We start from the raw sequence: 72,089 nt of genomic DNA, 5'->3' as shown, positions 1-72,089 counted from the left end.
AGCTAGAAATAAAGGTCACAGGGTAATAAGATACTTGCAAGATCTTGTAATATTCATAAAGTAACTTTATAGATAACGATATAGGCTATTTATTTGTTTAGTCAAAAATCAACAATGGCTTCACTGATTGTATGTTGTTCCTTATGTAGGTCGTTTTTCTCCTGGTCCAACTGTGTGAGAGCCTGAGAGATGCTGCCACTACATGAGAGAGGACACAGAGACCAACCCAGGATTCTGGCTTTGACACTATGAATTCTTCCCTTGGATTCCAGGTTAGCTTTAAAAACCATAAACATTCCTTAGAATTAAGCTTTTATCTAGCAATTGACTTGATAGAAATTAATTAAAGCACAACCATACTGAACATATAACACTAAACACAAATGCCCAGGTTAAGGCAATGAGACATTCAAGCAATGAAGGGTGACTTTGGTGTGATGTCAGTACTCTCTTGAGACCTTCACAAGAAAATGACAGCCTTTGTCATTTATTCAAATGAAGAAAAAAAAACATATATTAATAGTCACCTGGCAAGTACCACTAGTGGCCGTTACATTGATGACTTGATTGTCAAGAGCAAAAGAGGAAGTAGCATGAAAGAAAACCTAAGTGAACATTGTTTAATCATCAGTGTGACGATTGATTTCCCTTCTTTAAACAATTATACATGTGTATCTAATAACTGTGAAAAGATTGTGACAATTCCCAAGGGGTCGCCCGTTTAGATTAACCGAAACAGAATCCAAACCTGAATCTGACGCTCCTCTCAGGTTTACATAGCTCCATGTCTCTGCAGAAGTCATTTTATAGTCAATAAGCTCTGATGGAGCTGTCGCCCCGTCACTTTCCAAAAGATCATTTAAGAGGAGTTGTTTTCAAATGGGTCCATTATGTTTAATTGACTCTATCCTGACCCTCCTCAATGACACTCTGTTATTACGATTTAGGAATAATCGCTGCTTTATCCTTTAGATGTACCGCAGAGTGCTGAGGTCTGCTGGGCACTGATTCTCTTTAAGATTATTCTCTATTGTTCTCTCATTTAGGAATAAGTTGGAGCCCATAACGATAATTATATGAGGGAAGAATAAGTCCTCACACAATCACAGTTACTGTCTTGATTGAATGTTTCAGATTAATAGCCTTGGTGTAAATGAGAAACTTGTGAATGAGGTTCATAAAGAAGGAGAAGTTCCATTTTCATTCAGAAATGTTTCGTAATTTTATCTCCGTTTAAGTGAGGCCAATCGCACCAGTTATGCTTCCTTCCTCATTTGGAGAAACCATTTCTGCTTTTCATTGAGAAAAGACATTTTGATGTTTCATTCACCAAATCCAGTAAGAGCATGCCTGTTTGATTTCACATTTGCTTACTTTGCTAAAGAGCCTGGTGGCTTTACCATTTGCTGTTTGATAAAACTGCTATAGATGTTTTGAGATGCATGCGTTTAAACCATTTGTACATGCACATTTTCAGAAACTAAAACAAATAAATATTAAGTAACTGATGGTTTTCTGAAGAGTGGAAGCAAATGTCCCTCTTCGTAGATTTGACCCAAAACACAATACACACATAAAATAACATTGTCTTTCTACAATAAATAAAAACACCTGAAAGGACAGTTTGGTGAGATACAAAGAAAGTGAAATATAGACTTCAAAGGTGTGGACATGCAGAGTATGGGTGAACTTTTATAAATGTTCTTGTTTAAAGATCATAATACTGTATAGGTGTGGACTTAATTCGAATTTTTGATTATTAAATATTTCCTTTATGTACAGCTCTGGAATAAAAATTAGGAGACCCTTTTTTTCCCCTTAAATCTCAATCTCTACATGTATGGCAGCCATTCCATTCCAGTGTATGTTGAAATCCAACACAGATAAATGTTGTCAGTAGTTAATAGAATAAAATAAAACATGTTCCTTTTTCTCAAACATATACCTATACACTAAATAGTAAAAACCAAAGAATAATGCTACAGTGGTGAAAAATGTTTTTCGGGGTGTATATATATTGTGTAACTTTGGTTAACTTTTGTTACAATGACCATTGTTTGTTAAATGCACTTGTTACATGCATCACAGAATTAGCCCCTTAGGCCTAAAAATGAAGGTCTGCTGTGTTTCCCAGTAGATTAAAATCCCAGTGTGCACATCTGGAAAACCTATATCTCTCCCATCATCTATTTCCTTTCCTTTTTTCTAATTATGGTCAAATCCTCTCCTTTGATTCTATACCAGACATCCCTATCAACCTTGAAAATAAACCAAAATGCTGTGTCTCCTAAGGGCCATAGGACACACACATGACTTGAATGAGAATTTAAGCTTTGGTCATCTTCAAATCCTACAGCGCGTTTTATAAAAACTTGCTGTATCCATTTACGTTAAATGGTAAATCAATTAAAAAAAAACTGATTCTTAGTCTTTTTAGCAGTTATTTGGCGTTTGGGAGCTTTTTATAAAGCTACAAAAATAAAACGAAAATAAATCCACACTTAGTTTTTTGTTAAATAAGATAATTCAAATGTTGATATGATTCGTCTTGCAATAAGTCCCTCTCAAACAAGTCCAGACTTGACTAAAACGGCAGATGACCAAATTTGGGTGGAGGATGTTCTTGGAAATATGCGGTGGAAAGGATCTCCTTCCTTCCCTTTTTTTGCCCCTCCACTGACCATGACAGTCAGCAGCAGAGAGAAAGGGGGAGAGATAGAGAGAACGATGACACATTGGGTCGAGTGACAAGCACATGATGCTGCTTCTTTAATATTGCTGAAATCAACAGAATATCTAAATCCAATCATTAGGCAGAATTTATAATTAACTAGACTGGAGAGGTGCCAGTTTACCTTCTGGTCACTGCCGAGGTGTCCTTAAGCAAGGCACCGAACCCCCCCACCACCACCACTCCCTGGGCACTGTACAATAGCTGCCCACTGCTCCTAGTAGGATGCGTTAAATGCAGAGTTCAAATGTGGCTGTATGTGCTGTACTGTGTGCATGCTCTTGTGTGACAAAAGAAAGAGCGTTTCATCTCCAATTCTTCAATTCTTCAAATAAGGAATGTTACCGCTAATACAGAATAATATGAATGCCCATCCATCTATTCATTGTATTTATATGATTTTTAGTCTAGTTCACCTTGTGTATGAACCCTAGGGGGGTGCAGTGTATCCTACCATGCATTGTGTGAGAGGCTGGGAACAACATGGACAGGATGTAATCAATCACAGCTGACGTTTATAGACACATTGACACTCACATTGCCACGTACAGGCACATGTCCCTGATCCACTGAACTTGCTTTAAATCTTTATACTGAGGGAAGAAATACCCAGTGGAAACATGAAAAATAAACACTTGTGCAAACTCCATGCAAAATTAATAAAAGAATATCAAACTTATGTTTCAAAAATCTAATAAACACAAGTAAGATTTAAGTGTTGTTGTTATCTCTACATTCCTATAATGTATTTAACTTTTACTTGTTTGTTACTTGTGGTGATAAAAGTGTTAAAACTGTGGCCTGCTCTGAGTACTGAGGTCAGCCCAGTTAATGTCGTGATGAAATCACAAAAAAGGGAAATGGTTGACACCAGCATCATCCAAGTGTGTCCTCCACCCTCATACACACACATTATGTAGAAAGCCATACGACACAATTCATCCGGTCAGTTTTTCCTACTTCCTTTTTTTTTTTATATAAATACTGGAGGTCTGGTCCAAGGAGATCATTCACCTCCATCAGCCAGATCAAACACTGAGCTCCTGCAAAGACCCTCTCCCGCTCTAAAACATGCAGCTGTGCATCAGAAGACTGGCCTGCCTGGCTTTCCTCACCCTGGTTCTGGCAATGACCGCAACGGCCTCTGGTAAGTCTTCTTTTTCAGATCCTTCACCATAGATTAGTACTTGCCTACTCCAGGACAGTTTGAGTACATTTGGAAATTGTATCAGGCCATGCACGTTTCAAATGGCTGACTTTTTAAGAAAATGTAGGCCTACAACAAACTGCATTTATTCATATGTGATGCTGCACATTCAAGAGATGTATGCTCATAACAACCAATCATTTTTTGTTTTCTGAATCAACAGAAATAAAGATAATCAAGTGCTGCACCAAGGTTGGTACTGTAAAGATCACCGCTCCCATCATTGGCTACAGGATCCAGAGGAGGACTGCCTCATGTGTAGCCGCTGTCGTGTGAGTATTATCTACTTATTTTAAGTGATGATTTAAATTGGTATACAGTTGAAAATGTAAGTTATCTATGAAAATTGGTTTGAAGGTTGTTAATGATCTTTTCTACCTTTTTCCTTCCAGATTTGAGACCACAGAGGGAGTGGTCTGCAGCCACTGGAAACAGGGCTGGGTGAGAGATAGGATCAGAGAGCTAGAGTGAGTAGGCCTTTGTCATCTCTGTCAATCTTAAGTATTGGACCATTTTGATGGTGGTTGCTTTAGACATGATGTATCAACTCTTCTGATATTTGAACCTGTTGTTTGTGTGTTTTACAGGCAGGCCCGCAGAGAAAACATCACCGCTGCCCCTACAACCAACAGCACTTAGAAATCTGTCCACAGTATCATCAAATATATCTATGGCAAATCTTGAATAATCTAAGATATTTAAAATGCTTTGTAATGTATTGTAGGATATTTAATATTTATAATTAGCGCTATTTATTTGTCAAGGCTTAGCAGAGATAACAAGTGTCCAATACTGACAGTTGCATGTTGTATGCTTTATAAATAAATAAATGTTCTTGTCTGTAATCGAGAGGTGTCATTGTGATTGTTTGATATTAGATATATGAGGTAGCTTTGCTTATTAAATGATCATACTAACCTCATGATGTAGCTGACAGAGGCTCAGTTTTTTACAGAGCGATTGTGCCATCTAGTGGGGACCTGAATTTACTTCAGGACAGTTTGGATCAGAAGAGCGTGTCATTGAGGGAGTCACCTTGTCTGACGAGAGCAGCAACCCCTCAGGGGGCCGATCTTAAATAGCACATGAGACTGCCTCTATCAGTCAAGTCACGCATCTGCATGAGCTCGAAGGCAGGACAGCTCATAGAAAAGTTTTCAGACACCTTGCAGCAGATGTGCTGGCAGCATCCTTTTCTGCACCAGGCACCATGTCACGCCACAAAAAAAACACCATGCAGAGAGCCGGCTATGAGATTGGATAAAGGCACTACTGCTAAGAATGATGACAGTTTCAAAATTGCTGTTATTATTTACATTGACTGACACAATTGAATGAGAGCTGTAGTTCTCAGTACAAAATATGGACAACAATGATGGAATACTGGATAGAATAAAGTACCGGTACATTTATTTTTTTATGAGAATTGCTAATGGCATGTTTTAGCACATTCAATGGATTAAGCAGCAGATTTAAAGCAGGCATTAAAACAGCATATTCCCAAAAGTATGATTTAAAAAAAACATTTGCTAAGTGGCTAAGCACATAATCTACTTTAATTATCTCAAAGCTGTTTGTCTATGGTTCCCCCCCAAGTTATGATAACATGCTGACACTCCATATGCTAAGGCAAGTAAAAGTAATTACCATCTTTTATTTATTTGTATTAATATCCCCAACATGACCGGATTCACATTAGCATTATTTGGGAATATTTATTTAAAAATTCCTGATTTTGCTAATAGTCCTCGGTGGTGTGTGGGAAGGTTTCTGTGGTACTGTTGAAAGATCCACCTTCATTCTTCAACGGAGGGTTTACAGTTTTCCTCATTGCAGTTTTACTTGCAGCAGAGTCGGTCTTGGACATCTTCTTCAGTTTTGAACTTTAAAGAAATAAAAAGTATAACTAACATTGCCCCAAAATATAAGAAAACGCAAAGCTTGTCTTGATTTTAAAGTCCATATTAAAACTGAAAAAAGTTGATATTTAAAAGTGAGTAGGAGTCCCGTACCTGAGTAATTTAAGAGTCTTCCTCACCCACTCATCCTTCTGTGTCGCACATACCTCATTCTTCATAACCGTGTAGAAACTACAATGGAGAGAAACATTATCAGACACAAACAGAGAGCATTGTATTGTAATTCAGTGTTCATGAGTCATAGTATTGATAACATATTTTGATAATTGTGCCTGTTTGATACTTGAGTTCCAGTACGGATTAATTATTGGAGAAATATTAACATTAAGTTCATATTAATTACATTTCTTTTAAGTTTTTCTACAAAAACTAAATAACACAAGTGTATCATATGCAGTGTTTTATTTTGTCGTACCGAACACAATTACGGAGCTTTAATTATAAAACATCAAAAGCTGTAGGCTTTATAACATGAAATATCAAAAAATAATAAGCTGGAGCAAGTGTCTTATCAAGTCAGTCCCAGCTTTTCAGCAAATATTCTAAACGGATTGAAGTTCGATACCCAGCTCTTGTTTAATTGGATTTGTGTCAATCTTAAAGTCTAGACAGCTTGGTTTAAAATCCTTTACAAACAGCATTTATGGAGATATGAAGCAGATCAAACAGCTGCCTTTTCATGAAGTCATGAAATCCACAGTAATTAGTTTTGATGGTAAAATGTTGTGGTAGACTAGATCAAAATTAATGTTCTATTTTTATTGCTGTATATTCTGAAAAACCAACATTAGTACCGCATGCCACAAAACAATTACCGATGTCTTTTAAATATTTTGGAAGATAGCCAATCAGTGCATTTTAATAGTCCCTCCGTTAAAAAGTCAGGTCAACAATGAAATTCAAATATCATCGACTTGAGTTTTGATGTTTTAGTGTGAGTGAGTCTTACATGATGGCCTCGATGTTGCAGTTTTCCTTGGCGGTTTGCTCTCTGTAGCCCTTTATACGCTGGAAGGGAACTGGCTTCCTGTTGTATCTCGTACAACAGGCATTGCCCATATGGGATCCCACTGGGCACAAACACACACCACATCATTAAAGAGCAGTTCAGCTTCAAGTCCCAACGTAATGTACTGTATTTAAATATGATTTACGGATGTGGTGAAATAAACTTACGGGCAGTTGGAGCTGGACCGAGCAGGCCCAGGATGAAGCAGAGGAGGACTGTTGTCACGGCGATCATACCTCTGGGAGCCATGTTAACAATGTGCAGAAGAAGCAGCGGGATCTTCTAAAATCCTAACCCACGTAAACTGTATATATACTTTTGGTTACAATTTTTTTTTTTAACCTGTGGCTGCTAAATTGAGGACAGGAAGCCCACTGTTGCATCATGGTAACCATATTTGCACCCATTGCACATTGATAATAGAAATTAAGCCTCTATTGTTCCATTACGCAACGCAAGGCACCTTTATCTACCTAGCACATTTCAAGGCAATTCAAAGTGCCTTTCAAAAAACCTTAAAAAGCATTAAGACATAGTGCAAAAGGACACACATAATTATACGATTCATTAACAGTGCATGGAATAAAAAGAAAACGAGCTACAGTGAAATAGAATAAGACTAAAACACAAGAATAAAAGGTACAGTTTTGTTTAAGATATGTAATTGGATGTAATGAAAATCAACACCTAAATGTGTTTATGTGGGCATGTGAGAGGACCACAGAGGAGCTGGCGCACTGATGCATATGGTTTATGCAATCTCCTTGGGCTTTCATCCATATTTATGCTTTTTGGGTTCATAATTGTGCTGTGAAGTTCCTCATATACAGCGAAGCAGATTCTAATCGTCACACTTTCTTCGCTTCATTTCGATTCCTCCAAAGCTTCAGCATATAGCTGAATATTTATCTCTCAGTGCATATGCCTGCATAATTACGCTTGAATGGAATTTGTTCCACAAAATATTGTCCTCATTTTGCTTCATATATTTGTTCTAGTGTTGACATAAATGAATAATATCCATAATGCAATATCCATAGTCATAATTTGACATTTTAGCTTAAAGCTGGAGTCAGAGTGTTTTACGTAATCAGCAATCTTAAGATTGTTTTGTGGTAAGAATGATGGAGTATGAGAGGTTTGTCAAAATCCCCCTTCCTCGTTAGCATGACCTATTTAGTTTGCAGAAAGCTGACAACTCCAAATCTTGCTCAGCTGACCTAGATAAGCGCAACATCTGCAAGTTGTAAACGCTCTATAGCGTACTATACGACTCATAAAATGCATGCTCAAGATGTAAATGACTAGTTGTAAAAATCAACGCCTCATGCTCAGTAAAAAAACTGTGAAATCTTCATGAATTAATTCATGATGCGGAGGGACGTAGGGTTTACACTACATACAGTATGTTATTACATGTAGATATTTTGCCAGGCAATATATAAACACTGAAACTACACTTTGGCATTTAGTGTCATTTTACATTCTTCAGAGTGATACTCAACGGATCCTTGAAGGAGAAATCTATTTCTGATGCCCTTTTCACAAGAAAATCAAGAGTGTGAAGGCCAGAAACAGATTAGGGCCACAACAGCTGATGGGGATTCAGTATGTCTTGCTCAAGGGCTCTTCAGAAATGCAGATGCTTGCTGTCATAGCACGGAGACAGCTGGAGAACCTGCTGCCAGTTAAATGAGTCCCCTTACTCTCACCACATGTAGCTATGATTAATAAGTGTGTGCACGCCACAAATGTGTGGATTTTTCATATCCTCACCCACAGACATTTACTGGAATGACTAAACTTAATAACAACTTTTTTCCCTTAAAATTAATGCTCCCTTGAATCATGAGTTAGTTAGACAGGAAGGAAATGAGCTGAAGTCACAATTTACTCCTGCTTTGGGGTTTATAATGATTGGAAATAACTGCCATAAGAAAACACAACCTTTTAGCTGTATTATTATTCTTCTTCTTCCCTTGCAGATAGATTTGCAAGATTAGAATACTAATGTCTTGACTATATTGGTATTTGGCTTATATTGGCACACTTTAATATTGTTCTCGTATTTTAAAGCACAGTCATCGCCTTGTCTAATCTAGTAAACCTAAATTAGTTTTAAGTGCTCCGAGCTTTGTCATTTCGTGACAGTTTTAAAGATCATGAATCATGATGTTCTCGTTATGACTTGCCTAACTTCCTAACCCTCCTTGAAACCTCCTCTGTCCTAACACTTGGCAGTCTGGCCCTCATGGCTCATTTTAGCACATTACATAAACCACTTCTGATGGTGTCCAGCAGCAGTTTGTTTTACCTTCACCCATAGGGGGGCAGTGTTGGTATTGGCCACAGATGGATGTCAAGCAAGACATAATAAATGGATGTGAAGTGAATACCTCACACAGGCTGAGTATCTGTCAAAACATTAGGAACTGCAAATCCAAGTAAAAATAAGATGGTTTGAGTGCTGCTACAATAATGTCAGCAGCAGAGAAGCAGTTAGACATAACAGCGCAAAAATGAAAGTTATTATCCTCGCCCACAGCAAATAGTCTTCAAACATTGCGTCATTGACACAGTGCGGTACATTGTTTTCACGAGTCCAGGAGCAGTTTTTACCCTGGCTTCTAATCTATCCTCTTTCTGTGTGTTTTTGCTTATGTTTGTGTAAACTCTTGAGACTATACTGATAAAGGGAAAAGGTAACATGATAAACTGGACGATCGTCAGGTTTGACAGCCTAATCCCTGCTAATCCTCCGTATAACACATCCTCTTATCCTCATCCTGTCTTTCTTCAATGAAGGACACACAAACAGACACAGTCACACACCCTTCTCTGAAGTTACAGCCCTGCTTCAAAGGGTTACTCTCATTATTCATTAGTGCACATTTTTTAATTATAACAAGTTGAGGGTTTGATAATAAAATCAACAACATTTTTTTAAACGAGTCAATCCCAGATATCTTTTCAGTAATCTAATAATAATCAGTTAGTTGTTTCATATACGTATTAAGATGCCAATAAATCAGATTCACCACTCTCCGTTGTTTTTTATCACTGAAAATAGATGATTAATCATTTGGAGCACTTGGACTGTTGGGTAAACACAAATAAAAACCTACTTAAAATGTCCCCTTGAAAAAGAACTGGCAGATTCACCAATCATAAAAATAATCACTGCAGTCCAAAACATTTCTTAAAAAAGCCATATCTGAAAATAATATCTAAATTAGACAAAAATACCTTTTTTTCTCCACAGAAATTCAAATATTCAAGGTTTAAAAAAAAGGGGAAATCAATCAACCCATGTTTATTCTTTCAACAAAAACGCCAATTTTGGCACAACATTGACACGTTTTTACCATAGCGACTGGATTGGCCAACTATTAGCAAACTGTTGCCTAAGATGCAGCTGACATGCAGGCTCATTTGCATTTACTCATAACACTCCCTCGAGCTGAGGGGAACTCCTGATCTGGGTGATAATTCTGTGTCCGTTCTTCACTAACAGTGACTCTTTTAACACCAAATGTCATTTTAACTTTTGTTAATTTAAAGAAATATTGGGTTCAGCAGCTTTAACAGCAGTAAGTCGATTTTTTTTTTTTTAAAGTCATTGTTAATGTGCTGTTTACTTCTTTCAGCAGTCTCCCAAGAATCTCTTAGCAACCACTTCTTGTGTTTTGTCTTATTTTTACAGAAGCTGCTACTTCATTATCAAAGGCCAACGTGCATTTTAATAAAATGTTCTTATTATGCTTATTTTTTGGCGATTCCAACATTTTGGCCAGTGCATTAGCTCGAGGGTTGGAGTGAAGCAGCCCTTTTCTCCTCCTGGGCCCCTCGCCCTTTTTTTTGGACTCAAACTGGTCGACGGAGGGCAAGAAAAGGAGGAAGGGGAGGGGAGAGGAGGAAGGGTGAGGGTAAAAAGAGAGGGGGTCACCATTGAGTTGTCCACCCACACAAGACCCCCTCCGGTCACCTGCGTGGGCTTGGGCCAAAAGAAAGGCGAGGATGCGCGCACACACAAAAAGAACAAAAACGACAGCTTTCTAACCCCAAATGTCAAATATGGCAAAAGGAGCTGGGATAAAAGTGTTTTAAATTAGCAGGAAACTTCCTCAAAACAACAGTATTGAGCATTATCAGTATCCGTAAAAGCACTTCACAACAGAGGAGAGTAAACGCAGCGAGGGAGGCGAGAGGGAAAAGCTCTCACAGCACTTGGCTGTGGCATGGTCTTCAAAAAAAAAGCCCAGTTTATCATAATTAGCATTGTTCCAGACTGTCAAACCCGTGAGGCACGGAAAACAATGCACTCTTCAATATTTTATTGAGGAGTTATGTTAAGTTACTTGATGTATAATTATGTGAGCTTGGCGGATTCTGTCCTCACCGTCTCCTCCTACATCCCATCTGCCCTGCGTGTCCAGAGTGTGGGTGACTGAAGTAGCTGCAGGGGGGGGTATGATGAATTATTATGGAAAATTATAAGAAAACTTGTGATGTAACAGTCTGAGTTGCACTTCTGCTGTTGAAGCCACAGAATGAGTAGTAAAAGACGAAAAGAGGGGAAAATATAGACTTAAAGGACCTGTGACTTTAGGAAGCGCTCCGAGGTATTTCAGTCTGGCAGAGCTAACCCTTTGCCATGGGAGACTCTGGAGGATACAGTGAGCCAGAAGAGGTGAGGAGAACGGAGGGAAAGAGTGTAGAATGGTAGAAAGAGGAGTATTTTTAGGGTGGTCTGTTATCTGCAGAGACGAGGGCGTGCGGTATCACAGCCGGGTCACAGCGCTGAGGGGGAAACAGCAAAGACTGTCCGCCGAGACCGCAGATAAGGAGGAACAGAACACTGAGATCTCTCTCTGTCTCTCACACTTGCACGTCCACAAAGGCACACTCAGTCTTGTAACCACATCCACAGGAAAATACATGCTTCACTCTCACATGTCCTCTCAATGGAACCCTCAGACGTGTTTAAGATCACTTGTGAGTGGAGACTCTCAGCTCCACGGGTGACTGGAGAGGGGCTATTGCTCAGGTGACTGAGAGACAACACCAACATTATCGTAAAATCTCTTCACTAACTATTTATCTCTGTCTTTCTCGTGCTCTCGCTTTTTTTCTGTCTCTCCTGTATAGTAGCCCTCTGAAGATGTAAATGCCAGCAGAACAGATGGATGGAGAGAACATCTCATCACTGACACCATGTTTATGCAATCACACAAAAACACACAGACACAGACACACACACACACACACACACACAAACACAAGCGTACGCTCTGAAGCAAGATGCTGATGGAAATGTCTTCAATAATCAAAGTAAGCACATGATGCACACACTCACGAACACACACACACACTTTTGGTGTCTTGGTGTTTTTGATGAAACCTTCTGTTCGCTTCTTCCTTTGTTTATACCGAACACACGCGTACATAAACACAGACGCACATCCACTCGCGCACACACATGAATTGAGTAATTTGCCAGACTAGCAGCTGTTATGGAGAGGACTAACGGGACGCCTCTGACATGCTAATGACCCAAAGAGTCAAACCACACACACTCATACCGTGCAGATTTTCAAATCGGACTATTATCCGTCATATAACCCAGAGAATATCAGTGTAGTGGCATGAATATTAAATGGTTTTAGCTCCCAGTGCGATGTAAGTACTCTGTGTAGGACTGCGAGCCAAATGAAAACCTAACTCGCTCCAGGAATATCTTAGTGAGGCTTCGAGGGAAGATCCTTTCTCAGCACCCAACACCCCCCCCTCTACACCACCATCCACCCACCCAATCAAATGCTCACTGGCAATGCGCTGCTCCTCATCTCTTCCCTGCATCTTTTGTTCATCTCTCTCAGCCACCCACACACCTACAGTCCCTCTGGCTTTTCTCTTTACACTCTTGCACAGACGCACGCATTAACATGTGGCTTCTTCGTATGTACTTCATTTATTTCTTCCCTTCCTGTTCTCTTTGTAACTATTAGACACTTGGAGATTCTGTATATGTACGAAAGTAGGTTCAGATGTTTGAAAATACTTAAATCAAAGGGCCTAATTTGGTGCTTTACAATACAGATGTGTGGGCAGCAGCCATCTGGGGCCCCAAACGGAACAAAAAGTGTGTGTGTGCCGATGTGTGGTTTAGGACCAAGGGCCAAACTTAAAGTGGGGATTCGAGGCTGGGGGCCCGTTGTGGAAACCCCCTCCAGAGAGCTGGGAATCTCAGGGGAGAGTGGGAAAAACATCCCGACGGTCATCAATCAAAACTTCGGTGACACAAATGACCAGAAACAAGAGACCGTTCTCCATCCATGTCACTGTGTCCTCTCTGCCCCACAGCAATGTCCCACCCACCTGCGTCGCTGCCCCATTGGTCCTTGCCGCACGCCGCCCGATGGGATTGGCTCATTGGTCCCCGGGCGAAATCGTGATCCCCTCTTGGCTAATTGGGTCTTTGTGATTGCGCAGTCTGTCGTGTCGCTGGGGGAGAATGAAACGTGAAAACGGTATTATGGTCGATGGGGGAAGAGTGGCAGGTCGAAGTAGGGAGATCGTTTTTGGGGTCTCAAAGCGCCAGATGCTCTTCCTGGGTCCATTATGATGCCTTACAGGGGATCGAGATGGTTTCGGCGTAGCAACTGTGAAGACACAAAGCTAGATGGAGACCGGCCGAGATGAAGACTCACACAAGCACATACATGCAAATGCAGACTCTCACCAATTACACATGCACTCACATATAGTTCCCTGTTTAAAACACTTTACTTGAAATGAGCGAAACACTTGCTACTCAGTGCTCTTTGTTTATCAATTTCCACAAAGGTCATTAGAACTCTGTACATGTTAAACAAGGACAAACCAAACTGGAGCATATCTCAGTTTCTTCGTTTGTGGTTAAAATGTACAACAGTTTGGGGAAAACCCCACTGTATCGAAATAAATTAAAGTATTTACTTCTTCAAGCTGTGTCTCCATTGTGAGTAATTGTTCTCCAAAGTCTTTGAGAGAGGGAGAGTGTAGGCGGACGGGTCATGAGCCTGCTCTTTGTCTGTTCCACCACGTTTCATCACGAAGCCCTACTCCTGTGCCTTGTTACTAAATAGATGGGTTGCTCTTCTTCTCTATTGTGTTCATCACGTGGGGTTTATAGATCTAAATCATAACAAACTTCAGTGGACAGATGGTAAGGGGATCTTTGAAGCTCCTTACTATTATGTTGTTAGCCCTAAAATATCCAATACACTGAAAAAGCCATGACTGGGACCCGAGGAAAAAAAGTGTCTTCCAATTTCCTTTTTTTTGTGATTTCCTACCTATTTAGGGTTAAAAAAACATCTTGCAATTTAGACTTTTTTTATTTTATTTTATTTTAAAATGTTACAGTATGTCCACTGTAGAGGACGTCGGGACCATATTAGTTTGAAAAGACAGCCAAAATTAACAGATAGACTATGTAACGTATTATTAATACAATAATATATTCACCTTTATTTAAAACATGAATAAGTAATTGATCTGAACATTGCTGTTTATTTGGTCACTAACTAGTTTGGTTTTTGGTGAATCTTTCCAGATCTTCAAAGACTTTGTAGTCAATGTAGTGGGAAAAGTACCTCATTGACTCCAGTCGGCACGGGCTGTAGGGTCATCTTGACTAGTTTTATGGATGTGGTCTCCATTTGACCATGCTCAAAGAAACAAAGCTTGCATTCCTGAGGCAATTCTCATGTTTCATGGCTCCACTTAAAATAAAAACAACAATAAGACATACGTGCTACTCTTGGCCCACAGAGGGCCATGTCTTTCCAGCTCGTCCCTATCTGTCTCTCTGTCTGTATCTGTGCGCTCATGGAGCCTCCTGCATCTTTCCCCACCTTCTTCTTGACCCTCTTCTATCCCAGGTGTGAAATCTCCATCTCTCTCATCATGTGAGAGCTCAAAATCTGAATCTCCCTTAACTATCTGGTACAGAAAATGTCTGCTTCAGTTCCGTCTCCTGCAACAATATTGAGTCATTAAGTCCATGAAGATGGTCCTGACGTCCACTAGAATGGACATTTATAAAAGGGCTGTTATTTGAAAACTTGAATTATTTAATTGCTTTCAGAACCAATTATATAGTTCCTCACATGTTAATAAACAAGAACATATATGATTTTCATGGTAAAAATTACAATTATTCAACAATATTTGACTTCTCCTCCTGCTTCTATAAAATGTTGTTTTTGGTATGCCAGCCATTTTGGATGAAAAGAAAGAGGAACTTCCCAGCATGCAATTTTAACCAATGACATATCACTGGAAAGACCAGGATGTCCTCTGTACAGTACATCAGGGATTGATAGAGTAGCTCAAAAGAGTAAAAGGAGATGCATGTTAACAAAATGTCCACTACAGTGGACATTTTCAATGGGCTGGGTCCCAGGAGGATATATTGGGTTTCCCCCGCCCAGCAATGATCAACAGGTGGCGCTGCAGTCACACTCTGCATGCTCCTCAGGACAAAGAGCTTCCATCAGCCTTTCGGCAAAAAAATCCTTGTGACAAATTGTGACACATTTATATTTTGGTATTCATGTTTTTCTTTTTTTTACCTGACTATGTGACGTTTGTGACCCCATGCCTTCTGGCACCTTTCAGGGTTTTAACTGCTAAATGTCAATTCTGATGTGGAACAAAGACTATCTGCAGGAGTTGTGCATTTGTTAACTGTATCCTCTGATATTCACCTTAGATTAGTGGTTTCGAAGTGGGGTCTTACCTGCAGTTGTTCAGGAGATCAAGTGTTATCCTGGAAAATCAAGGAGAAATGTCAACAATATTTAATGTAAGATATTACAGGCGGTTATTAAACAGGAAAGTATGCTATTACTTTCTACGGTCCCGTTTTTGAATCCCTGGAGCCTACAGATATATTTACCAAATTAAGCCTGGTCTTTTTCCAAAAACCCATTCCGCTTGTCCTTTTAGTTGGAGAAATAAACTGTAGAAATGATGCATTGACGCAGATATGGAGCACAGTACTGTATGCCATTTGGCTCATGTCATTTGAATTACCATTAAGAGAAGCATCTGAGTGTGAGAGACCGCCCCAGTATCCGCTGCTGCATCCAACTCGCTTTCACACTTGGGTTCATTCACACACACTTTTCCCACCGGGATGGAGCCGCTTCAGCCAGCGCGCAGAGCCAACGCGGAACACACACGTTTTCACACAGCACACATGGCTGCACACTTACGGCGACTATTTTCTACCTTAATATGGATGTTAACACTAGTTTCGAGTTCGAGGACGAGGATTTATCAGCTGAACGAAGGTGAGTAACGAAGGATTCTGATTGTGTGTGTGTGTGTGTGTGTGTGTGTGTGTGTGTGTGTGTGTGTGTGTGTGTGTGTGTGTGTGTGTGCGTGTGTGTGTGTGACTTCGGGTTTCCGCTCCTGCACGCTGGGAGACACCTCGGCGTGCGCTCCGTACGCGTGATGATTGTGAAGAGCAGGGCGAATATGCAAGAAACCTGAACTGTCAAAAAGTCGTATTTGGAGGAAATGTATTATTTGTCCAGTTTTTGTGTAGTTGAGCCCCAAAGCTGTTCAGATGCATGCTCTGTCTTCCCATTGATCTTGGATGTTTCCACATGATATGGTCAACAATCTAGTGTGAAGCAGTAAAAGCTTAAAAATCATACATGGTTGATGTTTCTTAATGCATAAATACCATTTGAAGAAATGCAATCAATACTATAAACTGAAAAGATGCAGACTATTTATATGATATAATGTTATGTTCATGATAATTAATATTAAAAGTGCTATACATATCACATTTGTGGGGTATGATATCTGCTAATTCAACATTTACCATGCTAAGTAGTCATTTAGTGTTGATCTTGTGGTGTGGCTAAGTGCAAACATGTGACTTATTTTTCACTGCAAAAGAGTTTTATTGTGCTGATATACCCTGTAGGCTGTTTGCCCTTAAACCACCTGCATGTGTGCGTGTGCATTTTAGTGACCCTGCTGGATACCAGGACAGTGCCAGGAGAGCTGAAATGGGCAGCCAGTCCTTCCGAGGGAGGGGTGAGTGGGAGCTTTTTTACAGATACACTGTTTACAACCTGTTCTCTCTTTGGACAAACACACTCTCTATCTCTCACGCACATAAACACACACACAAACTTGCACACACAAACTTGCACACACTTGGTCTGGGAACTTTAAATAATCATCCCACAGATTCTGAAATGTGCTGTTGTTCAAGTGCTAATATGAGCTTGCTGGCGTTGTGTTTGGCAAAAGAAAAGCATTAAACCAGCTTGGTGGTGGGTGTCTATTTTTTTTAGGGATTTTTTACTACCAGTTGCCAAATCCTGTAGATATCCATTTTGTATTGCGCCCTCATATTTTTGTTCTTTGTCGTTGTTGGTAACATTGTGATCACCATTACATATGTGCTTCCCCTTCCTCTCTCTCTCTCTCTCTCTCTCTCTCTCTCTCTCTCTCTCTCTCTCTCTCTCTCTCTCTCTCTCTCTCTCTCTCTCTCTCTCTCTCTCTCTCTCTCTCCTTTTTTGCTCAGTGTCTCTCTCACCGCTTTGTTGGTTTAAGAGTTATTGGTGAACTTGACTCTTATTTTTTCAGTCACCATGCTCCCATTCTCTCACATGCTGCTTGATTGACGGGGTCCTGGTCTGCACGCACTGAGCTTTTGATTACAGGCACCCCCACCTTCCGCACCCCTCAGCTACACACTCACATACACACAAAACATCATCTCTGTATGGTTGGGGCAAAGCCTTTTCCCTCTGACAGCTGTGATTTCTGTCTGCTGACAAAGACTCCAAAAGAAACTAGACAAGGAGGCTTCATACCCCATGACAGCTTTTTTTTTACTGCTCTCTTCCTCAATACTCCACACATGCACTGCAAAAACACACACACAACATACAAAGACGTGACCATGAGCTCCCACTCTCGCTCATGCGTACACTCTCTTATATTCACATACTGTAGGAGTGCACAGTTACAGACTAAAGTGCGATGCTGGATTTTTGAGGCTGATGCCGATGTGGATATTTGAGATTAATACAAACTTGATAATGGTTATATCAACCTATGTTTATCACATTACATTGTACTGGCCAAAAAGACAAGAAAACCACAAGTGTTCAACAGTTAGCTCAACTGAAAACGAATAATTTGAAATAAATAAATGGTTTTAGAAAAGTTTAGGTCAAATAGACATGTACTGCCCTGCAGTTTCTGCCAACATATACACCAATATTAATTCATCAATATAGCTGTAATAAGCCAATATTGCCCATTGAAATCATTCCTGATGACATATCGATCAAGCTCATTAGACACACACTCCCACACAGACCCCCCACCCCTCCAACACACACACATTGATACATTCTCTGACTCTCCCTCTCGTTTTCTTTCTTTCGACACGGCACATTTAGTGTGTATACAGCTCTCACCAAAGCAGATTATTATTCAGTGGCAATAAAAAGCCAATTTGGAGTTGGGAGGCTCTGCGGTCATTTGAAGGGTCACAGTACAAGGCAAATCGTCGGCTGTATTGAGATGGATGTTGCAGTGAAGGCTGAGCCTGTTTCACTTGTATGGAAATGTGCCTGTAAAACCTTGGAGTCCCAACAAATCTGAACCACTGTCCGCTGCTGAATATTGATGCAAGAAGGAATGATTTCAAGTGACAGCACTAATTTAGAGGATGTGCCCCAGCATCTGAATTTTATTTGATCTTGTTCTTCAGCATTTGTGGGAAATAAATATTTCCCTTTACATTCAAATACTCTTCCAAGTGAAACTTGAGTGTCAGGAAAATGTTAACTTCCCCATTTACATCCTTTTTCCACAAGATCTGTGTATTAGTTTCCCCCCAGATTTGAACAACGTCCCTTAGAAAGATTGCTAGTTAGCAGCTAATTATCAAATGTGTAAAATGGTATTGAATCAGAAAAAGTTTTGACTTGCTCTATGACTGCTTAATGATCACTAGGATGGAAAATCATTTTTAATGAAATTTTCCGCAAAATTGAGTTTTATGCTTTTGGCATGCATTTCAACCAGTTGATGTTTTGAAAGTAGAAAATCAATCTCAATATTGATGTTTTACAGGGAGCGAGAATATAAACACGCTTCATAAGTAGACGCCCTCACAAGTGTACTAAATCAATTGGATGTGTGTATGTTTGCAGTGGGAAGAGGTGAGTATAATGGATGAGAAGAACATCCCCATCAGAACATACCAGGTGTGCAACGTCTTAGAACCCAATCAGAATAACTGGTTGAGGACAGATTGGATCCCTCGGGCCGGCGCTCAGCGGGTCTACGTCGAAGTCAAGTTCACCCTGAGAGACTGCAACAGCCTGCCAGGGGTCACCGGCACCTGCAAGGTACAAGAAAACATACTTATACTGTCTGAACACTGCGTGATGGTCATTGTATGGCTCAGGCCCAGTAGAAAGTTTTAAGCAAAATGACATTTCAACAAGGATTTCTTCAATATGTTAACTTTATGCTAATTATCTAACGGACCGGTTGCAGCTAATGACGCTTTGTTATATATTACAGCTGCTGGTTATTCAAACACAACCCCCCCCTTTGACTCATTATCATATTAAGAGAAAAGATGAGTCCTGATGAAGATAAATAGAGGCGTCAGTCTCACTTTTTTCCTGTCTCTTTTGTCTTGTAGGAGACATTCAATCTGTACTACCACGAGTCTAACGAAGACAGAGAGAGCTACATCAGAGAGAGCAGCTTCATTAAGGTGGACACTGTGGCAGCAGACGAGAGCTTCACCCAGGTAACACTGAACAACTGAGTCAGGCTTCTTCATCTTCCCTTCTCCACTCGCTTTAATTTGCTCTTATCTTGAAACTAAACCTCCCCTGGGTACTTAGCTGTAATTTTTGTATTTATTTTACAAGCACTTTTATCTCCCATGTCCAGTCTGCTGTCCCAGGAATGCTGGCTAGGTGCTTTTGCCTAGTCCTAACAAAAATTACTTTAGTTTTTGGCATTGCAGGCATTACATCTTATTTTACCTTTGCAGTCAATAGAAGCCAATCTGGATGAGAGCCAAATGCTGAAAATAAAAAGATCAGCCACGGTTCAATAGCATCTCCCACTTTAAATTATAGAGGGCTGACACCGTTTACATCACAATTAATTAATGTACCTCTAAATGTTTTTCCATCCAGGTGGACGTTGGTGATCGCATCATGAAACTAAACACCGAGGTGCGAGACGTCAAGGTCACGACCCGGAAGGGTTTCTACCTGGCCTTTCAGGATGTTGGCGCCTGCATCGCTTTGGTTTCTGTCCGAGTTTTCTACAAAACCTGCCCGCTCACCATCCGTAACCTGGCAACGTTCCCCGACACTGTAACCGGGGCCGATACGTCTTCCTTAGTGGAGGTCAGGGGGTCTTGTGTCGACCAATCAGAGGAGAAAGAAGAGCCTAAAATGTACTGCGGTGCTGATGGAGAGTGGTTGGTTCCTATTGGTGGATGTTACTGCAACCCAGGATATCAAGAGAAGGGTGGCACATGTAAAGGTAAGAGAAGCAGAGCTACTAAAACCATAAAATTGATGTTTAATTTTGTGATCTTCAGACTGATCCATTTTGCATTCAGTCTAAACCCTCTCGGCTCCCCTTGTGTTGCTTTAGGCTCATCTGCATATGAATAATTAGTCCTTGAGTCAACAAGCTATTTGCTAACCAACACTGACAGATTTGGCTTGTGTAATAATTAACACCTGCTTGATTATTCTGTGGATTGTTTTCATTATTTCCACGGGTTATATTTAGAATTGTTGTCATTCTAAAGGGGATACTCACACAGTTTAATTGTGCAGTATGTTCCCCAACGCCGTAACAAATGAATCATCAGGGTTGTTTTTTCCAACTTTTACAGAATGATAGTTGATGAGTTGTATTCAAAAATATTAGTGAGGCAAATGAAGTTTAGAGATAGGTGCACAATACAAGACAATTTCGAATTCATTCAAATTCAAGTAAATATTACACTTTTTGAAATTGCTGCATATTTGTAGAAAAGTCTAACAATTTTGGAAACAGGGAAACAAAGAGCCTGGATCTGTCCAAATGGGACAAAATCTACCAGCACTTCCAAAGTGTGGCATAGAGAGAGTCTCTGCACCCAGTCAAGAAATAGTCTGACACATAAAACACAACATGTCATATCTCATCTTAATCTTTTTTATGAATAAACAAGAAGGATTTCATTTTTTAATTAGTGAGCTTTGGGGAGCCTGAAGGCATATTGTGTTACCTTTCAGCAAAGACAGGCTTGTTGTTTTCCTCTGTTTACTGTCTTTGGGCTAAGCTATGCTAATTGGATTCTGAATGCTGCCTGTGAATAATATCTTGTCATCTAACTAAAGAAAGGACATTAGAGCACTTCATTCATCTGTTCTGATTGTAAGAGATACCAGTAACAATCATTACATTTTGCTGTAGAATCTGTAGAGTTACCCCAAATAACTGTTTGAATTAATCATTTCATAACACTTCAATATCCTGATGAATTCAAGATGTAAAGAGTTTCTTAAGTCTTGCAATGAGTATACGTGGTGGCTCAAAGGTCTGATTGTGAGGTGTGCTGACATAACTGCCATCTGGACAAAAATGTCTTTCTATCACTTACAAATCTGGTCTGAACTTTACGGTAACAAATGTGCAAGCTGTTCACACATTTCACCAACATACATGTGGCGTGAATGACGTGTAAAAGTTACTTGTTGTGATATTGAAGACAACTAAATGTGCGTGTTTGTGTGAGAAAGCGGGGAGGGAATGGGGGACAACAGACTCGGTGGAGACATTTTTACAACATGGCTTCACTCCCCCATTCAGTCTCATACAGAACGGACACACAACATGTTCTCTCACACACACACACACACACACACACACACACACACACACACACACACACACACACACACAAACACACACACACACACACACACACACATCCATACGCAGATGCACAGAGACAAGGGAGAGACACACTGATCTGCTCCATTTTATTTGTGAGTCCTATCCCAGAAGGCTAATTGTATAACAAACAGACCCATAACTCAAAGAGGAAAGAAGAGGCGCTGAGAGAGAGAAAGGCGAAAAGATGGACATAAAGAGAGCGATGCGGTTACTGCCAGTTGGCGCTAAAGAGGGGGGGGAATGTGACTCTTTTTCTTTGTAATAAGAGGAGCACTAGCCAAAATTCTCTGTGATAAACGTCCTCTAAAACCTTTACCCCGCTTCCCCCGATTATCCTTTGTGAAAAGAGGAGGAGGTTTGCAGGATGGTCCCTGAAGCCTGAAAGATGTTCCTCCTCAACTAGATTTAGGGGAGACCCTTGACTTTGTTGAACCTCCAGCAGATGTGAAGTGCCACCTATCTATCTGCGGCTCTCTTCCCTGTCTCCCCACTCTCGCTGCTTGTCAGGTTGTTGGCCGGGTCTCAGCTGCCTCAGTGGAAATCCATCAAAGTCTGAATGAATACCCAACGCTGCACAGTGAATACTCTGACCCTGCAGTATTGGATAGATGCCTCAACACTTCTTCCATTTTAAGTTTGAAATGTGCAGAGAGAGAGGAGGGGGAGGGCAGAGGGGGGGGATGGAGAGAAAAAGGCAGATAGTTTTGAGATGAGATCTGTCTCTCCTCTTGTCACTCTTGTCAAAAGGTTTCAGGATCTTCTAGACTCTCGTGCCTTCACTGGCACAGAATGATTAAATATAGCCAGCTATAACTGGACAGAGGCTCTTGTTATTAAGGGTTGGTTCATACTTGCTTTGTTATTAAGGGTTAGATGGAAAGACAGAGGAAGTCACAGCCTCTGGGCCAAGAAACAGTCTGTACTTGACACCCGGGATTACAGGAACGTTTTGTTTTGTAAGTTTTGTTTTTGTAAGTTTAAAAAGAAAAAAAAGATAGGACATGTTTTTGGTGGGTTTTTGAGATTCTGGTCAGTATTTTGTTGAACCTTAAAGCAGAGCAATACTAGCTGTTAACTACTGGTTTCCTATTCAATGGATAAATATGACAATGGTATCAATCTTCTCATATAACTCTTGAAACTGAATACACATAATTTCCCAAAACGTGGAAATATTTCTCTTAAATTTCCTCCATGAAAACATCGAAGTTAAGCCAAAACTAAAATATAAATCCAGACCTTATTGGGTAAACACATATTTGTGTCTGAAGGCTCAGTATAGAAATTCTTAATTCAAACTTGCATGATTTGTAAAATATATTCATAATTGTGTCTGCTCTGAATGTCTACCAGTAATTGTTTAGCATACTGTATATCTCTGTAAGATGGAATTTATTTTTAAATAACCATTTTATAACATTTTCATCAAGCTTAGAGTCCTGGTGCAACAACCATTGTTTACTGTGTTGATATTTGTACTGCCTTTTTACTTTTTAATAAAATTTTACCCCGAAACTCCTGTTGAACTGAACTGAAACAGGACTTTGCCAAAGCGGAGAAATGTGAAAAGTTCATTCACTGTTGACACAGTGTAATGAGGATGGAGAGGATGAGAGGAGAAGCTCTGGAGAGGAAGAAGGGATTAGGAGTTGAATGGGGCGAGAGGGAGATTGAAAGAAGGCCACTGACAGCAGAAGGCATCAATACAGACCTGCCCCTCCCCCGCTGGGGGTTCACCATCGGGTGCAAAGGGGACGAGTAGAGAAACACAAGAGAGAGGGAACGCCCCCTCTTTTTCTAAACCCTTGGTTAAGACCGAGGTCATGACTGAGCCTGATGAAGACGTCAAAAACTCTGACTGACAGCCACTCACGCACACACTCACACAGAGAGAGTTTAGCTACAGAGTGCAGGGTCATGACCGAGGTAGATGAAGACGTCAAAAGTTTGACAGCTGCGATCCGTCTGGGAGGATCGGAAATGAAGGAGGAGAGACAAGAGGAGAGAAACAACAGAGAGAATTTGAAATGTGAACGGCCAGGCAGGCGGAATGAAAGAGGAGCCTTTTTTTGTTTCGCTGTCTCTGCACTGGCCTCCCTTTTTCTGTGGTGTGACTGCTCACTGCCTGGGAGGGTTGGACTGCTTCTGTGTTCCCTGCGTCCACAGAGATGTCATGCTTGTGCTTCTTTCCAACGCACCTGCAGTGTCTCGTCAAACGCAGAAAGTGTTTGGAACGAGAGCGGGATGAAAAGAGGGAGAGGGGAGAGAAAAGACGGGCGCGCTCAAAGGGAGATGACAGAAAGAAAGAGTGAGCGCTGGATAGAAAAGAGTGCGTAATCGCTGTATTCAGCCCCTAATTATTGCACCGCATTTCTGGACTCTGGGCATGCTGGAGTGATGATTTAGTGCGCGTGTGTGTGTTTGTGCACGAGTGTTCATGTGTGGGTACTGTATCTCTGATTTTCCCCTTAACAAAGCCCCCCCTCCCATTAACTCACAGTTTGGAGGACTGCCCAGGAATGCCTAGAGAAGAGTGTAGTGAGGCAAACAGAGAGGGAGGGGGTGTGTGTGTGCGTGTGTGTGTGTGTGTGTGCGTGCGTGTGTGCACGTATGGCAGGTGACAAAGCAGGCAAAGGAATTGTACAAGTAATTGTGCAAAGCAGGCCGAACTCAGGTGGGGGGAATGGTTTGCATTCCACCATCACAGTCAGGGTCTGCGCGTGCTATTGTCTCCTTTCTCCCAGGTTGTTCTTAGAGGAGCTCTGCCAGCACCAGCAGTCAGTCTGTAGCTCTCTGGCATCAGAACAAGCCCCCCTCTCATTATCCCTCCTCTCTCTTCTCCAACTCTTCTCCCCTGATCCGCGGTCAGGGGTGGGTGGGGGTGCTACTGCTGCTGGTGGCAGGGGGTGATCTGTGTTGCGATGGGGAGGGGGGTGTATTGTTGCAGAGCCCTTTTCACATGCTAATGTCCGCACTGTTGGCTTTGGGCAGGCACACACACAAATCCACACATTTCCCTTCGTAGCACCAGTTTCTGTGAGTATTTAAATGTGGACAAACTTAAAGCTGCGGCTTACACTGAACACATTCCTTAGGTTTTAAATGCAGACCCATGTGAGAAGCTAGTGCCCGTGCATGATATATGAGATGAATTTGATACCAGGCTCTGTAGGAATGCGAGTTCCTGGGGAGCGGGGGCTGTCCTTTCAATGAAGACATACAGGAGGAAGAAGATAAGGATCACGGCTTATCTCCAGCTTTTTCGGCGGCTTTTAATTAACGGGCCATGACCCCTGTGATTAATAGTGTCCCTCCTTCTCACGTGACAGTCTATCAATCCGTCCATCCATCCGTCAGTCCGTCCCTCCCTCCATCCATCACACGGACAGGTGTCACTGTGGAGCGGCCGGGGGCACTTCCTCCATCTACACCCCTCTGCTGGGAAAGAACAAGGGATGATGACAGATAACATGGGGTCAGGAGGAATACACACACACACCCACACAAATACAGTGTGCCGACAAGGCTCTTACTCAGATTTGCAGTGAGCCCCATTTGCATTTTAGGTAGCAGATGAATGCATATGCAAATGCCGACAATGCTGATAACAATCAAAGGGCACCTTCCCCTGTGCTTCTCTCCCTCCTCCTCACTCGCTATCTTTTTGTCTCTCCACTTCTTTATCTCTTGCTTCTTGTCAGTGGCTTGCAGTCAACCTTCCCTCCATCTTTTACACACTTTCTCGTGCTTGACAAAAAAGCTGATTGCAGTCTATTTGCTCCCCTGCTAACAGGCAAAATGTGAACACAGACATGCACACACATCTCTCCTTATCTCCCTTTTTTTTTAAGTATGTTTGTGTCCAAATCCCTCCCTTTTGATTGGATAGGCTCAGGATCCGCACAGCCCTCGGTAGTCGGTAGCGTAGGGTTAATGTCGGGTTAATGACACCCTCATGAGCTCTTATTCAGGGTCAGCTGCGCTCACCCCCCCCCCCCCCCCCCTGTCAAAACCAGCGCTAAAAAAGACACAAAAGGCAACAGAGAGAATAGAGACATGAGAGGGCGCTGAAGGAAGTTTATGGCTTCAAATACTTGCTCCTTTCTTCCTCTTCCTCCTTCAATCCGTCCTCTGTGTTGGAGACAAGGATAGAGGATTGGTTTGACAGAGACAAAGGCAGCGTGACTCCCCTGGCAGCGTCTTGTTTAGTCCTATAATCAACCCTTAAGTCTTTAGCAGGTCAAATACTTTTCTTTCTTTCTCTTAGCCAGATCGATGATTACAAACTAAGGAATGTGCACAACAGCAGAATAGTGATAAAACTGTATTTTACCTCCCGTTTGATGATATCAGCTGACACATTTTAACGACTCATTCACTGGATGAAAGCCAGCCTTATCAGCCGTGTTGTGTGTTTATGAACGTACAGGTTTCGACAACCGCTTTAAAGCCACGTGTGTTACGTGTGCGGTCTCATTTGAGTTACTATCAATATCAAGCCATAAACGCTGCTTCAAAGCTTTTCATGGATTTGGCACGCAGAGTGTCATACCGAGATAGAGCGGGATGGAGAGAGTTGTCAGAGACACAAAGACAGATAAGTAGAGGTCGAGGAGGAAGTGCGCCGGGAGCGAATGAGAGAGGTTGTGAAAAATGTGAAAGGAGGGCATGAGTGTGTGAAAGAGCAAATCTATGGTGGCTCACACAGATGGAGCAGGATGGTTGGTGTGAGAAGATTACAGAGAAGACTTCCTCCCTCTCATTTGCTGATGAGAGTGTCATGAAGCACTGTGAAACACTAGAACACACACACACACACACTTCCCACATTCCTATCCACTCCTACTGGGATGTCTTCATCTCTCTTGGAAATTGAAAGCTTTGGAAAAAAAGAATGCGCAGAGAACCGGGAAAGATGGTGGGATTGAGGAAGGAGAGTGAATAGGGTGTGATGATGAAAAGGAAGGTGTTGAAAAAATGATTGCAGTGGAAACAAACGAGAGGGTTTCCTTCTCAAATTAAAAAGATGAAAAAAATAACATAACCAGCCACGCTCTGCCATCTCTTTCGCTTCACCAGTGGATGTCAAGCGGTATAATTATGTACTCATTTATTGTATTGTTACTCTGTCAATGCGTGAATTCCTTGGTAAACGGAGAGAAGATTTCTCCCCCCCCCTGTCTCTCCATCACCCTTTCTGTTTTTCCTCTTTCACTTATTTAAATGTCAGTAATATTTGTGTTGGCGTTGCATTTTGATGTATTCAGTTGTGGTGTTTGTGTGTGTGAGTGGGAGCTGATCACCTAGCCCCTTTCACACCGGCGCTTTTCCAGCTCCTGCTGGGAGCTAGAGCCTGAAAAGCGCCGGTTTTTCCTGTTCACACCGCAGCGGCGGCGCGTCATAGCTCCGGAATGCGGTTCACTTCCAGCTCCAAAAAATTGTCGGTCCAGAGGCAAGAGCTTCGGAGCTATGACGCGGCGTCGCTTACGTCGAGGCGTGCAGGAAACCTTACTTTGACCATCCGTTCGCTGTTATTGATCATTGTGGAGATACATGGGCTGCACAGGTTGTCATGTCCGACTATCAGAAGTAGAATCATAATGAAAAATACGCCGGTAAAATGTGCCTATAGAAAACGGCTTAGCAAGTAGTCAGTTTAGCTTCGGTTGCTATGCTAACATCACCCATGTTATACCAGAGAAACTTTCATAACAGCGTTGTGATGCCAAACAGCGTCAATTCAGACTGACACCAAACAGCGTCAATTCAGACTGACACACATTCACTTAAGGGGAACTGGGGATATGTATCAGCTGCTTGTGTGACAGTCAGACAGTGAATACTTTAGAGCCGTGTGAGCTAACCCGGAGCTAACGGGACAATAAACTCCCGTGGAAGTGCAGCCACTGCAGCGGTCGGTAAATGCCGCTGAAACACATTAATAAACAATGAACCACGGCACTCTGGAGAAAAGTATAAGGTTGGAGAAGTCGTTATTTAATTTAATCTGGCTTCGTATGATTAAAAGCAACACGACCCGATGCAGTCCCCGGCCCGTTGTTGTTGTGGGAGAAAATCAGCGACGTAAACTGTGACGTCATGACGCAGCAGCGGCAGCTCTGGGCAGTGTGAACAGAGCGGGAGCTGAAAAGGGAAACGGGAGCTGAACCAGAAAAGCTCTCGCGAGGAGCTAGAAAGTGAAAAGCGCCGGTGTGAAAGCCGCATAGTGTTCCTTTAGGTGGTTCATTTCTTTGCAAAGATCAAATAAATAATGCTACCCCTCCCCCTCATGCTATATCTATTTATCTCTGTACATCTTCTTTTTTTTACACTTGTTTATCTTTGGATGGAATTGCAGTGTATGTGTTGACTTTGTTGTCAGCTGTCAATATGTAGCGTAACTAAGACTGTAACAAGGGTCAGGGGTCAGCTGACCTGAAGTCAGTGTTTAATGCACTGCTGTTTAATGCACTGCTTGCACTGCTATCATGCCGGACTTTAATGACTGAATACCGTGGATGTTTTGGTATCAATTTTTTTGGTGTCTCAACAAAACATGTTATTTTTAACCAAAATGTATGTTTTTCTTTCCATCAGGGGACAGCTGTAGTGCGGTGCAAATTAAGGCTGTAACTAATGACTTTAATATTTTAATTTAGCAGCAGCAACAGTAAATGTCCCCTGTTTACGTATTTAAAAAATGCTTATTTTGTCCAACCAACAGTTTAAAAATTTAAATAAATTACCTGTGAACCATTTACATTTCATAAAAAATCAGTCAGCTAAATTGTGAATATAATTGCCCGAAATGACCAAAAACATTGCGCCTTAGCACCGCTAGTGGTCCAAAACAGGGCACCTTTAACAACTACAGTGTTCTGTTGAAGGAAACGTGTTGTGACTTCATTTTACAAGATATTTATTGATGTCTACAATAAAGTTTATGTCAATGTGACCTGTTGTTATGGACATTTTCGGGACCATGTGTACGTGGCTATGCATTGTTATTGAAGTGGAGTCTTAAATCTGTCTTTTTCTGTCCCTCTGCAGCCTGCTCTGTTGGGTTTTACAAGGCCAAGTCTTCAGAAGCAGTATGCTCCAAGTGTCCTCCACACAGCCACTCGCTCAGAGACGGGGCGACCGCCTGCGACTGCCACTCTGGATTCTACCGCGCCGACAGCGACCCTCCCTCCATGGCCTGCACCCGTAAGGAGACACACACACACACACACACACACACACACACACACACACACACACACACACACACACACACACACACACACACACACACAGCATACACAAGTCAAACCAAGACAATACGGGTGCATTGCTTGCAAATACAAGCAAATAAAGCACACTGATTGTCTCCCATTCTCTCTATCTCTACCAAACAGAGGGAGAAACAAACTAGTCTGAATGCAACCCCTGTTTCATGATCCCATTACTTATGACTAAGCCACCATCTACATCCTGTCTGCTAGTGATAAGTAAATATATTGAATAGTGAATAAATGTCCTCTCCCTCTCTCGTTTTCTTTCTCTCTCTCTCTGTCTTCAAGACGCTGAGTAGGTCCTCTGTGACAGAATTGGAGGCCTCGGTCTGTGTGTCATAAACTTAATTATGCCTATTTACAGCACATGGTTTCCTTGGCCTGGGAAAAATGAAAACACACACACACACACACACACACACACACACACACACACACATACACACACACACACACAACACACACACACACAACACACACAACACACACACACACACACACACACACACACACACACACATGCCCTGTCTCTCAGACACACAACACACAAAAAAGAAATACCACAGAATAAAACATCCACCCCATCAAAAACATCTCTGAACAGTATGGTTTCAGTCTAATGCCAGATGTCTACTTTTCAACTTGTGCCAATGGCTTGCAGCAACCCCCTCCCCCCCATATACAACCCGTATACCCTCCCCATTATGTGCAATATAGAATATAAACTTGATTGGTTTTGTTCATGCTTAATCAAGCTTATATCCCCCGTATCTTCCCCAGAGCCACCATCAGCTCCACAGCAGCTCATCTCCGTGGTGAACGAGACCTCGGTGGTGTTGGAGTGGGCCCTCCCCCGCCGGCTGGGGGGACGGAGTGACACCAGCTACAGTCTGGAGTGCCTCATCTGTCAGACCGCCAGCCACAGTCAGACTGGCAGTAAAGCCCCCCCCAGGAATCACAGCCTCTCTCAGCCCGAGGCTCAGCGCGTCGGCCTGGGGATGCAGTCAGACCAGGGGATTGTGGGATCTGAAGTCCAGTCAGGGAGGGGGGTCTACCAGAGCAGACCTGGGGATTACCCGAGGCCCGGCGCAGGCTCCAGCTCTCAGCTCTGCCTGCCCTGCGCCTCCGATGTGATTTTCTCCCCCGAGCAGAGCGGCCTGAAGAGCAGCCGGGTGGTGGTGAGCGAGCTGAGGGCCCACACACACTACACCTTCATCGTCCACGCGCGCAACGGGGTCTCCCTGGCCAGCGGTGCAGGGGCAACCCAGAGTGTGTCCGTCACCGTCACCACCAACCAAGCTGGTGAGATGAAGGCTTTGAGTGTGAGAGTAAATGTGTTTGTCGGATTGTTGCAGCAACATAAAATATGCTTATGGTTGTTGGTCTGTAAGTGGGTCAGCACAATGCAAACTGCTGTTCACTGCATGCAGACCCCCCCAGGGAAGCAAGGCCCTATGGGTAATGTGGAAGCATGTTGGGGAAAACCTCCATCCAACAATATTTCAGTGCTATGAGACAACTATTGTTGGTATGATTATTAGGAAATGTATGCTTAATACATCTTTACTGCCACAAATATATTTTCAGTGCATCTTAAGAATGCATGTGATTCTGAAATAGCATTTGAAATGCAGTTAGGATAAATTAGCCCCATCTCTTGAAACATAAAAGACATAACCACATTGTAATGCTGTATTAAAAAAATCCATATATTCCAAATGTACTTCAAATGCATTGTTTACATAACTCTTCAATAGAAAACTAATTTATGCAATGTGGCGCTTTCTCCACTAACGACCTCATCAAGATTAATGACACTACAAGACACCTTTCCTGCTTTCTGTCAACTGGAAACTCTGGCTCTTTCTATCTGTCAGAGCTGCCATAGTTATTATTCCGTCCTCCTACACCTAACAACAGCCAAATTAATTATAGGGGTGTTCTCAAGAGGATGTCAGAAAGTGTTCAGGGAAATGTAAATCACTGATTTAAATACAAATAGACAGTGCATGTTGAGGGAAAAGTAAATGAAAACAGCACAGAGCAGAACAGTTGACACATAAGGGCATTAGTGTATGTGAGGGTGGGATTTCCCTCTTGTCGGCTCTTAACCACGGAAGTGTGTGGAAAGTCACCCGGCTTTTATGGCGTGTTTCATTTAGGTTGTGAAGGTGTCAGCTAGTGTGTGGCGCTCCTCACACATGCTCTCCATTAGTTTTCAGCGAGTGCTTTTTTTCCCATGCTGTTACATCTAAACTGTCATTGCTTTGAGTCGTTATGGTGGCATTTAGAAAACGGCACACCTGCTTAGCTCTAGATGCCCCGGGGAAATAACTTAGCTGTGTGTGCACAGCATGAGAGCTGCCTGGGATTTGTCTCGTCCAACCTGCACCACCATATGGCCCGATATCACATGAACAGGCACAAAGGAAGACAAACAGTGTGCGGGGAAGGAAAGTAGAGGAATGTAAGCAGAGAGAAAGTGGAGAATGAGGCTGGTCCCTGGGGAATAGGAAGGAACGAGATTTAGGTCAATTCTCAGGTGCACTGGGTCAATGGGATTATTGACATACAGGCAGCAGACATACCTTTAAAACTGTGCTGTGCTGTTAAACTATGATACATGGAATTTTATGAGCTTATAATATACATCTGTCACTCTACTAAGTTATTTTCTTGTCACTGAATTATCCCTCCTCATCGTTCTCTCCCTCCCAGCTCCATCTCCGGTTTCGTCGATCTTAGCCACCGACGTCACCAGGCACAGTTTGTCGTTGTCCTGGCAACAGCCGGATAGACCCAACGGGGTCATCCTAGAATACGAGGTCAAGTTCTATGAAAAGGTGAGGCGCCCGCAGGTTAATGCAGCTCAGGCAGCTGTCTGGAATGCCAATATGTTGGCACGCTGTTTGTGTAACTCTGATGGCGGCGATGGATTTGCGGTCAGACATTGAAAAGAGCCCCTCTTTTTGTCCCGTCTAATCAGGATCAGAAGGAGCGTTCCTACCGCATAATGAGGACCTTTTCCCGGAGCGTGGATGTCACGGGTCTCAACCCCCTCACTGTGTATGTGTTTCATGTGCGTGCTCGCACCGCTGCCGGGTACGGAGACTTCAGCACCGCGTTCGAATTCGCCACCAACTCAGGTATTGTGACAGTAATGTTCATGAGGTTTTAAAACTATACGATAAAGTTTATTGTTTCCAAGGTAACAACTTTCTGGATGTGCCCTTTTTATGTCCTTTCCTGTTAGATCCCTTCCCTCTGATTGGAGAAGGAGTAAACTCAGCCTTCCTGCTGCTGTCTGTCAGCGGGGTTGGAATTTTACTGCTGATATCTGCAGCTGTCTTCATCATTAGCCGCAGGTATACACACACAAACTCACGCACCAACTCACACACACACACATATAGGCATCCATACAGGCAGGCATTCACACCTATAGGCTTTTATGATGGTGAGAAGTTTCCCATCAGTGCATCGCTGACGTCAACATGCGTGCTGCCTCAACCCTAACTACTGCTTTTGACCAAACTGCCACAATACACACAAACAACTGCTATCGTGTGGGTAAATAGTGTGTGTGTTACCTGGAGCTTTTAAAGGGGATTATAGTGGAGACAGTGATAATCCCTTTGTCCCTGACTTGTCATTACTGTCTCTTCGGCAGCACAGCTTGTATGTCAACTTCAATTGGTGTGTACACACACACACATACACACCAGAAACACAAGCATGCGCAAATTCTCACACACACGCACGCACACACACACACACACACACACCCACACCCACACCTGCTCAGCCACAAAGGTGTTTTTGACAGTTTCTTTGTTTAATGGGAACACCTTTTATCTTGCGCTACCTGAGGCATCGCCCCTCCCCCCCTTTAAATGCTTTCATCTCCTCGCTCTGCCTTTCCTGCAGCCCGTTGCTCTCTGTTCTTGTTGTCTTCCCTCTTAATGGCGGCAAATCCTGAAAAAGCCAGTGAATGCCCAGCGCTACTAGGAATGAAAATACACAAAGTTGAAAAAAATGGGACACCCCAATGTTTTTCCATTTGTCATTTCTTGCAAACTGTTAAAATCCTCACAAAAAAAAAAGTGACAAAAAGCTATTTTGTGACGCGTTTTTTTGTCTTTTCTATCTGTGTGTTACATGTCAATCACCTTCTTTATCTCATCAGGAGGAGCAAGTACAGTAAAACAAAGCAGGAATCTGAGGAGGAGAAACATCTTAACCCAGGTACTTTACACACACACACACACACACACAGACTGAGACAGACTGATGCTCTTTATTACATTTCTTCTACACCTGCACACATCTTACACACTTATTGCCAAAGCTATTTGCATAGCATATGCAGCAGTTATACAACTCTTATTTCTTACCCTCCTCTGCATCCTTCCTCCTCTCCCGCCTCTCCTTTATGGCAGGAGTTAAAATCTACGTGGATCCGTTCACCTATGAAGACCCCGATCAGGCCATCCACGAGTTTGCCAAGGAGATTGATGTTAGCAGTATTCACATCGAGAGGGTTATTGGCATGGGTAAGCTTGGCATCAGTGCCCGCACACACACACACACACACACACACACACACACACACACACACACACACACACACGCAGTAACAGGCCCACACACACATGCTGGCTTGGCGCTGACACTGCTGTTTGCTCTGTGTGTGTAGGAGAGTTTGGGGAGGTGTGCAGTGGTCGGCTGCGTGTTCAGGGAAAGAGGGAGATCTACGTGGCCATCAAGAGTCTGAAGGCGGGATACTCTGACAAACAAAGGCGGGACTTCCTGTCTGAGGCCTCCATCATGGGACAGTTTGACCATCCCAACATCATCAGGCTGGAGGGTGTTGTCACAAGATGTGAGTTGAAGAACTTGCCATTTCAAATTTGTAGTATTTGGGTTGTGAGCTTGCACTATATGTACCTATTTTGGACTCGCACCTGCAGACTTGCACATACAGTACATATATTTATCACATATATTCACATCTGTATATATGTTAACAGTTTACCTAATTATATTGTTGTTATCCCTTTGGCTACCCTTACCTGCCCTATCCTGTTTTATTTGTCTCTTATTGATGTTGCTGCTTTGATACCTGAAATTACCTACAGGGATTAATGAAGATCTTCTTGCATTTTAACATGTATTACTCTTTACTTGTTTAGGTAAGCCTTTGATGATCATTACAGAATACATGGAAAATGGATCCCTGGATACTTTTCTTCGGGTACATGCATTTCCTCATACTGTCTAATTTTCTTTCCAAACAAACATAAATACAGCTTTGCATTTTTCCATCTCACTGAAAAATGTACTAACAGATAATAACCATTTCATGACCTTGAGAGCTACCAGTTGCTAACCTGCCTTCCTGTCTCTATGACTTTCATGTTACAGAAACATGACGGGCAGTTCACGGTGATCCAGCTGGTCGGCATGCTGCGTGGCATCGCCTCAGGTATGAAGTACCTGTCGGACATGAGCTACGTTCACAGAGACCTGGCAGCTCGTAACATCCTGGTCAACAGCAACCTGGTGTGTAAGGTGTCCGACTTCGGCCTGAGTCGAGTTCTGGAGGACGACCCAGAGGCTGCCTACACCACGAGGGTAAGACACACACAGAAATAACATATACAAACAAACAGCTAACCGTTAGCCGTCATTCTTGTTAGCCGAGTCATTCCTAGCCTATTTATTAGCTGCTTTTTCATTGTTAAAAGATGCATTTGACACATTTGTTATAGACAAATGCATGAACAATTGACTGGCTTTTAATACTAGTTGAACATGACATGTTGCTTTTTATCTTGTTTTTAATTATTGTTTTATTATTTTACTCCTTTTGTGTCATTGTATATTGTATTTGTTCCCTGTACAGCACTTTGGTAAACTGAGGTTATTTTAAATGTGCTTTATAAATAAATAAAGATTGAGATTGAGATTGGAAAAAAATCAAAGAATACATCTTAAAGCCACAACAATAGGAATAAAAACAATTTCTCTCTTCAGATATATTAATCAATGAGGTAATCAGTCAGGCAAAAGACCAAATTAAACAATGATAGAAATAAAAACCTTTTATTCACTGGACCACAATGACTTTTACTTCTTTATTAGGAGGCTACTGGGACGTATCTCTCCCCTGGAGGGAAGATCCCCATCAGGTGGACGGCTCCAGAGGGCATATCCTACAGGAAGTTCACCACGGCGAGCGATGTGTGGAGTTATGGTGTCGTCATGTGGGAGGTGGTTTCATACGGAGAGAGGCCCTACTGGGACATGAACAACCAGGATGTGAGTCATTCTATACATCATCTAACCTACAGTTTGTTCTAAGACAAAAGAGGGAGCTCATTCCATAAAGACTTTGCATATACCTTACCTTAAATGGTCAATTACAAATCAGAACACCTCCATTATTATTATATGATGAATTCGAGAAAAAAACGATTTAGCTCCACAACATGGAGTAATTTGAAGATTAAAAGGGAAATTCTTTTTGTTGCCACCTTGTTTTCATAGTTCTAGCCATATGCTGCTGGTAATTACAATACTCGTCAGATTCATTGCTAGAGTTTTGAACAGTTTTTTGAAAACAAACTGATATCATGCAAAATGCTATTTGAGAATCCGGGCATGTTTTTATAACATACTATACAATTACCTTTTTTTGACATATTTTATTATTCTAATTATTTTTTACATAATATACTAGGACCTTTTGAAATACCTAACTATGTCCATTTATAAGACATTTTTCGACATACCATCCTAGGACTTTTTAATCACTTTTTGACAACTTGATACTGTACAATAACATGTAGAATATTTGATGACGTTGTTTGACATAGTATACTGAATTTACTGACAAGTTAGTAGTATTGTAGATCAATGTTTAACTAGGAAGCAGCCATTTGAGAGCGATCCATGTTTACAGCCATTCACCTGGTTTTTCATTAAAAAATCAGTATAATATGATCAAAGTGGGATTTGCTTAAAATTGATTGCTGATATGGTCGCCCTCATGCATTCTGCTGTGAAACTTTGTATTTCAGATTCAAGCAATGAAGTTAGTGAGTAATTGTGTTTATAACTGAAGCGGAAGATAAACATAAAATAAAATGTTCATTAAACATAATTAGTGTGCTGTGAGAAAGGGAAATGAAACTCTCACTTCTCCAGAGTCCACACATATTTAACTGTGAAGTGGAAGTGGAAAGAGCCCCACTTCTTTGGGATATTTTGGAAAGCCTTCGGGAGGAAAATAAACCGTCCTCTGTGTGACGCACTGAATCCTGACGCAGTGACCTCTGCACCGTTTTAAAAATAGTAAATATGCCTTTGAATCATCCACAGAAAGGGCAGCAGGCAAAGACTTAGTTCTTTAGTCACAGGATTCTTTTTTTAATATAAATATTTAGACTTCACAAAAAGATGACTAGAATATGCTGCTTAATGTTATCCCTCAGCCAAGCAGTCTGAGATCTGAGACATAAATCCCATTTCAGAGCAAATTTGCAATAACTTTGCTATCAAAGCTTGTTAAGTTGGAGTAGGTCAAAGAGGCAGCGCAGCATATGGAAATCTTCAGACATGATTGATTTCATCTGCAGCACACTTAGTAGTAAGAAAACTTTCCTGATGAGCTGTTCTCCAGACACTTTATCCATCGTATTTACTTTGTTTTGGTTTTTTTCAGGACAAATTAGTACACGCCGAGCTGCTCTTCTGTCTTTTTCAGTTTATTTGTTTTACTGCAACACTGGGGAGCAGATTTATCGCACAAACAAACTGAAGCGACTTTAAACCTAATTTCTTAGTTAACTCGTGTCCCAATTCCATACGACGTAATGAGGCATTTCTTAATTTGAAGATTTGACCTGCTTATCAACACAGACAGTTACCCACAGCTCATGGAGGCAATTATGCATATGGCAATTGGGCAAATTTGCTAAAAATTAAAACAAAGTAAAAGCAAAAAACAGCCAACTCACTGACTCCATGAAAACATTATACTTCCTGTTTACACGCCCCTAAGCCCACACACTATTTGTTCAAAACTTAGAGCACAACTATCCATCAAATACTGTAAGAGTATGACAAAGAATAATAATAATAATAACTTTTAATGAAGACTAAGGCTCAAAAGGCGCAGTTGTCTCAGTCGTGTCTGGAACACGTTCCACAGTATAATCGACAAAGGAAAGAGAAGAGCTGCTCACATCTGCAAAAAAATAAATAAATTGCAGTTGGTGGTGAGACAGCTCTGGAAACAACAGAAAAGTAATAAATCTTTTGCTTTCTTTCTGTGAAATTTAATTGGTGGTTGCGTTTTAAAGTGGCTGTTTGATTGAAGTCCGTTAGCTCATTTCCTGCACAAAACCATAATGATTTATTGTGTGCTAACTGCAAACACAATATACAGTAATGATTAGAATATACTGTGCACTGTATGCTACTAGTAAACACAGTGGGATTTGAATCGCCGCCTGCCAGGTGCAGAACTGTTCTGCATTAGTATAACAATTCTACCTGATAACATCTTTATAAAACTCTTTTCTCTGTCCTTTCTTTAGGTGATAAAAGCGATAGAAGAAGGCTACCGTCTGCCTGCGCCCATGGACTGCCCCGTGGTGCTGCACCAGCTTATGTTGGACTGCTGGGAGAGAGAGAGGGCCGAGAGACCCACCTTCAGCCAGATACTCAACATGCTGGATAAACTCATCCGTAACCCCGGGTCGCTGCGCCGGACAGGAGGGGACAGGTACAAACTGGAAATGTAAATACACTCATTACAGATCGCAGACACATACATTGAAGGTCTCCTATCATGCAAAATGCACTTTTTGATGTATTTTATACATACATATGTGTCCCCGGTGTGTCAGGGAACTCACAAAGTGTCCGAAAACAAAACCCTCTCTCTTTTCCTCCGTACCCAAATCTCTAAAAACGGGGGGACAACGGAGCTGATCCAGATTTGAGTCCGATATGACGTAATATCGGAAATGTGGGCTGGCTTTACGCCCACGGCCCTATCAGAAACGTCGCTATCAGAAGCAATGTGCGACATTTTGGAAGTAATATAGTCTTTGTTTACATTAGCAAGCATCGCTAACACTCAAAGCTAACCTGTACTGGAGAGAGCATGTGTAAAAAAGCAGGAAATAAAGAAAGGAACTCACCTTGTAGTAAACCCGCGTGAAAAAAGCATTTGAGCTCCATACTGTTTCAGAAATAATCCTTGCAGTGGTTTGGAACATGATATGGCATTTAATCACGAGAGCATTTAGCTGTATCTGAGCAGAGCAGACAGCCTGCTCGTCACAGAACTCACTGTGTGCCTGCGTGCTCAAAAGGGGGCGGGGCCAGCAGTTACTGACCCAGAATCAGCCTTTCTCTAACAGGGCTGAAACAGAGGGATATGAGGGATGTCTAAAATCTAAAATCTGTTTGGTATTTTGAGCAAAACACATCATAGACATGTATTTTATATATTTTTATATATCTGAGACTGATAATATATGCCTAAAAATAGCATAATAGGAGACCTTTAAGTATTAATTCATAACCCACACCTACATTATTCCACACGGATGATTAGGTGCTAGATCTCCTATTTCAGGACATTACCAACCTTCTTCCTTTCTCCGTGTTTTTACAGACCCACAGCCACTATGTTGGAGTCAGTGGTGGGCTCAGAGGTGTGTGTGTCAGTCCTCCCGGAGGTGTGTGTGCCCGGCTGGTCGGTGTGTGAGTGGCTGCAGTCCATCGGGCTGGAGAGGTACAGAGACACTCTGGCAGCAGCCGGATACACCAGCCTCGACAGCCTCCTGGCTCTCTCACACCAGTAAGTGCCCCTTCATGGGGAAATGGACTTTGGCATTTACTCATCACATTTCTTACTGCAAAAATCACAAGCTGCACATTCAGAAGGAGTTGCACAAACATATGTATTTGCGCACCTAATAGTAAGGCAAGGTAAGTTTATTTATATAGCACCTTTCAACACAAGGCAATTCAAAGTGCTTTACAAAAATAAAAGACATTAAGAAATAATATGACATTTAAAAACAGTCAGTCAAAGATAATAAAATAAACATGAACAACACAGGTATAAAAAACATGAATAATCCTTTCTATTAAAGTCTCCACGAGACATTTTTACAGTTCCCAGAAGCTTCCCTTTTTTTTTTAAGAGTCCCTGAATCTAGATTTTAAACCTATTGTTTTTAGATTGCTTGAACCTAATATATTTAAACCTAGTAAGATATATACTGTTTGGTTTTATTTTTCACACAGCTGTGGTCATGTCATTTCTACCTGGCACTTTTAATAGTGCAGTGTAGTCAAATAAACGTGTTTAAAATGTGTAATTCAAACACCTCTAAGAAAATATTGAAATAAATAGCCATCAATGTTAAAATGTCAGTTTAAAAGACACAGCCTCCGATTAACAACGTCAGAAAAAGCGATATGCTGACACATTTACAATTTGTCAAGATGTCAGTAAAGGCCTCACAGTACTTTCACTGTATAATTAAATAAAAAAGCTGATGTACTCTAATGTCCCTGTTTAAGAGTAATTTGAGCAGGGTTTTTTTGTCAAACAGAGACATACGTTTTTTATTAAATATAAGCTTTTGCCTTGTTTTATCTTTTTATTTCAGAGGACCCAAAACATAAATTAATCCAGCTAAAGGGTATTCTCTTCAGCCTATTCATAGAACTCTGTCGTCATCCAAAATATATCAATACACATAAAAGAATGATCCAATGGGTGGATGAATGGGTGGTGAATGTGGACATATATATTTAATGTGAAACAGCTTCCTCGCCACTGAGCTGTGGTTTCTTGTTCACATTGCTTTTTCTTCTCATGTGTTTTTAATAGTACTGAATGACAATGGCACAAAGGCACAAACTATATTAGGCTTTGGCTACACAGACAACTTGATAATAAGGTTTTAGCTTAATTGTTAGACCGGGTTGGTTATTTATTGTTAGCTTGGTGGTGAAAGCGTTGTTCATGTGTGTCTTGAGTAGACAATGAAGCCCAAACAGCTCTTAATGTATGTGTACGGGAGCAGATGTGAGTGTCTGCTAATTGTTATAAAAAACAGTCTTATCCTTTGAATACTGCATGTGGTAGCTTTGTGTTTGAACATTATCTTTGTCTCTTCACCCACAGGGAGATGGACAGACTCGGAATAATCACACCGTCACACCAGGACATAATAATTGCTAGTGTGCAGCAAGACATGTTGTCGCAAATGCAGCACATGCAACACACAATGGTTCCAGTCTGAGCGGGGGAACGGATACAAACGTGTTTTTGAGAAGAATTTCATTTACCTCATCCATGCACTTTAGAGGGACCTTTCACCAGTGGGAATACAAGGAGTTGGAGTAAAGTCCGATGTGAAGAGAGGGAGAGAAAAGCAGCACTTTGGTGAACTTCCATCCCGTGGAGTTTTCTAAACACCATGATCTGGACGTGGCCACAGATAGCGCTAAGCTACTGAGAGCTCAGACTGAAGCCTCATCCTCTTATCCAGTTCTATTTTTCATTATTTTATTATCTGTTTCGTGAAGGCTGACTTGTTAAGGCTGTGCATAAGCAGAATGGCTTCCAACTTTTTTTTTTCTCGCTGCTTTGGGCTTGACTTGAATAAAATGTGTTTTGTGTTTGCTCGTATGTCTGCGCGTGTGTGTGTGTGGTGTGTGTAGCGTGAATGTACACATCATGGAATCTCCCCTGCCAAGACGTCAGCTATCTTTGAATATTCTCAATATGCAAAGTTTCCCCAGAGAGAGAGATTTGGAGGAGCCAGACAGAATGTATTATTATGAGCTTAAGATCGTACAAATGTATGATTTGCTTGTTTTTTTAATTGTTCTGTTTTTATTTTTTATTTTATTGTATGAATTTCCGTTGAATTAGACATTTAGAGTAGAATGTCATCCTTCAGTGTCAATTGTACATGTCTCTTATTTGATGCTAATAATTAGCTACATGAAGCATTTTGTTTATTTATGGTCTTTTTTATAGTTTGTACATTGTAAAATAGAAACACAAAGGAAATATTGTAATGATTGCCATATTGCATTGCAATAAATTCCAAAACCATCCATTTATGTAGGATCTTTTTTCAACTTCGACCACTTTTTGTTTATCATTTCTGAGTTTGGCAGAAGACAGTGTCCTCTGTGGAAGTTGAGAGTTAGTCAGAGGTGCCTAGAAGGAAAACAACTCGAGAAGAACACCCAGCTGAAATACTTCTGGTGTCTTCACACAGTGTTGCGTTTGTGAAAGAGAGGACAGAGAGAAGGGGGGAGAAGAAAGAGTGGCAGAGGGAGACTGAGAAGAGAAAGAGGGCTTGGATTCAAATGAGAGAAAATGAAGAGTGGGCTGTCACCATGAGCGTCTGTGTGGCATCGTGTTTATTTGTAGTCTAAATTAGGCTGAGTTTGCAATGCACACTTGTCGAATCAGCAAACATCTGCCTACCACTACACTACCACACATATACTATACACACACACACACACACACACACACACACACACACACACACAGTCACCAGGGAGTTGATTGGAGGAACCCTTTGATAGATAAAGGAAGGGAAGATATGATCTGGATTCTGGCAAAAATGTCAGTGTTTTTTTCTCCAGCCTAATGAGTTTCCTTCCAACACACACACAAGTGAACACATTGACACACACATCAGTACCACCCCCCCCCCCCCCCACCCCCCCGCCTCACTCCCAATACATCCAAATTACACACAGCAAACAAAATGCTGATGGTGGTTAATGAGGCAGATGCCTCCGAGTACGAGACAGAAAGAGGGAGACGCACAGAGGGAGAGAGCGGGGCTCGGGGCAATGAAACAGGCAGCTTCTGTCAAATAATGAGGCACAGACAACACATTTAACAGGTAGCCTTTTGTGATGATGCATCACACGCCGAGCGCTACTCCAAAAAGGAATAAAATGACATCTGGTCTTGTAGGAAATAACTGCTTGCACAGGGTAGATGAACTCACTTTCAGAGTGTGGCTCAATTGATGACAATGTTGGTCGGTCAACCACTTTAGTTCCAGATAGAAATATCTCAACAACTGTTCAATGTATTCACACAAAAGTTCCACACAAACATTCATAGTCCCCAGAGGATGACTCCTAATAACTTTAGCGATCCCCTTTTTCATCCAGTACCACCATGAGTCTGACATTTGTGGCTCTGCGTGAAATATCTTGACAACTATTGGATGGATTTTAATAAAATTTGGCACAAACTTGAGGATGAATTAATGAATTATATCAACTTTGGTGAACATCTGACTTTTCCTCTAGAGCAATCATCAGGTCGAAATATAGTCTATTACTTTTATGACCAAATACCTGCAAAACTGATAACATTCAAGTCAAACTGATTTGTTGTGTTAAGCGCTAAGTAGCGAATACTAGCATGCTAATACACTAAATGACGGCGATTAACAAACAATACACATTAAAAAACATCAACATTTTCATTCCAACTGGCTATTATTCCTACGTTAGCATTTAGCTCAACACATTGCTTTGATGTAGTGCAGCCTCGTAGAATTGCTAGCATGGCCGCAGACGTTTGAAAAGCTTTTCCATTTGCATTCCCCGCCACAGAGCACGGTCTGTAGGTGTTCTAAATTGTTATAAAAGGGATCGATCATAGGGATAAAAAGGACACCGTTTAGAGGCTGAATCCACATTGACTGATGCTAGAGTGAGCAGTAGTAATTTTAACCCTAAAAGACATGCTTGTTATATTGAGAAGGGGCTCATCAAATTGAATCTTTCTGTCTCCGCGTCTCAGTGGGAGGCGATTGTGGGTTTTTGTCCCCAGATTAGGGCGGGTATAGAGCTGGCTAATCCTGCTCGCTCCTCCATGTGGGAGTGGCAGTGGGGGGCCTTTGCTGGGCGGCCAGCCGTAATCTAATGGGTGTGAGATTGGCTTTATACACGGGCACGCTCACCCACACACAGCCGGAGACACACAACACAAAGTCTAGATTTGTTTCAGGATTAAAATCCCCACCTCAATGACTGACATAATGCCACAGGCATTCCCACGGTAACCCTCATGAGGTTGTCTGTATGTGTGCGACCAGTTTGTGTGCGTAGATGTGTTTTTCGATGATGTTGATGAGAAATACTTGGAGAAAGGAGGCAGAAAGGGCCCATGAAAATGAGAACACACACACACACACACACACACACACACACACACACACACACACACACACACACACACACACACACACACACACACACACACACACACACACTCAGCCCCACTAGAGGAGCATCTGCCCAGGTTGGCAGGCTATGTCCCTCTCATTATGCTGGCCAGTCACTCGTGTCCTGGCTCTCTCTCCCCTGCTGCTGCTGCTGGACAGGTAGCATCTGACACACATTAGCCTTCTATTAATGACTTCTGCTGCAGCCATTATCACACACTTAGGGAAAAACATCCCCAGGGTGCCATGTTTTGCAGTGACATGCATATATCCCCAAAATCATCCAATTTTCCAAAAGTTCTGCAAGCAAAGCAATGCTGCGTCTTCAGGATCGCACTCCTACGCTTGGATTGTTCTCTTGTTTCATCTCGTTTGCATTTGCGTGTGACGGTACCTCACAGTAAGTCCAGGATGTCCGTGAAACTTGCTCTCAGAGGTGAATCCTGAGGAATGTGGGGTGTGTCTGGTGGACCTCCCACATCAGATTCATTGTTTACCCATGATCCCAAAAGGGAATACCACTGTGATTAACATTAATCCTACAAGTCTGTGCACAAACAAAACAAATACCATCTAAAGATCTCCAACATCAGCAGCAGGTGTTGCAGACCTTTCCTCACAATCTAGTTCAGTGTTTGACATTGTGTCTGTCCAGTTTCGGGTTGAGCAGGTCCATAGAATGATATTGCCTACAAAAAGACATGGTGTGTTGACATTTCTTTCCTCCTTTCAAATCGTGCTGTGGTCACAGCATCAGAATGACAGAGGATCACAGAGGGTCAAACATTCACTATTCACTGCCCTAGAAATGTGTGATTGCTTAGGAATTGGTTGAAAGACTGCGCCAGAAAGTGTGTGCTGTCAAGATGTCCTTAATAAAGATGTACATTGGAATCGCACCAAACATATGAGTAAGTTCATTGCTGAAAATTGTAGTTTTTGCTCAATCTTAAAGAGCACAAAGAAGATACAATACGATGAATACAGAAAAATAGCTCTCAGCAGGAATGAAGAGTAGCATAATAAGCCAATAATAGGCATTAATAAATCAATGAAAGTTAGTAGGGAAGAAGATAATTAACTAATCTAAGGGAAACTGAGTTCCTTCGACATGACCATCGAACCATCTCCACTGAAGCAGACAGAAAGAGAGAGCAGACATAATCATGTGAAAGTGGCAGCAAGAGCTAATTGTGGAAGACAGAATTATTCTTATGTCTTTATCAGAGAATATCACTGACATAGAGACATTGCTAGAAATACTATAACTGGTGTTTGGACTGAAACTCGATCCACACTGTGTATGCATGCATGTGCTTCTGTGTGTTTAGTGCATTCATCCCTGTCATCCAATTTCAATTTTTTTTCAGCAAACCTCCAGAGCTCTGCAAGCCTCAAGGTTTGATAAACCTCTACAAAAGCACCATTGCTGCATTTATTTACCATTCCAGCTTAAAGAGTGTCAGGTCTGTGAAAGCCCCACGAGCGAGGGAGACTGATTGAAAAGAGATGGGTTGAGGTGAAAGACGGTGGCACACCAGCAGCCAAAGTGTTGTCCTTCATCAGCCCTCCATACCTCTACCCCTCCATCTCATTAAGGATGGATAGATGATCAATAGGAGCGAAGCAGTAGAGGGGGATTAGGATTAGAAATCGATGGCTTTGTTTTCTTCAGCCTGCCAAAGATAAACACTGCCTTAAGACACTGACGACGCAACACAGACACCTTTATGGCTTTCCATGTGTGTGTGAGAGGGCACAGTGATCACTGTGTGTGTGTACAGACAGACATCTGTTTGCAGATTCTCACGCTGAGTTCAAAAGAGACACTTCGATCCCTTCATGAGATTGGGAGAGGGGGGATGGGCTCTGATCCTGTTTAGTAGAAGAGCCTCGGTTGCTGTGAAATGCAACCGAGGCTCTGTTGGAGATGTTGGAGACTCTTTGCTCTGTGTTCTGCTTGAAATGCACATGTTGTCTTGTGCGTGGGAGAAGCAGGTTATTTATCACCGATCAGAGGTCGACTGCTTGTTCACACCAAGTCGCAGTTCTCCTATTGAAACAAAAAGGGAGATGATTGATGGAGGGATAGCATATGCTCGCTGCAAAGATAAGTGATGCTCCTAAAACCCTGAGTGGGCTGGAAGGAGCGAGGCAAGGCATTCTGGGTAGGTGAGGCTTCACCTCCCACACAGAGATTCAAAAACATACCCCCTGCTTTGATCTCTTTCTGCTCTCTCTCCCTCTCTCTCTCTCCTCTTCCCCATCTCTTCTTTTCACACACACACACACACACACACACACACACACACACACACACACACACACACACACACACACACACACACACACACACACACACACACACACACACACACACACACACACACACACACACACACCCTGCACAGCACACTCAGCCTGTTTGTTGTGGCTTTCGGCCCCTCTCTCTTTTGAAAGAACAAAGGCATTTGTTTATGTGTCCTGCAGATGAAAGCGGAGTTTTGCAACGTGTCATTTCACCCCAGGTACAGATGCCGCCGCTCCATGGTTTACCTTAAGAATGTATATATATCTAATATGTTTTCTTCTACAATTCTTCTTTATGATATGGCTTTTTATATGATAATGACAATGTTCAAAGTCACAGGTGTCTGAGGCCTATTCCAGTTTGCACTTGGCAGAAAGCAGGGGGAGGAGCAGAGTCATAAAAAAGACATTCATATCTCTTCAATCTGAGATGAAGGTTTGGGAGGAAACCAGAGCAGCCTCAAGTGGACGCTGCGAGAACATGCAAACATGGACTGTGCAGATCTAATGCCACAATAGTGCTTAGAGAATAAAGCTGATGATGATGAAGATTAACATCATTTTTGATGACAGATCTAATGAAAACCACTTTCTCAGCCTGTGGTCTTGGAATAACAGGCTAAATAATATCCTACTAACAGCAGGGCACTGAGATTTGACAAATGTTACTCAAAATATATTTTTGGGGACTATTTTCAGCAGTAGCCAATAGCCAATTGGTTCAATCATTGCATTTTCGCATTGTGTTCCGCCCCTTTTGCTTTTGACACTTTTTACCTACATTCAATTCAAAATGTGTCAATACTCTTTTGACTACAAATAAAAGGCTTTAGATTCCAAAATCTTGTCCCATTTCTACAGATTCTGGATTCATATGCATCTGTTATAGGGATCAGTTTGTGACAAACAAAAAGAAACATGGGATTGGTTAAAGACAATAAATGGTTTTAGAATATGATTAGCCATATAATTTTATGTTTTTTTTACCGCAATCACTTGCACTTGGACTGTTGAACCCTCCTGTCTGAATGTCAGGCCTGGGGAACTGAGGAGGAGCAAAAGGGATATTTGTGTTTTTCAAAGGCAGAAGGACAAAAAGAGGAGAGGCACAATTTCCTTCCAGGACAATTGGCCAGGTGGCTGCTGATCCTTGTCCATCACACATTCCATCACGGCCCGACATGGCTGACTTGTCCCCCTGAGTGACATTCCCAACTAGGGCTTACACATAAAGCACACACATGCACACAGCAGTGCATGTGTACCTGTACCTGCACACGCAGAGGAATATGGTTAACACACACTGCACTCGCTGTAATGTATACTTGGGTGGACAACATCATGGTATGTCTTACTTGAACTTAATTGTTCTAATTTCCCTTCTGTTTGACTTGTACTGTGTGTGTGTGTATATATAGAGAGAGTCCATACTACCACAGATAGCCGGCTCAGATCCCAAAGGGCTGTTTCAGTGAAAGCCATATTGATCCTCGTCTGTTTTATTCCAATGTATTTTTAGCAGCAAAGCCTATGCAGATAAATAAAATGCCAGCCGCTTAAGCAATCAAGATTTCTCATCATTATGTCTGTATAAATGTCAGTGTAATGTGGAGGTTGAGATATGAGACTATAAATATGAGCTTCCCTACTATGGTCAATCAGGAACAGGTCACCAAGTATTGTGGCCAAAAAACAGCTGATATTTTTGAAATGTGTCTTTGGGCGTATTGATCATGGTTCGTACACATTTTCCATACTTATTTCCATACAAATTCCATACATTTCAGGACTCGTATTGTTCTTTATTCAGACCAAACCATGCTTTACTTATTAGCTAGATGTGAATTAAGTAAATAAATGGGGCGAAGCCTGCGAGCTAGTTCAGGCAGTCAACTCGAGCACCTATGCTGCATTCATACATAACGCCCCTTGCCACTCTACAACCAACCAAACAGAGTCTCCTTGATATGCCGCTCTATTTAACCTGCCAGATCTCTCTCTATGCATTGCTTGCTGCTGCTATTGCTGCAGCTACTTCTGCAGCTGCTGCTTGCCTGCCCCACCACCACCCCAGCTTCCACCTGTAGGCTCGGGGGGTTAGTTATTTAATCATCCCTCATCGTGCTGTTCAAGCTGTAATGCTTGAACAGTACAACACATTTCAGTGTGTCAACTTGATTAAACGATTCATATTTGTTATACATTCTGAACTTTTTCATTTTTAATACAGTAGCCTATTCAAAGTATTCAACAGTCATGAAACACACATATTTTTTCATAGTCTTGTCCTTTTTTGTCTTTTAGTAATCACATTACCAAAACGTAACCTTTCTGCACATTTCCTTACTGCGTAAGAACCCTTTTTAAAGAGTATTGCATTTTCAAGAAGCACAAAATTGTAGGAATTCAATACAGGCTGTTTTTGTCTGAGACATGTGGTGCCATCTAGTGGACCAATAACACATATTACATTTCAGAGCTAAATATTTTCTCATTTTCAGCTGTCTTTTGAGTCTGTATAATACACAAAAATATAAAAATCCAACAAAAACTAATTACATCTTTTTTACACAATATACTTTTTTATTATTCTTTTACACAGTGATCAGCTACACACACTGATGCCTACACAGGCAGGTACACTTCAGACTTAACAACACAGTAATATGTTACAGCAGTGCTCGTCCACAGTCAGAAGTTTCATTTTGGTCAATCTTGAATCTTAATGTATGGAAGAGGGGAGGTACTGACTGTGGCAACAATATTTTATGACCAAACTGTATATAAATCTGAGGTTATTTCAGTTCTTTTACACTATTTCCTTTTTCTTACACAGCCAACATGCATATAGCTGGTTCAGACATTCATGGCCATAACAACAAATGGAAGTTACAACTTTTAACACTTTTTGACAAATAGGCAGGACAAAGAACTCCAAATCACACATCAATATGCATGCAAACACATGCATACAGAGACATAAGGGCATATACAGACTCTAATACATGTGCTTCAGCACACACAAAGTTTATCTACAATTTATAAAATATAATTACATTTTCTTTTCTTGTGGTATTTCTTGAACAATGGATTTCAAATCCTTAAAAAGGTGTAAATGCAAACTTTGCATATTTTTATTTTTAAAGTTGTTTTTGAATAATTACATGAGCCCGAAATATTAAAAAAACGTTATGAAAATGAGTTTGTCAATAAGGCATTTTGAGCACAACCATTCATTGTCAGATCAGAGTTTCTTAAGTGGACCAACACGCACCGCTGGACGAACAGAACCCTGTGCACACAGCACGCAAAACATTTACTGTGTTTAAGTTTTGCAACAATGACTGATGACAAAACACAAAACGATTTCAGCCACGTGTATATTGATAAAGTGCTCAAATAAAAATGTATAGCTTTGACATGACCCTAGTGAAAAATAAATGCATGAATAAACTCTGATGCATCAGTCGAAGGGAGAAATCAATAACAAGTATGCCCATTTTGCATAGCCAGAGCTGGCACAGTGCCGCGTGACTCACAGACGCTATAAGCGTCCACAGCAGGAAGCAGAGCAACACCTGATTAACAGCCACCTCTCACAGCGGCACTCAGCTGATTGTGACGCAACCGTATTTCTCTGCTTGATGACAGCTAGATTGTCCAGGAGTTATATTGTTTTAGCCTAATATATTTATTGTTTTATGTTTGTTTAAATATATGCAAGTGTAAGCATGATTATTATATTGTTTTTCTTTTGAATTCCCTGTTGGCATGGCTAGCTCCACATGCAGTAGGGGCGAACAGCATTCATTCCCATAGCGTCCTGGTGGCTTTGTTATTAAAAGCTCAAAGCTTCAGTATATGGAGGCTTTGGCTCCACCCATCACTGCTGTCTCCACCGAGTTACTGAAAGAACAGAGACACAGATGAAGAAACAGACGAGGAATAAGAAAAACCCTAACAGGAAAACAAAAAATACTTATAATAAAGGTCTCCTATTATGCTATTTTTAGGCATATATTATGGGTCTCAGATATATAAAAAATATGTAAAAAAACATGTCTATGATGTGTTTTGCTCAAAATACCAAACAGATCATGCATTTTAGACATCCCTCATATCCCTCTATTTCAGGCCTGTTAGAGAAGTGCTGATTCGGGGTCCTTAGCTTGAAAACCAAAAAAAAGGAGGGGGAGCTTGTGCCTGCTCAGAATTCAGCTAAATGCTGCCGTGATTAAATGCCATATCATGCTCCAAACCACTGCATGGATTGTTTCTGAAACAGTATGGAGCTCAAATGCTTTTTCTCTCACAGGTTTACCACAAGGTGAGTTTTTTTTATTTCCTGCTTCTCTACACATGCTCTCTCCAGTACAGGTTAGCTCTGAGTGTTAGCGATGCTTGCTAATGTAAACAAAGACCATATTACATCCAAAACACGTCGGGCATTGTTTCTGATAGCAACGATTCTGATAGGGCCGTGGGTCCACATTTCCGATATTTCGTCATATCGGACGCAAATCTGGATCCGCTCCTTTGTACCCCCGTTTTTAGAGATTTGGGTACGGAGGAAAAAAGCGAGGGTTTTGTTTTCTGACACTTGGAGTGCGGGGACACATATGTATGTATAAAAGATATCAAAAAGTGCATTTTGCACTATAGGTAACCATTAACGGTACCACTTTACAATAAGACTACCCTTATAAAGGGTTTACGAATAGTTTGTAATTCATTTATTAATTAGGTTGTGAACACTTTGTAAATCATTAATAAGCTTTTATAAGACATGAGATAAACAGGGCAACTGTGACCGGTTGCTTGCCAAATAGTGAGCCTGTGTTGATGTATGAAAACTATGTTAGAACTGGTTTATAAATGGTTCTTAATGATTAATAAAGTGTTTACAACCTAATTATAAACCCTTTATGAATCCTTTATAAGGGTAGTCTTATTGTAAAGTGGTACCCCATTAACTAATCTCTTTTCCTGGGGTTAATGGTATATAATGAATGAGCTGCACACTGTCTCACTCTCCCCTTCTGAGTCCCTCCTGGACTCAGAGCCGTAGTGCAGAGGAGAGTACACCCAGCCCCGGTCCTCCTGAGTCTGCTGCTATCCAACACAGCCAGCAGAGGGCAGCAGAGAGGAGACAAGAAGAGAAAATTAGAAGGAAGCTGGAGAAAGATATATTTATAAAGACATTCGGTGCCATTTTGCATGTTTGGGTAACCAAGATGCACACTTTTGCTCTGGGTCAGTCTGCTTCTCTTTAGAACTTTGCTGAGGAAAATCTAAAGGGTCTCAATTATCAGGGATGATCTGATCTGGATCTTCTGGCTAATATTCGAGCAAAGTCACTTTTAAAAACACCAAATCATATTTTTTCAATCAGCATCTTATTTGCCAAACATTCTAGCAAAGCAGTGAAAAGACTTATCATCATGTCAGGACCTCCTACTATCTCAGTGCTACAGGGAAGGAGTGTGAGGAATCACTTAAATTATAATGTCAATTCAAGCTAACTACAGTTAATTTACTGCAGGTCTTGCAAGATCTTCAAACATATCCTTTAACATTACATAAAGATGCATGCTCCATTTAAATGCACATGATGGCCCTTCAGAAGCCGAAGTTATTAAAATGCAACGTCTTTTTTGCAGATTCAACACTAAATAAGTAATGTGAAATGCACTGTAGCTTTACTTTAAAGTCCTTCTGAAGATCCATAGGCAGCTGTGCTTGTGTCCCAATGGAAGCAGCAATGCAATGGAACAAATTACTCTAACTACTTTGGTGGTGACTTACATTGTAACTTGAGCTAGAGTTTAGCTTACGACGGCCAAGAACTGGAGAGTACACCCAATATCTGCCATCTGCATACTGATGGGGGGATGGATGGACACAAACGCAGATGAAAACACAAAAGTGTGCACAGGAAAATAAAGGGAAGTGAATGAATGATATCACACAACAGGAGAGAAAGATGAGAGATGAAAGAAGGACTTATGATCAAGTAATGAAAGTTGAAAATAGTGAATACTATAATGTCAGAAAGGAAAGATGGAGCATTATGGAGAGCTGTTCATGACTCTGAATGCAGATGGACAGATATCAATACATCATGCTGTACGGTAAAGACAACCCCGGTGTTTTGCTGATACATTCAAAAGCATGAACTATGACAGCCTCGTGCGTAGAGAAATAAGATTATTTTGACAGCGTAAACAACTCCATAGTACGTGCACAGGGCAACACACACAGCCCCCCCCTCACCATCATAATTCTATCACGCTGTCCTGACTGAGCCACTGCGAGAGACCCAGCACATCGTAGAAAAACAGGAGAAGGAAAATGATCTTAACTCTCCGGAAGAGGGCAGACAAAACAAAACGGAAAGGGTTTTCTCCAGTGTGATGGGAAAACAAAATGTGTACTGATGAAATGCTATAGCCAGTTAATTATGTATTCCATCATGCACAGTGAGCCTCTTCAAAATAGCTGTATGTCTTTTTTTGTCTGTTTTCAAGACTAATGGCAGTTCCAGCACATTTGTTTTGTTTTTGTTCTAAAATAAAAAAAACGCACATGAAAAGGGGGACTTACAAAGTAGATGTCGGACACTTGCAACTCCCCGTCCAATGAGTTGTGGCTGCTGGACACAGACAGCTGATTGGACGGTGTACGCAGTGGCGCCTGCTGAGGCACCTGGGGGCTCGGAGGGTGGGAGGGGAGCGGGTGAGGGGGGGTCGAGGGGAGCGGGTGAGGGGGGGTCGAGGTGAGCGGGTGAGGGGGGCTCTCTGTGGGGGAGTGGGAGGATGCGGGGCAGATGGGAGTAAAGGCTGAGCCAGGTGGGGGGGGCGGAGGTGTTTGGTGCCGAGGTGAGGAGAGTGGATTGCATCGTCGGATGAGAAGTTGGAGAAGAGAGGGAGGAAGGCTGAGCGGCGGCGGAGGGAGAGGTGAGCGGTTTGGTGGACGGACAGATGGAGGAAGAGAGGGTGGAGGATGACTGCTCCTCTGACTGAGCAGCGGAGGAGGAGGGTGACACACAGGGAGGAGGAAGGGTGGAGGATGGTGTAATAGAGGGAGTGGTGGAGGGAGTAATGGCGTGGAGCTGAGGATCAGGTGACACACTGGGCGAGGACTTTTCCGTCATCAGTGTCAGCTCTGTGCTCTTTGGGATTTGACTGTATGAAGACAAGAAACTGTGTTAAAAGACTCCTCAGCAGGGAGCTATGGACATTGTAGTAATATCACGTTGCTGTACAGTGGAGGAAATAAGTATTTGATCCCTTGCAGATTTCATTAGTTGGCCCCCTTACAAAGAAATTAACAGTCTATCATTTTAATGGTAGGTTTATTTTAACAGTGCGAGTAAGAATATCAAAAGGTAAATCCAGAAATTGACATTATATAAAAGATACAAATTGATTTGCATTTAACTGTGGGAAATAAGTATCTGATCCCCTTACAAAATCAGCAAGGGATCAAATACTTATCTCCTCCACTGTATATATTGTGTACCTGAGCTCCACCTCCACTGTGATGGTGTCCTGCTTTTCTTCATGAACCTCGACTACTTCTCTCTGCACCCTGGAAGTACACAGGTAGATACATGGGTTATGGTCCAATCTTCAAATAAATCATTGTTTTTCAGGTAATCACACAACTGTTTTGCTTTCTCAAGGCTTTCTGAGAGGAATGGAAGATTATAAATAGTTTGCTAAAACCTCTGGATCGAAGTTGTGCTTTTTAAGAAGAGGTTTTATCACAGCTACTTTAAAGGAGTGTGGTACATAGCCTGATAATAAAGACATATTAATTATATAATATATTATATAATAAAAACGTATTTTAACAGCTTAGTTGGAATCGGTTCGAAGATACATGTTGATGGCTTAGAAGAAAGAATCATTTAATTCAGTTGTTCAAGTTTTATTGTAGAAAATAGGATCTTACTTTCAATAGGCTATGTAATTATTCAACGGAGGATGCATTTACATTTTTGCACAAAAAAAAAGAGTATGCTGACAAACTCAAAGCTGAAGTGCAATTCAAGTATGGATTCCTGTCCAAAAAGAATGACAACTTCTTAAAGGAAGAAGGTTTTTAATTGACCTGTAATGTACAATTAAACGCAGACAGGCTATTTAAATGCAGCCAAATGGTGCGTTACTCCAAGGAGACAAGAAAGGAAGAATTAAAACACCTTTCCTTAGCATTTAGAGAATACTACCAGCTTTTATCATGGCTGCCACTCAGATAATTACGGATCATTTTACTCAGAAGAAAACAATTCGACCGTACCTAGGATGTACGGTAGACACACAGTAAACCATATTCAAATACGATTTTTACTCAAGACACATTTGCATATTCATGAAATGGTTCTCACCTTGCCACACTTGGGGAATGCAGTTGTCTCCTGGAGCGTGGGTGCTCTGGTGTGTCGAAGGGGGTTGTGGGTAAGGAGTTGTTAGAGGAGAGCGTGGTGGCGATGGAGGCTGTGGTAGCATCTTCAAAGGAAGGGGGGGTGCAGGGGGGCTCTCTCCCTGATGTGCATAATAACAAAGGAATAAAAATAGACATCATTTAATATATGCGAGAGAGGAAAATATACTACAAAAACAATATGGAGTGTAATTGCTCTAACAAGATTAGACAACATTACATTAAATATATGCGTGTGCGTGTACAGTATAGTTCTTTACATCTTCATTTCAGTACAATCCTATTGTACTGTTGTACAGTGTACTGCACTAACGCTGTATTTGATATCAGGACTTTTATATTCAGTTGGACATGTGTTCTTCAATCAAATGTACTATTGATTTGTTAAAAGTTTCACTTTCTTTGAATATTGCAACTATACTGCTCCTTCACTTAATTTCTCCACATGGATCAATAAAGGCTCACTTGTGTTCATTTAAAGAGTAAATGGAGCACTCAGATGCAAACAATTGAAACTAATGGTGTGCGAAGTTCAGAAAGACTTAGTAATACTAAATAACTGACACTCACAAGTTCACACTTTATTTTCTTTCTTTATTTTCTTTATTCAGCAGCATTAGCATGTTAAATTAGGCATTTCCTCACTAGCTTTGATGAGATCAGATAAATGAGGCCTCCATAAACACTCATGAAGGCACTGCCACATAGTCAAATAGTCTATATACTAGGTTTCAGTCTTTGGTATTAAGCATCCTATTTTTACTTGGAATAAAAAGTCTTTAATAAACCTGTGTGCAGCATGTCCAGTCTGAAGCACTCATTTGTGCACCAGTCAATCCTAACAGTAGCTAAATCCCAGATCAAATGCACACTAAAGGGTCTTTGAGAATGTTTTCTCTCAGTGATAGTGATGTGTCTTGATATGTGTCCAAAACTGTGGGTTTTCTCCGGAAGTTTTTCCTTGTACGATGTGAGGGTCTAAGGACAGAGGGTGTCGTATTGTCATACTGATATTCTGTACAAACTGTGAAGTCCACTGAGACAAATGTAACATTTGTGATATTGGGCTATATATATAAACATTGATTGATTGATTGATGTTGATGTTACAAATGGAGCTGCTGTGATGCAAGTCAAATTTCAGACTTGATCTGACCATTAATGTATTATCGTATCGTATCATTGTGGACTATTAATATAAGTGAAACTACCGTTGTCCTCCAGCATGTGGAAGCTGCGCGCCCCTCGCAGGTTTTCCAAGTTGTCCAGGTTTTCCTGCCTCTCATCGGTCAGTGAGGGACGCTGCCCGGTTGAACCTGTTCCCCCGCTGGACTTGGACATGGAGAAAGCCCCTCGTCCTCTCTTAGAGGGAGACGATCGCAATGCTGTGAATGCAGTGGATAGGATACATGTACTCTCATTGGTATCATTGTCATCCAAAATAACACACTACATGGCTCATGCACGTTTAAAAACTCACAGCTGCTCTTCTTGAAAACGATGGTGCTGCAGAATCCGTAGAACCTCTCAGCATAGAAGCTAGGTCTGTGAACTGACACTGTGTCCTGTGAAAAACAGATGTAACTTTAATGATGTTGCACTTTTAATACATAACGCCATTAAAGGTGACAGAAAAAAGTGACAAAAAGAACCAAAAATAAAAAATGTGCACTGCTGTGAAAAGCTTCTCACCCCGTCATGGATGAGGGACTTCCAAGAGTGCTCCAGTTTCTTGATCACTCTGTCAGACAAGACAATTGAATTATTTAGTTAGACTCATTCCCTGACTTACTGCAGTTACCTGGCAACCCTGAATCAGAGGCTACAGTGCCACTTGAAATGTTTATGTGAATTTTAGGAGCTGTTTTAAGGGACTGGATTACTCACACTTGTACTGATAATAGCTTTTATGAAAGTCCTATTTTAGTGTTTGATTAAAAACGGTTTGACAAGTCTGGGATTGCTTTTCCTTGTGATCTCTCTCCATCTTTATATATTCCTTGCAGACACATCAATACACCTGCCAACCTAGAGGTAATCATTTCCTTTTGTCATTTAAGAATAGTTTGATTGAAATGACAAGTGCCGCTGTTTGCAGTTGAAGAACAGCAGCATTTTTCAATTGTAAGTTGCAAAACAACCTAGTAAATATCCCAGGAAATCTGGCCTTGTGGCACATAGCTTCAAATTCAAGATTCAATGGTTTTATGGCCTGTGGGATAAAACTGTCCCAGAGTCTAGTGGTTTTACTCCGGCCATGTCTCTGCCCTAACTGATTGCAGTTGGATGTATTGCTTTTCTAAAGGTTTTGTAGTTGTGTTGCCTACCTGTAGGACTGCAGGATGTCAATGATTCCGATGAACAGCAGGAGCCGCTCTCCTTTACTACCCACAGCTGGAATACCACCCATACTGCAGACCGAGAGGAGAACATTATTATAATTTCCAAATGTAATATCATGATAAGGGCAAACGTTATTGACTGGTGGCTTACGTGTCATCATGGTCCAGTGTGTCCCTGCATGTGGAGCCCCCCTGGATGGACTCCATGGCGGTGGAGTACAGAGCCTTCTGAGCTGCCCGCCTCTTCTCGTCCCCTCCCCCTGTGGGCGAGCCCTGAGATTCACGCTCTCGCTCTGCTTGTGTCTTGTTGTGGATCCCAAGCAGTAAACTGTAGTCCATAATCTTGAAACTTTCCAGAACCTGAAAAAAAAAACATCATATATTTTATATTTTATATTGTTGCATCGATTCAGTTGTCTTGTGTCTTATCTGTCAGAGAGAAACCATTATGTATTTTATTTGTTTATTCCTCCTTGTGTCTATTAACCTGATAAAGATGTTATATTTTGCTGCATGTACAGGTCTGTAAAGTTCTTAACAAATAATCTGAGGGGAATTTCTTGTTGTGTATTTTTGACTTGTGATGTGTCATTTTGTAAAGCACTTTGAGCTGCATGTGTTGTATGAAAAGTGCTATTTAAATAAAGCGTTATTATTATTATTATTATTATTATTATTATTATTATTATTATATGTGATATTTCAATAGTTTTTAGCATTTACCAAGGTAATTGATGACCTTTTTTAAATACATTGGTTTGCAACATAGCAAAAATTCCAGACTCAGGGACAGCTTAATTCCACAGGCCATAAGACTATTAAACACCTAAACTTTAAAAAAAAACATCCATAAACATTTATCTGTTTGCATCTTGCAAATTATTTATCTATCATATTCCATTTACTTATATATAGACTGTTCTTGCACTATTTCTATTTTATTTGTTCTATGTCCTATATATATCATCTTGCATTGTTAGAGGAGCCTGTGACCTAAGCTTTTCATTGCCATATCTACACTGTAGCTAATGTGCACATGACAATAAAGCTTTGAATCTTGAATCTTGAATTTAGAAAATGCATTATAGTGTGTTTGGTTGTGCTGCTTATATTAAATTTAAAGAAATGCACGGTGTTAATCTACTTTTAAAACACTTCCACATCCTTCCTCCTCTCTCATTTCTCACCAGGCAGTCTCTCTGCAGAGTTTTGACCAGAGCGCTGTATGTTTCATGGTCCATGGTGAGGCCTTCAGGAACGTCCTTCAGAAAGTCCAGGTCTTTGAAAGTGGGTTTTGACTTCTCTCTTTCCTTCTTGGATGCTCGCCTCTTGTATGTGGAGCCTTTCAAATCAAACTTGAGGTGCATGCGTACAGAGCGCGGTAAAATATTGTTCATGACAACAACTCGGATGTTCTTGCCCCCACACTGGACGCAGTAGAGGCCAAAAAACTTTGGCAGCAAAGTCCGGGGGTTCTGGTTCAAGTTCTTGAGAGGGAATTCAGAGGAAAAGAGACAGGGGAAACTAAATGAATAAGGCATGTCGTGTGTTTCAGCCCCAGTACCATGCAAATGCCAGACAGTCGTTTCCGTTTCTTTTATCTCCAATGGTTTCATGCTTAAACCGTTAAGGAGTGCTAAGCCGAGGTCTCTGTCAGGTACAACCTCTTAGCTTACATCTTTTACAAAGTCACCTTCTGACGCTGTCGTATGGGGGTAGGATAAAGAGGATAAAGATGACTAGTCTCAGGTGTGCTCCTAAACATACACAGTGTACACAAACACCCAAACACATATAAACACAATTACAAAACCATTGGCAAGGTTTCAATTTTCCAGTATCTTTTTTGCTAGTTGAATTTGTTATATTAAATATTAGCATACAAGTTTCAGTAGGCCAAGTGTTTAGTGATACAAATAAGTAAATACTACAAACTGAATAGCGCAACACAACGTAATATGTAAATATAACACACATGTTAAAATTATTGATTTCCAATTTGTATAAGGGTATTCAGTTGGCTCTGATGGAGGAAGGGGTTGGTCTGACTTACCATATAGTAACCAGGAAGTAGTTTCTGTAGAAACTCTGCCTCTTTGTGCTGAACAGTTTTGATGATGAACTCGTCATCGCGGGTCACGTAGAATATGGAGCCACTCGCTCCTGGGTTGGTCAACTCGATCAGTGGCTCATTACATATAGAATACTAGACAACAGACAGACAAAGAGGAACAAATACATATTAAATATAAACATAAATGAAAACATCGAAGCCTGACAATCTTACCCACAATCTGCTTCAACATACAAAAGCCATGAAAGCAGACCTGATTAATTATGAAGCTTACTGCCCGTTTGAAAGAACAGATGGTCTATCTGATAAGGGTCTTGACATTTTTTTTTTAGAGTATTCATACCACCAGAGTTTGTCATTTCATCCTCTCTTTAACACATCATGGGTACTGCATGTTTGCAGAGTAGTTTTAATGTTGGACCCAATAGAGCTTTTAAAATAGCAAACCAAAAGCGAAAGAGAAAGAACTTTGTTTTAAAGTACAAAATTATTTGAGTGCAAATAGGCGTAGTGGGTGTGGTTGCTAAAGATTACAGATGTCGGGGAGTGTAATTTGTAGCTTATGACATTTAAACATTGTTGTACTATGTGTAGCTACAGTGGCTCACTTCTGGCTGCTCCTGAATACCATGAACACAATCAGTTATTATGTTAAGAATAGAATTGGGAGGGATGAAACCCTCTTTAATGGTCACACATGCAGAGCACACAGCACACACAGTGACATTTGTTCTCTGCATTTAACCCATCCTAGTACCAGGAGTCTAGCAAGAGTGTCCGGTGCCTTGCTCAAGGGCACCACGGCAGGGCAGGAGGTGAACTGGGACCTCTCCAAGTAGCAGTCCACACTCCATATTTTAGTTCTGGTCGGGGACTTGAACCGGCGACCCTACAGCTCCCAGTCCAAGCCCCTACTGACTGAGCCACTGCCGTGAGGGAATTGAGAGAAACCCCTTTTAAAATGCATATGTAGCTGCAATAGCATAAATGGTTTTACATTTACGCTGACCACCTTACAATCATTTGGAGCAATCAAGACTATAATAGTAAAAAACATTATCAACACAAAGTAAGAAATGAATTGGACAAAGCTATAACATTTTTAAAGCTTGGGCAACAGAATGCAATTATGCTCCACACACGCAGACTCTGACTGCAGCTACTACAAGGAGTTTAAAAAAAGAAGCTTTAGTCTGTTAATCTTCCTCTGGCACAGGTAGAACGTGAGCTTAGGCGTGCAGCCCATGTGTGTTTGTGTGTGTATACTGTGTGTGTGCATCCTCATTTGCTAAACACTGTACCACTTTATTTTGTTATTTTGTGTGTGGGTGTAGACACGTATTGGTTTTTTGTGAGTGGTTAATTTTCTGAGTGGTAGCACCCTGCTGTGTGATCTTTCCTTATTCCGCTCAACATCAATAAAATGCTTTCGGAGGGAACTTCATATAAGTCTATATTAGGTCAGCTATAATGCTATTTTTATTACGACTTTGCTACTGTACATACAATTGGGAATTAAACAATGCATTTAACTCCAGTATAATGTACATATTTTTCTTATATATTTAAATGCGCAAAAAATAAAAACATTTAACTATATTGTAATTTTTTTGTTAAAGGTAGGGTAGGTAAGTTTGAGAAACCGGCTCGAGATCGCTAGAATTTGAAAATACACAACCGGAGAAAATCTGCCACTTCCTTATAGAGCCCCTCCTCCAACACACACGAACGCGCACATGACCAATGAGGGCACGAGATAAGTCTGTGCCCCGATGGAAGGCTGACAGGCAGGTAGGCCATCCAGTTATTTTAGCCGGGCCGGCTAAAATGATTGGTCGTACTTTTTACAGTACTACGGCTTCCACAGATGACATTTTTTAATGGATTTTTTGTCAAAGCACTTAAGATATTCATTGCTATCGGGATGTTAAGAGCATTCCATGGAATATAACAAAAAGTGTATCTCGAGCCGGTTTCTCAAACTTACCTACCCTACCTTTGGAATTAAAAAATGGAATTAAAAAATATGTCTGGAAATATATAATAGCCACTAACACTGTTTCAGTTTGGCTCTAGTCCTACTATAGGGTACTATCATTATTATTATTATGAACAACGGTGTATTTAATTAATATGATCATTATTTAGGTGTCTAAAGGCGAAAAACTATGCATGATGTGTTAACATTCACTTCACTACTGATGCTCTATGGGAGAGATTTCCCGTGCACAACACTTAAAGGTGGGGTATGTAATTTTGGAGAAACCAGCTCGAGTGCGCTAGAATTTGAAAGTAAACAACCGGAAAAAATCTGCCTCTTCCTTCAGACTTCCTTACAGAGCCCCTTCTCCAACACAAACGAACACGCACATGACCAATGAGGGCACGAGATAAGTTTGTGCACAGATGGAAGGCTGACAGGCAGGTAGGCCATCCAGTTATTTTAGCCGGGCCGGCTAAAATGATTGGTCGTGCTTTTTACAGTGCTACGGCTTCCACAGATGACATTTTGTTAAGTATTTATTGTCAAAGCATTTAAGATATTCATTGCTATCGGGATGTTAAGAGCATTCCATGGAATATAACAAAAAGTGTTTCTGAAATAAATTACATACCCCACCTTTAAGACATTAACATACTGCCGATGCATTAGAGAAAATAAATATCTCACCAAGTAGTCATCTGGCCGGATCCCGAACAGCTCTCGGAAGTAGCGGAAGGCCACAGGGGCGTAGTTCTTAAACCTGAAGTCTGGGTAGTGGTGAGCAGGAGTGAGGTTGCTGCCTTCTCTGTATGAAGCAGGATGGAACCAAATTGGAAGAGTGAAAGAAGATAAAAGGTTATATTGAATACTTGCCACACACATGCACATAAACACACCTCTGCTCATTCTATGCCACCTGGGGAAGAAGATGCTTTCCACCACATAAAAGTCCTGCATCAGCACATCTCTCTCAGGCTTGGAGCTGAGGTTGCCTACAGTGTATCCGATACCCAGCTGGATGGACCCTTGCAAGGCGGAGGAGGTAGTCTGGGGGCGGAGAACAGAGAAAAGAACAACAGAGTAAGATGTGGGTGGAACGTGGTTGATAAAAATTGTGACGCCAAACCTACACGCAGACAAAAGATTAAAACAAATACTGATGAAGAGAGAAAGCCTACCTTCTTGTATGTTGTTTCTCCAGAAGCATCTACCCTCCTGTGGCCTATCTTTTTCTCATGGCCTGGGCCAACTCCAAATGGGGATGGCATCTGTCACAAGGAAAGGAAATGGAAATGTGACACTGTAGCCTAGGTAGTTCATTTATTGTATATTGTCCATTCGGAGGTGTGGAATTGAACCATGCAGCAAAACAATACACAAGAAAGAAGTAGAAAAGTAGAAAAAAGCAACAGGTGAGACAGACAGGTGAATATTGTGTAGAAGCCTCTTACCTCTGATATCTGAGCCTTCTTGGCTGAATCTGTGGACAGAGACAAAGAGAAGGAATAATTGGTTGATTGTGTCTCAATGGTACATTATTTAGCGTAACTGCGTGAAAGCATTGTAATGGAATGGCAACTTTGGCATCAGACTCACACTTGGTTTGGTGATTGTTAGCCAGACACATCTAGGCCATCATAAGAACTTAATGACTTACACAACAATCAGAACAATTAACTCAAGGCATACATCCACCCCTAACACTAACACGCTTTTTATTTACTTGACATTGATTCAACCCATACCTTAGACCGTTTTCTTTAAAGGAATACCCTCCAACATCAAGACAAACAGTAGAAATTGTAGGTATATAATACATGTATAATATGCAATCAACTACATTGAATGTATCTATACTGTATATGATCATCCAAATATCTTCAAGTGCCCAGTAAAGTGAACATTTGAACATATATAATTCCATGACGCAGGAAAACATTTTGTGAGGTTATTTTACCCACATCCCCCAGCTAATTTTCTCTTAATGTTTATTTAATTGGAAAAATCCACGATACAATTTTGTACCAGATACCGCTTAAAGCTGGTTTTGAATCCTTTATACAAAATGTCTCTGTAAACAATAAATCTGTGGTCAACTCACCAGCAGAGAAGTTCAGTGCCTACAGGTTACAAATGGTTCTCTAATCCAGAAATACATGCAGCTATATTCCTGGCCAAACCAAAACCTGACATCCAGTAGTCAGAACCCGGCAGAGTGCACTCACTGTTTGCTATTCCTGGACCTGTGAGATTTGCAACAAGAAGGTAAAAACTCAATTGGATTGACTTCCTCTCTAATCTGTGCACTGCCATTGGCCAAGGTCTCCAGATCATGACGCTAGCCTATCACGCATTAGAATTAAGAAGAATCTTTCCCTCTGACATGACTGTATGTGTGACATGTTATGAGAAACGAAGTGGCAGGAAGGAAGGGATTGAATGGGAAAAGAGACAGTTCACAATTGTAGTATCACAGTACTACAAAGTACTTGGTTTAACAGTATTGTGCTTAGGTTCAGGTCGTGTGAGGGTGAAGATTAAGGAAGTGCAGCTGACAGAGAAAGGATAATGAATCTTTAAGCCATGTTGAAGTACTGCACAAACACTGAGGCACAGTTTGTCATCACTAAGGCATGACAGGACACAATCGTAGATCATATACAGTATAATACATAATAAAATAATATCTTGTTGCTGCTGGGTCAGTACATGTCTTACAATAACAGGTGCATTAGTACTAAGGAAGGTTTCCAAATCACCTTTTCATGTTACTTACTATTACTATGTATGTACATGCAGCTATCTTGTAACTTATGTTAAAATGTGCATGTCCCAAATGCATGAAGTATACGCACATTTGGGGCATACTTTGTCATAACATTGCATTTTGAACTTTGACCTAGTTGCTTATATCCCCTGTGCATATTAATGTGGGTCAAAATAGCCACAAAATAAACATGTTGGCTTGCAAACTGCGAAATGAGAACAGATGCAGTAGGACATGCTGGTATTTTTGGCAACCCACATTTAATGACTATGACTATTTTACTGATTTAATTATTTCTCTTATTTTCATGCGGCTGGTTACTACACCTGTAACCTGCAGATTAACGCTGAAACAAAGCCTGTCAGGCAGAACAATGAGAAGGAGTATCCAGGGACAGGCGCGCACACAAAGAGTCTCTGCGGGATTAGGGTCAGGCCAGAGTAATGTGCCACTGAGCCGCAAGCAACAAACAGGACAAGCACATTGTAGCATCTTCGATTACTATGTGAGACACAGGCTTCCTTTAGGACTGTGTTTTTAGAACGACCATGTGTTAAAACAGAATTACTGAAAGCTTATTTAGATATTCTTGTAATGATACATTTGTGTCAGGGAAGTATGCCTAAGGCCTGTGTGTGTGTGCATGTCATTGTAAAGAGGATTAGATATCTCCCTTATCAGCTGTGGCGGCCAGTTGCTTTAACATTAATGTGACACTCAACACAGCAGTAGATTTTTCTGCCCAGAGGCTCTCTGCACACAAGTATAATCTGGTGGATTTAATAATAACCACGTGTGCACAAACATCCAATGTTATACATGAGGCACATGCAAAGACAACTTGTTGGACCTGCTAAACTGATGAGGATCACATCTGCTTTCCTTCATTAACATTTGCAAAAAATAGAATACAACTGTAATGCATGTTGTGTCGTATTTGCAGCCATTACACAGTGATGCTTCAAATTGATACCCACAAGGGATTAGTGTGTGGTTTATGTTATAATTCCATATCAGATTATGTAAAGCACTCTTCAGATTTAGCTAGGAAGAGGAAGTGAGGGATGGACTGAATTATGAAGACAGACAGAGGTTGAGTAGAGCAATATGACATTGTGTGCATGTATCATAGAAAGCTATCTCCTGCCAATGCTGCACTAATGACTATTGTGCATGTGTGTGTGAATAGCTCAATACTCATTCAGGTAACATCTCAGATGGTCTTCTTCAGGTTTAGCAGTTGGGTGTACATATTTCTAATGAGCACTTTGTGTTTGTGCCAGGCTGCAGTGAGCCACTGACACTATGGGCCATTTGCATCAGAACAGCAGTGACTTGAATCTTGACACTGTTATCCAAGCAAGCACTTTATTATTCATGTACACAGTTTATGTTGCTCTAAATAAAATGTAAAATGTCAGTGATCCGTTTTTGTAACAAAAATATATGTTTCTCTATTATGTTAAGCCCATGCCTAGCTACATCCAGATAGATTATGGTGGGCTACTACCCATTTATGACCAATTTATGTCACCTTCTGTCACGGGTAGCTGGGTTTGAATAGGACCCCCGGGATGACTGCATTATTTAATCGACAATAAAAGACTCCTAATGGATGAACATTCATACCGGTGTCCCCCAGGTCAAGCTGCAGACAGAGGCCAGCGGCCGCTTCCTCACTCGTCCTCCCGTCATCCCCGGTTTCCGCAGTCCTCCCGTCCATCTCCCGGACGATTCCTGGCGACGACCCTCAGCCGTATCCTTCCTCAATGAGAACAAGATGAGGCAGTTTGCGCTTCGAAGTAATGTAGATATCCTATCATTCCACCTTCTTCGATATGTACCACTATAATTACATAACTCTACGCGTGTGTATCTGTCGCTGTGTATAGACGCGCAGCGTTCAGAACCAGCGGTGCTGATCATCGCCACTGTGCGTCATTCTCACGCTGATACGCCACAGCATCATTTTACTAAGCTGCCAAATCTAACCATCATTGTGGAGGTATCATCTAACGTCGACTATTGTGATGCTTATGGGAAAAAGACGACATGTATTTCATTGTAATTGTTATTCATTGGGACAGTCTCCAGAAGTGTTTGGAATCTCATTTCCGCTTCGAGATAATAACATGACCAAAAAAACAGTCATGATGAAAACATTAAAAACTCCACCGCGGTGATGTTGGTATTAGGTTGGACATTTTACAAAAATGTACTACGGGTTTCTTTTTTAGTTTCACAAACTGTCAGCAGTAAGAGGACGTTAGTAGGTTAATATCCAAGCCCTGGCTCTTAATCTTAACCACAGGCTTTAATTTAGGGACAGTCAATAAATAAATTCAGACGACACAAAACGAAAGTAGTGCTAACATGCCACTTCGCCCTTAGTTAAAATTATGTTAAAAAAAAACAATGTATTCGTCCTTTTTGATTGCTGATATGTTATGATTTACACAATTGATCAAACAAAAATATTTAAATAGAAATATTTCCTTTTTTTCAATAGCTCCTGTACTGTGTGTCACCCAGTGATATTGCTACACTGGAGACGCAATACACCCCTACTTTTATTGGACTTTAGGGATTCTACCATTTATTTCTATGAAAATTAACTCTATACTATATTTTCCACAGTACATAGCTGTAATGATTTGGAGAAAATAAATAGTTTACATGACTTGGAAACTATTTAAAAAATGCAGTACTTTCATAACAATATTCATACAATGAGGTGTGTCATGCATGTCCAATGTAGTAATGCAATCCTGCAATTAGGTCACATAACATGGAAGCTACTTTAAAAATAATTGAGACCTTTCTATTAAAGCCAGCTGATTTGTCCATAAAGATATTTATATAAAATGGAAGAAGCTCAAATCCAATCAAAAGAAAGGTGTCCTACTTATCCAGTGTAGTTATACAATGCATTGATTTGGAGTAATAAGGGCACATCATTTGGAAATAACACATTCTCCCAATTATAAAGAAATATAAATATATATATTTATCCAAAAAAGGTAGAATAAAGTCCAATAAGGAAGAGATGTGTCCTATTTGTCCAATGTAGTTATACAATGCTGCATTGATGATATACTACTGCAATTTGTTCTTCAAATTGGAGTTATCAGATCACTTCACATCAAAGCTGTTGAAGAGAACCAAGAACATTAAATGTAAACAAAATTAAGATTTTCACATGAAATAGAAGGTGAAGAAAAATTCAAATCTACTTATCCATTGTAGTAGTACGATGCTGCATTGATTTGGAGCTGGTCACATGAGCTATGACAAGCTATTCATAGTTATATAATAAACACACCATTGACAAAGCCAGTAGGTAATCAGGTAAGCATTCATGTCCTGAACAGCATTTATTTTCCAGCTTCATCACATAATTAGTCATGAGTCACATATACAATAACGGGCCCTTCGGCAAGTTAAGTGCAAATAATATCAGTAGCTTTCCAGAGAGTTGTGTAAACACATGGCGTCTGTTGTCCTGACATAAAACTGACATTGACACACAGGCAATACTTGTAACTTAACATTGACAAAGGACTAGTGGGTGTTTGTATTGGAAAAGGGAATGGCTGAATATGGAGCAAGATGTGAAGGGTCTCTATTTTGCAAAGCTAGTGAATGTCCTTTCATATGGTCCTCTGGGTCTGGTGGGGGTGTGTTCTGGGGGTTAGTTGCACGTTTTTGATCATCAGGCCTGCCCTCCCCAATGTTGGGTTTACAGACAGGCCGTCACTGGTCCAGACACACACACACACACCAATACCCCAAAGACCATGGGAGAGGTCAGGAGTCAAACAAACAAAGAGGAGACAGTAGTATTACATGTACGTTGGCAGGTCCTTCTCCACCACCTGCAAAGAGAAATAAGTAGACCTTTACTATAACCAAGAGGACAAATGGGGAATGGCCCCATGAAAATAAGCATATATGTAAGATCTAAAATACAAATAACTATCAATCAAATGAATGGCAAATGCAAGAAATTGGTCCCACTGTTACACTTTGCATTAGATTAAACCGTGTTTTATTTGGATATTTCTCATGCAGCTATAAAAAAAAAAACTGTATTCAAGTTCTTAAAAAAAGAAAGAAATTTGAATAACCTTAAATTCAAATGTTTATATGGTTCCTTTGGAAATATGTTAAACTACATTAAAATAAAAATGTTTTGAAAAGCAGTGACTGCCACTTACGCTGGGATCATCTGTCGGCCCGTATCTCTTCACCACTTGTCCTTCTTTGTTTATCAGAAACTGTTAAGGGATAAGATATCAAAGGATAAGCACGTGTATTTTTAATGTAGTTGAGGATCACTGAAGATGCATTTTAAAAAGAAATAGTGCCAACTACATTAACAAATTACCTTTGTGAAATTCCATTTGATGTTACTGTGAAGAGAGAGAAAAAGTATTACAACACCGTTATAGCCCCAATGGAACAATTCCTCAGTTAAAGTCAGAGGATAGTTCTTAATTTAATTCAGATAACTTCTCAAGCCACTCCTGCAGCATGTTCTACTTTGCTGCTGTCCCGAGACCATTTATATGCTCAGTATGACAGTTATATGTATTTTCCCAGTATATGGTGAAATGCACTGCTTTATGCTCAGTCAGCAAGCAGGTGCATGTGTAGATTTTGTGGCAAATCACCACTTTTTAAGCTTACATGGATGGAATATAGATTATAAGGGTACTTTATTTATAACACAAATTACATTACATTACATTACATTACATGTTAGACGCTTTTATCCAAAGCGACTTACATACTCAATACTGTGGGCAATCCCCACAGGAGCAATTTGGGGTGAAGTGTCTTGCCCAGGGACACAACGACATGCTGACTGCAGTGGGGTTTGAACCTGTGACCCCCTGATCCGTACACCAACGCACATCCCACTGCACCACACGCCTCCCTCCCCCCAAATGATATAAATATTGTAGCAAGTGAGTAGTTAAATTCCCTTTTTAATACTAGCGCACAGTTAGTCTTTTAATGAGATGACCATGATAGAACAATCTCTTCGATGCTGTGAACAACTCTTTACAACCCCACCGAGAGCGAATAAGAAACAAAGAAGAACAGAGTAGTGCAATGAAGAAATAAGGGTACATGTGAAAAGAGAATAACTTTATTCTTACAATGAAACAATTACAAATGATATAAAATGTATCTAAATATCACTTGTATCTCCAACTTTTAGAGATAAAATGTGGCTACACTTCTAAGACATTTCACTTATGGGTCATATTAATGTATGTATGTCTCTAAAGCAAACAGAAACAATAAGACAATAACTCACTTTCCCAGGGTTCCCTTGCCTTTTGGCTGTGCCTTCATCCACTTCCAAAGAGGGTGAGCCTTGTCTCCATTCACCTCAATCTTACTGAAGAGGACAAACTCGGCATTGTAACCTTTGGCAAACTCGTTAATATCTGCGTCAGTCCCTGGCTCCTGGATTGAACAAAAAGAAAATGTGTTAGTAAAGTTTATAAATATGAAGCCCTTTTTCAAGTGTTTTTTTAATTACCTGTCCTCCAAACTGGTTGCAGGGGAAGCCCATGATGCGTAAACCTTTCTCAGCGTAGCGGACGTGCATTTCAGCTAGCTGAGTGTAGTTTACCTTGGTCTTTCCTCATTTAGAGGCAACATTTACAATGATGCAAACGTGTCCTCTGACAGCAGAAAAACAAAAAATAACATAAAGTTTGAAATTAGAAAAATGTTCTGCAAACTACTGCTATAGTTAGATAGATCATTTATTGATCCCAATTTAGGATATTATTTATTTATTTTGTTCATGACAAGAAATGTTCCACACCATACTGCTGTGAATTTAAACTCTATTAAAGTCATCAATTCCTTTCCTTTATTAAACCACAAGAACACATGAAATGATGTGTTTATTTCACCTGTATTTTTCAAGAGACTCCTCATTGCCATCAATATCATTGGCAGAGAATTCGTAGATGGACTTGGCAGACTGCCAATCTCCCACCTGAGCGCACTGCATGGAGGGGAAAAATAGAGATTATATAAGGTTAGAGTGTATGATTAAGCAAGACATCTTATAGTAGGGTTGTTCAGGGCTAAAGTCCATTGAAGTAGTAAAACAAAGGGCAAAACTAATATAAGTTCAGGCCTAGGAAATCAACAAGATGACTCACAAATTCTGAGGAAAGATAAGTCAAGTGAATGCAAGTCAAGACAAGAAAAAGGCAAGGACGTTGCACTTTAGCACATTGTGACACATTTGATGTTCCGATCCTTGAACTTGTACACAGTACAGATTAATCCACATTAAGAGACCTTCACCCATGTCTAGCAACATACCCAACATAGCATATTAGAAATATTAAAGGATCTAGTAATGTTATCAGAGGTGAAAAAAGTACTCAGATCTTGTACAAGTAAAAGAACTAGAGTGTATGGAATACTTTGTTACAATTAGAAGTCCTGCAATCAAAATGTTACTCAAGTAAAAGTACAAAAGTCTTAAGTACTCATGCAGATCGGACCGTTTGAGAAAAATACGTAGGGTATCATATGTTTTGATTATAATTATTAATGTATTAAAGTGTTATCAAAGCTGGTATAGGTGCAGCTAGTTGAAATTACTTTGTATACTGCAGGGTAGCTTGTGAATTTACTCCAGGTGTAGCTAAAGTCTTATTTAAGTGTTGTTTATATTTAATTAACCTGCAAATCTGCAAAGTAACTTAAGGTATTCAATACATGTAGGCTATTGGAGTAAAAGCACACGATTTATGTCTGAATTGTAGTGGAGTACAAGTACAAAGTAGCATTATATAGAAATACTCAAGTAAAGTCCAAGTCCCTCAAAATTGTACTTAGGAGCAGTACTTGAGTATACACTTAACACCACTGAATGTTATTTAATTAGCCATTATGCTTTTACAGCATTGTTAAAATCGAGGGAATGAAAGCATAGCACCTAATGCTTCTCCTGATCAGATAAATTAAGATCAACCAAGACTGTTGCCACAATGCCACGGATTATTGGCAATTTGAACAGCATCGTTATCCTTTCACGCTTTATTACACCGTATGGATTGAACGCAGTACAACCAGCTAGCTGATAACAGTGACGCTTTCATAACAGAAAAACCGAGAAATGTGAGGCGATTCAGCTGCTCCGCGTGTCTGTAGCAGTAAACCGTTAGTTACAAACCCTACTGACAAATCCCTTCCTTACATTAGCTTGAGGCTTCCTCACGTCCCTAGCTTTAGTGGCTGCGTCAACATCGGACCCATTTTTCCGTTACACCGCATTTAAAAATAGAAACGATAAATCTGACCTACGTTCAGCGTACAAGCAGAAGCGGACACATACATGTTTTTTTTAAACATAGCAGGAACAGAGATAGACATATTTTATTGTGATCTATACACTTACCATGCTTCTCACTACTCCTCTGCTTCCTAACAGACCTAACAACAGTGTAGATGTGTACAGCCACATTTCCGCTGCGACCTTTGTCACGTGATCTGTTAGCACCGCCCACCGAGTGACGCACTGCGCACGGAAGTGGCAGATTTTCTCCGGTCGTGTATTTTCAAATTCTAGCGATCTCGAGCCGGTTTCTCAAACTTCCATACCCTACCTTTAATATTAACTGTGTGTTATGAATGTACAGACACTGTTATAAATATATTATATATATGTATTAATATAAATTCCCTATGAATTTATGCTTTGAAAGTATTAAAGTAAGAAAAAAACGTTGAATTGATTGTTCCCAAAAATAGTAGTTTTTGCTGTTTTTATTCTTTCATACACATTTGTTTTAGTTTCTAGTGGACAGCAGAAGTTGAAAACAACGTGGATGTACTGTATCAGCTTTTAAGTAGAATGTAATATGTTTTATTCACACATCCAGCAGACGAAGAAACCTTTGGAGTTGTGTTTTTTCTGAGGAACATAAGGATGTTACATGTAACTCTCTTTTAGCTCTGCTGTTGGTCTATTTCAACTCCTAGGGGGAAATGGTGGGCTCTTTGGCTGTGAAATCCTTCACGTTCATCATCTAGTTACTAACTTTGTCTGTCTGATGTTTGGTACTGAGTACAGTAGGTAGTGAAAAACAGAAAAAACAGTATGTGGAAACGGCAGAGACCACTGCTATTTGTCGCTCTTTTGCCAAATTGTGTCATCATTCATGTTCCCACCACCCTAATAGTTACATAACACGTTTGGGCAAATGCAGGTCCAAAATGAATTTACTTTTAGTTGTCTTATTTTCTCTCCACCAGCTCCTGAGGGAAGTATCTTGCTTTTTAGCTATTACAACATTCTCCACTAAAGTCCTCAGCTAATTACCGTATATCTTTGTTTTTGGAGCTTTAAGCAAAAGGCTTGTGTGATGTTGGTGTTAATCGCTCACTGAGGAGGGACAATCTCATAGGATCACTTTGGAATTATAACACATTCATGCCTCAACATGTTTTTGCAATGGGAAAGCGTCAGTTTCTTTGAAACATTGGACTGCAACAAAAAGCAGGCTGCTCTGGAATTAGAAAAATGCATTCACTGATCTGTCACAAACCAGCTAAAAGTTTGTGTGAAAGGAGATAAGCAAAGTTAATGTGACAATAAAATGTTGCTAATGCCAAACAAATGTTGATCAAACCCTAATCTGGAGATGTGGAGCCTGT

General features: G+C 40.9%; 4 protein-coding genes across 5 annotated transcripts; 1 reads left to right on the top strand and 3 right to left on the bottom strand.

The window, feature by feature from the left end:
- Nucleotides 1–5,321: 5,321 nt before the first annotated feature.
- On the bottom strand, nt 5,322–7,144 carry LOC117488898 (C-C motif chemokine 19-like). Its single transcript, XM_034138054.1, has 4 exons — nt 7,034–7,144; nt 6,807–6,927; nt 5,951–6,028; nt 5,322–5,821 (listed from the first exon to the last, which is right to left on the bottom strand). Exons 1-4 carry the CDS (start codon nt 7,113–7,115, stop codon nt 5,677–5,679), a joined length of 426 nt encoding a protein of 141 aa, XP_033993945.1. The 5' UTR covers nt 7,116–7,144; the 3' UTR covers nt 5,322–5,676.
- Nucleotides 7,145–15,966: 8,822 nt separating this feature from the next.
- On the top strand, nt 15,967–41,257 carry LOC117488897 (ephrin type-A receptor 4-A-like). Of its 2 annotated transcripts, none has more exons than XM_034138052.1 (19): nt 15,967–16,207; nt 16,900–16,967; nt 19,109–19,306; nt 19,609–19,719; nt 20,117–20,471; nt 28,932–29,087; nt 29,936–30,457; nt 31,874–31,998; nt 32,142–32,301; nt 32,409–32,520; nt 33,342–33,400; nt 33,595–33,708; nt 33,852–34,037; nt 34,348–34,409; nt 34,580–34,789; nt 35,300–35,476; nt 37,759–37,961; nt 38,847–39,032; nt 40,374–41,257. In XM_034138052.1, exons 1-19 carry the CDS (start codon nt 16,051–16,053, stop codon nt 40,489–40,491), a joined length of 3,279 nt encoding a protein of 1,092 aa, XP_033993943.1. In that variant the 5' UTR covers nt 15,967–16,050; the 3' UTR covers nt 40,492–41,257. The 2 variants fall into 2 exon arrangements, with proteins under 2 accessions (XP_033993943.1, XP_033993944.1); XM_034138053.1 differs by having other exon boundaries at nt 16,051–16,207; nt 37,759–37,946.
- Nucleotides 41,258–48,063: 6,806 nt separating this feature from the next.
- On the bottom strand, nt 48,064–65,112 carry LOC117488315 (phosphatidylinositol 4-phosphate 5-kinase type-1 gamma-like). The gene is given in 18 exon segments (XM_034137144.1): nt 48,064–49,680; nt 50,805–50,886; nt 52,378–52,629; nt 52,631–52,958; nt 53,296–53,364; nt 54,167–54,323; nt 55,434–55,607; nt 55,703–55,787; nt 55,915–55,963; nt 56,550–56,633; nt 56,716–56,924; nt 57,752–58,051; nt 58,618–58,770; nt 61,310–61,427; nt 61,539–61,669; nt 61,801–61,890; nt 62,074–62,102; nt 65,019–65,112. Coding segments are annotated over 18 exon segments (2,427 nt in total). The 3' UTR covers nt 48,064–49,657.
- A 1,613-nt stretch (nt 65,113–66,725) lies between these two features.
- Nucleotides 66,726–70,946, bottom strand: LOC117488934 (phospholipid hydroperoxide glutathione peroxidase-like). Its single transcript, XM_034138117.1, has 7 exons — nt 70,831–70,946; nt 69,326–69,420; nt 68,944–69,088; nt 68,716–68,867; nt 67,777–67,801; nt 67,607–67,666; nt 66,726–67,264 (listed from the first exon to the last, which is right to left on the bottom strand). Exons 1-7 carry the CDS (start codon nt 70,894–70,896, stop codon nt 67,232–67,234), a joined length of 576 nt encoding a protein of 191 aa, XP_033994008.1. The 5' UTR covers nt 70,897–70,946; the 3' UTR covers nt 66,726–67,231.
- Between the last annotated feature and the right edge of the window lie 1,143 nt (nt 70,947–72,089).

Source organism: Trematomus bernacchii, unplaced genomic scaffold, assembly GCF_902827165.1.
Source record: "Trematomus bernacchii unplaced genomic scaffold, fTreBer1.1, whole genome shotgun sequence".
NCBI lineage: Eukaryota > Metazoa > Chordata > Actinopteri > Perciformes > Nototheniidae > Trematomus > Trematomus bernacchii.
Note: the sequence above shows the minus strand (reverse complement) of the source record. Positions and strands in the feature narration are given on the sequence as shown.

Coding starts and splice junctions, on each gene's coding strand:
- LOC117488898 (XM_034138054.1), bottom strand. CDS start 7,115: ATGGCTCCCAGAGGTATGATCGCCGTGACAACAGTCCTCCTCTGCTTC. Junction 6,029..6,806: donor TGCAACATCGAGGCCATCAT/GTAAGACTCACT, acceptor TCTCCATTGTAG/TTTCTACACGGTTATGAAGA. Junction 5,822..5,950: donor AAGACTCTTAAATTACTCAG/GTACGGGACTCC, acceptor ATTTCTTTAAAG/TTCAAAACTGAAGAAGATGT.
- LOC117488897 (XM_034138052.1), top strand. CDS start 16,051: ATGGAGCCGCTTCAGCCAGCGCGCAGAGCCAACGCGGAACACACACGT. Junction 35,477..37,758: donor GGGACATGAACAACCAGGAT/GTGAGTCATTCT, acceptor TCCTTTCTTTAG/GTGATAAAAGCGATAGAAGA. Junction 39,033..40,373: donor CTCCTGGCTCTCTCACACCA/GTAAGTGCCCCT, acceptor CTTCACCCACAG/GGAGATGGACAGACTCGGAA.